At 40.8% G+C, this 60948-nt stretch overlaps 1 protein-coding gene across 1 annotated transcript; it reads left to right on the top strand.

The window, feature by feature from the left end:
• The first annotated feature begins 681 nt into the window (after nt 1-681).
• On the top strand, nt 682-29019 carry GRPR (gastrin releasing peptide receptor). Its single transcript, XM_010725418.4, has 3 exons — nt 682-1910; nt 19434-19785; nt 23809-29019. Exons 1-3 carry the CDS (start codon nt 1492-1494, stop codon nt 24199-24201), a joined length of 1164 nt encoding a protein of 387 aa, XP_010723720.2. The 5' UTR covers nt 682-1491; the 3' UTR covers nt 24202-29019.
• The last annotated feature ends 31929 nt before the right edge of the window (nt 29020-60948 follow it).

The raw sequence follows: 60948 nt of genomic DNA, 5'->3' as shown, positions 1-60948 counted from the left end.
ACGCTTTTATTGTCTTTTGTCTGACTCAAACCATCTCCCCCTCACTCCCAAGCCATTCGAGCTATGGATAAAACATACTTTTGCCTGCAAAAGTGAGCACTTGCACGGGGAAATATAAAGTACAGCTTCATTTAATTCTGCAGGCTGGTTTCCAAATTAACTGTATTTCTCTGCAGTCCTGAAAGTCCTTGTATTTAACCATGAATCGCCTATCTGTTATATAGCAGTAAGGCATCAGTGCTGGTTATATCTTAATTAAGCTCTAAGAAAGCATTTTCAGACTGTTACAACTGAGTAAGTTTCTCTCTGCTGTGTTACCTACAGTTGTGGGTATGGTGGGCGCCCCGTAAGTAGTGATGATTGCACCGAATGGTAAACTTTGTCCTTTGTTATTGTTGTCTCCAAATTAAAACATAAACTAAAAGCGTGCAGAGTTCAGGCTTCCTTGGCTAACTCCAGGTGCACAGTGCTAATACTCATTTGCTTATTTTAACTATATTGCTGATTTTATCTTAATTGGCTTTATTCAGCTCCTTTGCCCTGGGGGATGAATTTGGCTCCTTATCACTATGCTCCTTCACTAGAACAACGAATACCAGAGTACAAACAAAGCCCGATCTCACTTAAGAGGGCAGAATTGCTTTTCTAATCACATCATCCACTGCACGGAATAAACGAAGCTTTGCTTGAGGCGTCTCACGATGTGACAGAGAGCAGAGTTTTTGGGGTGTTTTGTTGTTGTTGTTGTTGTTTGTTTGTTTGTTTTTTCCTTTCCATCTAAAGAGTTAACGGAGGTTTTCTTTCCCCGTGTTACTCCTACCAGGCAGTGATGGGATCGTCCAGTAGGTGGCTGGCATTCCCCGGCGCTGCTCCCGCGGAATGAGTGCGCTCGTGTCAGCCAGCCCGCTCTCATCATGGGAAGCCGGGGGGGAATTGACGTCCGGAAGATCCTGCCTATAGGGTCGGAGCCGTCGGAGGAGAGGTGCTTTTCCCTCACTTTAAATCCGGCTGTGGAGTGCAAGAACTGAGAGCTGCAAGAGTCGGGGAATGCAGCGTGACGGCTGCTACCAAAAGTTCTCGCTGGTTGTAATTTCTTATTTCAGACTCTGCTCTGCTCGGCAGAGCTGAAGCTGGGAATTTAGCTAGCCTTCTTGTTGAAAATGCCTCCCACTGACTGGTCTCTGGGTGTGATAACCAGCCTGCCGGAGCTGAGGAACAGCTAACAGTGAGGCACGGCAATGAGGAAAAAGCAAGTTCCAGGATTCAGACTCTGCTAGTAGATGTTCTCCTTTCAGTTTACAGAAACAGTACTGTTGAGCAATGTGTGGAGGTTTTTTGTTCTATTTATTTTTTATACGTGTCACAAGGTGATATGACTTTTAAACTCTTACGACTGTTTAAAGCAACCAAGCAGCGGCAAAATTAAAGGAAAAAAAAATTTTTTGAGGATTTTCAAAGAAAGTCGTCTTCCGAAAAGAGGAAAGTAGGGCAATGGCATCTGGAGAGTGCCTGCTGCTGGATCTGGAAACTGATAACTTCATCCTCTACAACATCTCTGCCAACCAGAGCGCAAATGTCTCCGTCCTCAGTGATGAGTGGTTCTACCCAGCCTTCCTCTACGCCATCCCCACCATTTACGGGATCATCATTTTGATAGGCCTTATCGGTAACATCACTTTGATTAAGATCTTCTGTACTGTGAAATCCATGAGAAACGTCCCCAATTTGTTCATCTCCAGCCTGGCTCTGGGAGACTTGTTGCTGTTAGTGACCTGTGTGCCTGTGGATGCCAGCAGGTACCTTGCTGATGAGTGGCTATTTGGCAGGATCGGATGTAAGCTTATTCCCTTCATACAGCTCACTTCTGTAGGGGTGTCGGTCTTCACTCTCACTGCTCTCTCAGCTGACAGGTAAGCTTTCTGCTGCAGCCTTCATTTTCTAAAATGCACAATTATGAATGGATATTTTCAGGTGAAGTTGCTTGTAACAGGCATTGTTAATCTAGCGTTGGACAAAGAGCAACTTCACTTAATTTCAGGTGCTTGTGAGCACAAAACTTGAGGAGTTTGTGAATGCAGGTAACTTTTTCTAGGTTAAACTAAATGTTTGTGCAGTTTAACAAATAGACCAACTTAAAATAACACCAAGAGTGGGTCAAGCCCAGGGAGAGAGAGCAGCAATTCATGAAGCTGAACTGAAAGATAGCGCTGTCAAAAAGATAATTGATCCATATTTCATGAAGTGTAAAGGCACTGCAGCAGCAATTTGAAGTGTAGTTAGAGTTAATTCTTTCTAGTGTCTTACTTCCTTACGGCTAATCACAAATGAGGCAGTATTTCATGAAATCCGTTCAAAGTATTCAAGCCGATGCCTGAAGTCAGGGATCTCAGTTTGCTGCAGTCAGTACATTTCTCTCTATTAAATGTTTTACTGCTTGGTCAATTATAATTGGTCTGCTTTGGAAACTTTGTCTTCCAATAAAGTTTGGTGAAAATAACATGCAATAACTGCTGCTTTAGATCGTATGAAGGAAGTTCCATTTCTGCAGGTGTTACACTTCTAATAATCCATCTCTGTTTTGGATTTCTGTGAGGATCTGTAAAATTATCTCAGAGCATTCAGATTTAAATTCAAAAGACTTTGAATCTGAATATTGTTTTGAAGCATTAAGCCTTGCTTTCCAAAAAGAGTGTAGGTACTTACAGGACTGTTGTCTTTTATAGGAACTCCTGTGCCCATCAGAGAGGACAGGACATCTTATTCCTAGTATTGGTAATTCAGAAGAGACTGTGGAATGCAGTGTGACTATGTTAAACTTAGGAAATCTCACAGAATTAGTAATATTTCTGGTGAGAGAGAGATCCTTATAATTTTGTTGTGCTCAAAAAGTCCTGAGGACAGTTTCTGAGTCCACAAAGAAGTGGAAATAGCCTTGTGTTAAGCAGTGCCTTGTATGCTGTGCTGTCTCTCTCAGCCTTCTACTTCAAAATAACAGGTACCTTATGCTCAGTTTTCAGGGTAGTTTCAGTATAATGTATGGGGTTTCAATGAAAACAGATCACTGTGTTTCAGACACACAGAACAGCCAATATGCTTTCTAGCCGCAGCAGCTCAACTCCTCCATGATAATGTATAAAAATAATACTGTCTGCCCCAGTAGCAGATGGCAAACATGGCAATGTACAGATAGAAGCCTTCAGAACACTTACTGTGAAAGTGTTGGCAAAATGGGAAAACTGCACAAACTCTCAAGTAAAGAATCACCTGCACTTCGTGACAGCTGAAACCTCACCTGTTCTAAAGAAAACTGTAGGAAAACCATAAGTGTTTCTCCAAGAAACTCATCTTTCCAGAGGAGTCCTCTAAATTGTTCCAAAAAGCGTCGAGAAAAGAGATATGTATCATAAAGGCGATTATATTAGGGAGATTTGTTGCTGATTATGCACTACATAATGTAAATACTGCAGATGCTTTTACTGGGCAGCACTTAAATGGTGGTTTTTTACCTGAAACAAATCAGCAACACAAGAAAGAGCAGCTATGGAAGTGTAGGTTTTGGTGACCTTAAATTCTCAACTTCAGCTTAATCTGAATAGTGTTAACTCTCATGCTGCACTGGGGGGGGGGGGAAGAAAAAGTTACAGCATTTTTCATGCCACTTGACCATAATGGAATAGTCATGTGTGAAAGAAGACTTTGTGTTCTCACTTTCAAGTGATCATTTTACTGTCTTTGAATGCATTTGTTGTCCAGTTAGAAGGAGATAATAAAAATCCTACCTTTATTATGTCTATGAATCTTAACTGCTGCTCACTGAACCACAAATAGATCTTATCTGTGTTTACTGAAGCCTTTGTTTTGTTATATTAACAGCAGTGCTGGAATAATTTTCTTAAAGAATAATGTGGTCTACATTTTGTCAGCTCACATATCAATATTCTATTTTTATTTTATGGAAACTCTCACCCTGAACTCTGAGACCCAATATTAATCATGTCAGAATCATTAAGAAAATAAAATGTACAGGGAAAACTTCCAAGATGTAAGTTGGCTGTGAGCAGCATGATGCCTGCCTGGGTCTCTGCAGGGGCAATCAGCACTGAGGCAAAGCGATGCTGACCCTGGAGCCTGTAGCAGTTCTGTAGCAGACCACATCTGAGGTAAGATGTGGCCTTGCAAGTGGAGTGCTGGCCAGCTCAGCCCTGCAGGGAAATGTCTGTAGAAGCCAACAGGTACAGTGGTGAGATCAGAATAGAAGAAGGAATCAGGAGTCCAGCATGTGACACTGTTCAGACACAGCTCATTTCCCTTGGCTTTTTCTGTCTGAAGTGAGGAGCCCCTCCAGGGTAGCCAGCAAGATGTCTCTTGTCCATGGAGAAAGATATCTCCAGAGACAAGTTGAATCACTGTGTTGCGATCTCTCCCTTTCTCCATGGGGATAGAGGAAACCTTCCTGTTTAGCATGGATTAGGTGCCTATATGTGAGGAGGCTAGAGATTTGGCAACTCGTAAATGGAAATGTGTAAAGAAAAGCACTGGAGTGTGATGCAAGTGTTCCCAAAGAGGTGACCATTGAAACACAGTATGAAAATCAATGGGTAAATGTGTTGAGCAAATACATGATGGGGGAGAGGAGTGAGATGAAACCATGTTGGTTGCTTTGGATCCCCTTCTGAAGTTGAGGGGCCTCATTTTAGTACACTGTGCTCAGCCCACACCATAGGTTGAAGGATGTACCTTCCTAAGGTAGACTTTCGCTCTTTCCATCTCCAGTTCATCATGCATTAGGTAGGGTCAATAACACCAAATCTATCAACTCTTGATGACTGTAGAGGCTGAGTTCAGTGTCAGCCTCCATCACAGAGTACCCACAGCAGCTCAGTGGTTTGACCAGCCACGACCCAGAGGTTACGCAGAGGATTGGTTGCTCATTTGCAAACCTTTCTCAATGAAAACTCTATCTGCATTTACAGGAGCTGTGGGAGCTGCCTTCAGGACTTTTCCTTTGAGCCTGACAAATTCACCAAGCAGCCAGGGCAGGGTTAAGTGCTGTGATGTCCATACAGCCACCTTCCAGGCAACAGGGCTGAGCAACAAAGCAAGGAAACAAATAGTTACGCTTGTGTATGTGGGTCTATGTGCTTTACACGGGCTCCAGATGATGCTGACAGGGGAATTACATCTGTCTGAGCAGCTCTTCTGCTCTGTCAGGACAGCAGATTTCTTTAGCTGCACTTCATCCCTGCAAAGAGGGAGCACGAGTTGGCTTCCAGCCCTACTCCTGGATGTAAAGGGAGGTACAGAAGTGCACAAGCAGTCACACCTGGGCTGCAAGCCCATGCAGGAAAGCTGGCTCAGCAAGTGGCAGGAAATTAAGGAAAATCTTTGCACAGTAAGAGGAAAAGTGGCCCATTTAATTACCCTTGTCATGGTAGATGTCTCTATTTAATTGACTGTTTCTCACATGACTGACAGAGTTTAGGCATTTGCATTTAAATTACCCAAGCTGTCAGGCACCGATCATACTTGCCCACTGTTTCACTGAGATAGTAAAAAAAAATCGAAACGCCACAGCGTTCACGCAGTGAAGCCTTCCTGAAGTAATGCTGTTTTTACAAGCACACAGCAGCGTGTGTAAAGCATAATTGGAGTTTTCAAGTGGAATCTTTAGTTTAAGCACCTCAGATTATCCAGATTTTAATGCTGGAAAACTGCAGGAATACCTGCTGCCTGAAGCTGCTGCCAGCCAGTCAGAGGAGAGAGTAGCATTTAGTATGGGGAGATACATGGGATGGCATCACAAACTGATGTCAGGTGGCATACCTTGCAGAGACAAGCTGCAGGCAGCAGGAGTTGCAATAGTGGGGGAGCTCCAAGAAATGGAATGAGGACATTAATAATGATAACGACTTTTGGAAATGTTGCCCTCAGTGCTGGGATGCAGGGATCGATGCAGGGTTGCAGTGGCGCTTCCCACTGCCCTGCGTCCCTGGGAGTGGATCACAGCTGAAACCACCTGATGTTGCTCTGAACATATACATCAGTTTGTTTATGTAAGAAATAAAAACCCACACAACGCTTTCCCTCAAAAAAAATAACGGTAGTGGAAGGAAAGAAACAGCTCCAGGATTTCTAGAAAGATGTTTCTGAATATACAAAAACTTTGCTTGTGGACTCAGCCTTTTTCTGCTTTGGATGTCTCCAGCTCCCACCTTTAATAATTTGTACAATTCCAGTGAACAAGTAGTGTCTATATGTAAGGCCATTTGTTCTATTTATATCTCCCCAAAAGGGAGATTAGGTGTGCTACCTTAGAATAAAGCTATGGAAAGCCAAACTGATTTCATGTTGTTGATAGGATGAGAAGTAAAGGCCTTAAGTTGCACCAGGGAAAATTCAGATTCAATATTAGGAAACATTTATTCTCAGAAAGAGTAGTGAGGCAGTGGCACAGGCTGCCCAGAGAGGTGGTGGAGTCACCGGCCCTGGAAGTGTTCAAGAAATGTTTAGGTGTGACACAGAGGGACATGGTTAGTGGGCATGATGTGATGGGTTGGTGGTTGGACTACATGATCTTTCTGGTCTTTTCCAATTCTAATGATTCCATGACTCTACTTTGGGGCAATTTACTTCTGTTGCAGTTTATTTTGCAGCCTCAGGGTGGTTTTAAAATGGTGACTGAGAAAGTCAATCTCTGAATGACCAGCACAAACCTCAGTGTGCTCAGTGCAGATAAGGAGAATGATACCCCTGTATGCATATTTTGGATCCACTGATATGAGCTTACCCAGAACATCAGTCCTCCCAAATCAGAGAAGAAATCCTGAGGGGCTTTGACTGCCATCCCCAAGACTTCCCTCTCAGTGAAGCACTGGGAGGCACCACTGGATCCATGCTGCTGGCATGGTGGCCCTGCCACTGCTCTTCCTGAGCTGATGGCAGAAGGTTTGCTCAGAGACACATGTATTGTTCAGATGTGGAGTCCTCAGTACAAGAGAGACATAGACCTGTTGGAATGCATCCAGAGGAGGGCCACAAAAATGATCCAAGGGATGGAACACCTACAAGGACAGACTGAGTGAGGTGGGGCTGTTCAACCTGGAGAAGAGAAGGCTCTAGGGTGACCTGATAGTGGCTTTCAGTTTCTAAAGGGGAGCTACAGGAAAGAAGGGAACAGGCACTTTATCAGGGTCTATGGTAATAGAACAAGGAGAAATGATTTCTAGCTTGAAGAAGGTATATACAGGTTAGATATAAGGAAGGGGTCTTTTACAGTGAGGGTGGTGAGGCACTGGCAGAGGTTGCCCAGAGATGTGGTTGATGCCCTGTCCCTGAAGACTTTCAAGGCGAGGCTGGATCAGGCCCTGGGCATCCTGATATAGCTGTGGTGTCCCTATTCATTGCAGGGGAGTTGGACTAGATGGCCTTTAAAGGTCCTATCCAACTCTAAGGATTCTGTGATTCTATCTCTTTCAGCCAATGCACAAAGTCTTAAATCCTGTGTTGCTGGCCACTATGTCAATACAATATAAACACTGTCAACACTCTTGGTTTTAGCCCTCATTTCCTAAGCTCCTGCATCCATCTGTACCAAGAGAAACAGATCAACAGCACAAACTTTCTGAGTACCTTGATTAGCCAGAGCAGATGGCTAAAACACAATATATGCAATTCTATAACCAGGAATTAGAGCTCCTATTCATATCAGTGAACTGGCACACAAATCCGAGGCTAGAGTCAGTAATAATGTGTTGGAGAGTGTCAACATTTAAGCAGTCAAGAGGAAGAAAATTTGGATTGCCTATTGTTTACATTTCAGTAAAATCTGAAATCCCCAATCAGTTGTCATGGTCTCATAGTACGAGGTGCTGTACACACCGTTAGCAAGGAGAGCAACTGGACACAGAGAATGTGCCATCAGCCTTCCCATCAGCATAGGCATTTGTACTTGGTGTTCAGACGTGAGAACAGTCTGGCCAAAAAAAGCAGAAGAGAGTTCAGCTGAAAAAGCTGGCCTGTGTAGCGAAGTGAAACATCCTACAGCTGCTTTGCTTGCAGACAGCCTTTGCAATAACCTGTTTTCTTCTTATTTTGAGAAGTGTCTTGAGAGAGAACCCAGATCCCCCATGGATTGCCTCTCACCAGTTCCACACCCACCTGCCTAGTTCACTCACACCATGTGGGTCACCAGGCGTTGTGAGGTCCTGTCCAAGCTTCTCTCTGCAACAGGCTCTTTGCTTTGCCCTTGTATCATCTGATCAGTTCAAATAGGGAATTTCAGTTTCCTGAAACCAACCCATGCCTTGGGCAGAAATGCAGGTGTTGCCTGGACCCCTGCATCAGGGGTCATCCAAGAGGCATCCAGTGCTACCATATTTGTGTGCTGTACAGAAAGGCAGAAAGCTGGAGTCAGTCGCAGAAAATTACCTTCTCAACCCCAGGCAAGGGATCAATTTAACCAGAATGCAGAAATCTGCCAAGTATCAAAGTGAAAAGCACTGCCAGATCTCTATCAATCCTGTCCTTGCTTGCCCTCTGCCTATAGACTACGCAGCTCTGTAGGAAGGCAGGAAAGAAGACAGCACCATGGCATCCTGAGAGCCCAAACTATTTCTTTGTACCTCCAAACAGCTCTGAAGCATGAGATTTAGTCATGGCTGTTCAAATGATACAGAAGAGCCAGAGTGGCAGGAACTGGGCCAGCACTGATAGCTCCAGCCAACCAGTTCAGCTGCTCTTCTCGCCCTTACCAGCACACAGAGGCTTCTGCACATATAATAGCATTTGGATTAAAACAGATCATCTCAGTGACACTGCAAAACTTTATAATTATTCTATCAAAAAGTCCCTTTTCCCTGTCATTGCTCTCCAATATTGTTATTCTCATTGCTTAGAAATTGTTGTATTTCAAATATAAATTTGTCTGACCTCTCACTATTGTGCCTTTCTCAGTAGGATGGAAATATCCCTTGCTTCTGCTTATTTTTTCACATGAAAATACCTTCATGTGGTGATCAAGGCTCCTTGGGAGACATCATTCAGCTAGACTAATTTAAAGCTATGTTCTCTAATTGCATTTCCTTTTCAGAGAGACTGTTCAAAATGCTTCCTGGTGTTTGACATAGAATCAAAGAATTATAGAATCATAGAATGCTAAATCACTGAACCATTAAATCATAGAATGGTTTGGATAAGAAGGGACCTTAAAGCCCTGGTGGGCTGCCCTCCACCAGCTCAGGCTGCCCAAGGCCCCATCCAACATGGCCTTGAACGCCTCCAGGGATGGGGCATCCACATCCTTCTTAAAAGCATATAGTAACACAGACAGACCATTCAGCATGGTCCTATAGTGCTGGAGGTACCAAAGGCACTATCACTTCCATGATACTATTAACTTACAACAGCAGTCAAAAATAGTAGTGGACCACTTAGCCCTACGATGGCTAAGCATACATAAAAAGTTCATGAAAGTTAATAAGGAGGTGATGGTCTCTTAGACATTTGTCATTGCCAAGGCCACAGAAAGGACAGAAGCATTATATAAGCATAACTCACTGCTTTTTACTCTCTAGTTCATGTGCTGATTGCACTAAAGTCTTGACACCATGAGAATGGTGTGGAACACTTCATTTTGTCATGTGAAAAAGAAGCACTCCAAAGTCGTGGTCTTCTCTTCCCTGGAAAAGATTCTCTTTTTTTTTTTCTTTTTTTTTTTTTTTCCTGCAGTTTGTTGGGTTTTTTTGTTGTTGCTGTTGTTGTTTTTGCCACAATCTGCTCACTTGAGTGTTTTATACACTATTTCGCACTCGTAGGAGTTAAAATGGCTTCTGTTAGAATGTGGCTGTTTATCCCAATGACTCTGAAATATTTCTTTTACAGTCTGGTTAACAACTGTGCCATCTGCAGACTTTCCCAGCAGAGGTTTTATAGTGTGCTCAGGGCACCTGATAAACATAATAAATAGCACTGCAGCTAGAGCACCTTCTCAGAACCCAGAATAGAAATGGTTCCACTCACTGTTACTGTCCTACTGGCATAATTGGTGACCCACTGAGGTGATCCTTGTGCTCTAGGTCCCCACCAGCTGCAGCTCCCCTGTCTTCAACCTGTACATCCATTTTTAACCCTTGTTGCATAGAGGGTGGCAGAGATTGTAAAGGCATGTGGGAGGGTGCACAATGTAAACCAGTGCTTCAATTCTTGGAAATTTCTACAATTTTTCAAGATTTGTAAAAAATTTTAGCACCAGTTGTTCCCCAGCTCTTTCCTTTATTACTCCTAGGTGAAAATTATTCAAGCCTGCTGGTGTGAAAATGTTTTATGCTGGCAGATGTTGGCTCACATCTTCTTTAATACAGCTGGTGACTTTTCTACTACAACTGTAGCTCTGCACACATGCTGCAAACACCTCCTCCACATTTTGTCTTAAATACCTAGCGATTTCCTCTCACCCTGTCTCCATAAGTGTTCATATCTTCACCATTTAATGATTTTTTTTGTTCCTGGTGTATTTAAAAATGTGCATTTGTCTGTTACACAGTGACCTTTGATATTTTGTTGGCTCCTCCAGCTTTCCTTATCAGACACCGACATTTTTAAACTCCAATATTTGCTGTCATTTACTTTTGCTTTTTTTCCCATCTGCTCTATATTGATTTTTTTTAATTACTTCTTTAAGGTTTTAGTGCAACTCCTCATTTTCTCTCACTCAGGGCAGTTTTTTGCCCTTAGCAGTTTTCTCAGAGCAAGGTGGGGGTGAGAAGGAAGGTTAGGGTCAGCTACTGATGTATCATCAGTATCATCCACTTTACTTTTTCATTTCCAGACTGTTGTACCAACAACTACTTTTATAGGCGGGAAGCCTGCTTCTCTTTTTATTTATTTATTTATTTATTTTTAATGTACTTTTTCCACAAGACAAAGATAAGCACACCATGGCTGCTATAGGGTCAGGAACTGTTAATTTGTATAGGTCAGTTATGCAGTCTGCTTTCTCTGTCAGAACAAAGTGCAATATTGATTCATTGCACATCACAAGCAGGACTTTTGGAACTGAGAAACTGCCATTTTTAGAAACTCCAGTAAAATTCTGTAGCAGGAACAGAGAGATATCCAGCAATTACCCTATATATATACACATATATGTATTTTTAAGAGGCTATACTTTGGGTTACATTTTGTACTTCTGGGAGAAATAAGACTGATTGTCTCAGCCCTCCCTCAAATGGCACATCTCACATACAATTGCATGCATGTAGGCTGGTGCCACTGAAATGTTTGACTTGGGACCAAGATTTCATTTGGAGGCTTGACTGAGGATCACCTGCAGGGAAAATAGGTGCAAAGGTATCTTTCTAAGAAGGACAGCATTGCCCAGGGACACTCACTATTTTCTTCAGTGATCTTTACATCCTTTTTTTTTTTCCATTTGTATGGTTAATTTTTGAAATACTTTGTGTTCTAGCCTGTCATGATTAAGAATAACACAGTCATTATTTAACAATTAGTATGTAAGTTTTCTTACTTGCAAGGTGTAGTGCAATTTAAAGTTCTGTAAAATACTTCATCCTAATGGAGACCTCAGTCATTCCTGGATTGAAATTCCCATTCATTCAGATTTCAGACTGATGTAGGAGTGTACAGGTATATGGATTAAAATTTGAACACACATTTAAATAGTAAGAACTACACCACTTTCATCACTGCATCTGGTTTCTTTCCATTTCAATGTAGTTAATGGGAAGAGAAAGGAAACGGACTGTACCTGCTAATGCATGTAAGTCCATCAGAGATGTCTTTGTGCCTGTGTGCAATTTACTTAAGTTTTTAATAACAAGTGTTCAGTCATGCATAATAATGATAAATTTACTAAGTTTACAGAAAGCAGATAGACCTGAAATAGATTGCCAGAGTGTGCTGATGGGTTGGATAGTCCAGAAACCTTGTGGATTTCTACAATTATTTCTCTTCAGAGCTATAAATATTCGTAGTATTCATGGTGGAAACAATAAGAAAGTCTGGGACATTACGTTTCTCATAAACTTCTTCTAATATTTATTAAGACTTTTTCATGGTTTTCAAAGTCAAACTTTGCTCTCAACAAGGCTCCATATAGTTCATTTGTGCAGTCTTTGCATAGCGTCAACTTTTTCTCTTTAGCTTGAGTCTTTTTTACATGGTAATTGAGCCAGTCCTGCATATTATGTGAACAAATCAATAATGTAATACTAGCAGAACATAATTACAGATTTTCAGTGAGGTTTTCATTCAGTCTGTTTGTAGGCCAAGACCAGATCAAGGCGCACATGGTAAGCTTAAAAATAGGAACAGATGAACTGTGAACTGTACAAGATTTCTCCCTCTTCCATTTAAAAATGGGAACAGAAGAAATCTGGGGGTGTGCTGACCAAGAGGCAGGTCTTCTGTCTCCCATCATTACAATAGCAATTGGTTGCAATTTCAGGAGCTCATTTTGTAGAGCTGGGAAGAACTCAATGTTTTTACTTCAGAGTAATTTACATGACTGTTTTTCTAAGGCTTCAGTCCATTCCAACTAATCCTTGCTTTTTATTGAAGTTTTAGGTTCACATTTGCCCAGCTTCTCAAATAGAGCTTATTTTAAACATATCCAAAAGTTTGTAAGTGGCTTTCTGCCTTCAGAGAAAAACGTGGAGTGGTCTGAAATACAGCTAATCTTTCTGTCAGCCTGCTGCAATCTATGCAGTGTGGTTGGCAGTGAAGCAGAAGCAGGCCAGGTTTTTGAAAGTTCATTGGAACAATTTTCAGTGCGTTTCTTTCCTAAATGGTGATGAAAATTTAGGAGTAGGAGCCAAGAGCTCCTAATAGGTGATGCTATTTACAGAAAAAGTTCCTTGATTCTAAGGTACTCCTGCTAACCTGTTTTGGAGGGACACTGTCCCATATGTGTAAGGAGGATATGGAGGATTATTTTCTCTTTATATATTTCTTGCAAGTGTATTTGCAGAGTCACAAGGTCCTGCTGCATGCAATATGACTTCATATTTGCCTTGGAAGGGATGTCACCAGGAACACCTCCTGCAGTTACTCACTTGTATGAAGAGCTACCTGTGCTGCCATGAGGGAGGAAGAATTTTTCCCCACTACCACTGTCAGCAACTGCAGTCCCATGCTACATTTAAAGATGCCTCAGAAAGTGACATCTCCAAGGTTAAAGAAAGCTGCTTTGTTTGCATCCCATACTTTCCAGGTGTACAGTGAGGGATGTTATATGGAACATTCATATTAGTTTTAATTGCTTATGTAAGGGAAGGGGGAAAACATTTAAACAAAGCAATCATAGAAGAGGAAAGCAAGCTAATGCTGCAACAACACCATCTTCTCCACATAGCATGAAGGCACCTCCCTAGAAAGAAAGTGAGACATAAGGAGTTCATTAATTTAAAATCCAAAGGAAGCCTCCCATTTTCCTTCTGTTATTTGTTGTTTTAATTTAATTTTCGTAGCTGTTGTAGCAGGCAGCAAGTAAGTTTATAGAATCATAGAATCACAGATTATTGTGAGTTGGAAGAGACCCACAAGGATCATCAAGTCCAACTCCTGGCTTCACACAGGACCATTAGAAATTCAAACCGTATTTCTGAGAGCTGTGTCCAAACTTTTCTTGAACTCTGTTACTTGGGGCCATGCCCACTGCCCTGGAATCTTATTCCATGCCCACTGCCCTCTAGTGCAGAACTTATTAATTGGTGAAGGTGGAAAGAAAAAAACATGAAGGTTGCATTGGAGGTGACATTTTGGGGATAAGATCCTTACTCCTCCAGAGTAAGAGAAAAAGCGGTCTTCATATCTGCATGTTTAGGAATATACTGGCAATATGACTTTGAAGGCAAAGGTTATTCATACTTCAGCTGGTGTGCATTTTCTTGTCTCAGCTGTGGAGCACAGAGGTGGCTAGTGCACTTTGTGCCAGCAGAGAAGCTGCATCTAGGAAACCTTAACATCACTTTGGACCTTTACCTTTTTCACGATGAAGATATTTCTGTGTTTAAATTTGAAGTTGTGGCTTTGGGACTAACTGTACATTATTAACCAATGTTTTCATAGTCAAAGTTTCAGAGTACATTACATGGTGTTAACATCGGTAACGTTATTACTAACACAATGATAATGACACCGTATTTCAGTTTCTGTGACTTATTAACCTCAATGGGAAAGGTACTTATGACTGAAAAACCTTGTGCAAGTGCCACATTTAGGTGGTTTATTGTCACTTCAGTAGTCTCAACTGTGAGAAAAAAAAATGTTCAAGGAGCTCAGAAGAGATCCTAAGAGATATGTATAAGATATTTTTCAGCATTGTATGGTGAGGCATGCACTGGCACAGTTTTAAATTCTAGCTGTTAAAGAAAATTCACAAAAGTTAAAAATTGGATTGTTGGGATTAGATTAAGAAGTGATCATGCATTATATGTCATTGAATTCTTTCAATAAATATGCTGTACCAGAGCAACTTTCACTTTTAAAGTACTATTGGTCCAAACCTCTCCACCCATCTGGTGGAGATGTCATTTTGCAGTAAGGAGTGATGGATTTACACAAGCCCAAGCCCTTTCCATAACTTGGGTCACTGCACTGAAGCAACCCTCTGATCAGGCTTCTCTTGGAGGCCTGAAGGCAGACCTGGAGAAGAGGGACAGCACTGGAACCGTCCAGCAGTTGAGAGGGTTGCACATCAGGGTGAGTTCTCACAGCACTTCGTAGACTGTTAACGATCTGCTGGAGTCTAACAAATTGGTGCTTACACTGGCTAAAACTCTGACCTACTATATGGGCTACCCTATGATTGTATTAATTGCATTTCAGAGAGCCTCATATGTAATTTCTTAGTGCAGGCTGAAGCTGAAACCATGAGACACAGGGACATGCTTGCAACCATCATGAGCAGAAGGTCATTTGTACCTCCTGTGCCAGGCAGGCTGCTACTTAGCAAGCACAGTAGGAAGAGATAAGTTCAGAGATTGAGCAGTAGTACAGATCAGCATCTCTTTCTTATTTCCTATGAGATCTGCAGCTCAATCATTTTCACTGGGCTTTTTGACAGCTGGAGAGATTGGAATTGACACAGATTCTTAACTGCCATGTTTTATTCAACTGAATCTTCAGAAAGCATGCTTTTCCTTTTAAGCTTTGGTCTTTGTTGCAAGGCATGAGTCATACTTTTGGATTTCGATGTCTGTGAAGAATTATTTTAATACATAGGGGAATTTAATGTATAGGGGAAGGACTTTGCTAAAAAAGAGTAGTATCATATCATTCAGAAACTCAACGTGAGAGCAAGCAGAGGTAATGAACACACAGCCATGAGTAGAGTTACTGCAGATAAACTGAGATTTTGATTAGATTATTCAAATATTGTATTTTAAGTATGGGAAAGTCAAGTACCTCAAACTTACTCCTAGGTTTAGCCGTCTGAAATAAGTGATGAAACTTGTTATCTTACTGCTTTGTCTCTGCTTATGGAAAGCAGAAACAAGGGCAACTCCAGAGGACTTACCACCCTGTTCCACTCAGGTACCTATTTCTGAACTGAAGAAATTATCTCCAGAGTTGCCTCTTTCTCTTCACTGACTATAGAGGGCACCTAGGCTGATGCCCTGCCCTTGGGCAACTGTAGTAGTTGAGATGGATGGTATCTCCATGGTCTAATGCAGACACAGATAAATAGATTTGATTCATTCAGCTTCAGTTGGCCCTCAGCTCCTTAACCTCAGTCTGTTCCTTTCTTAGGAGACAAAATAGCATGTTATAAGGAGTTAAGAGAGGATAGGGGTGTTAGTTGACAGCCAGCTGAATGCAAGCCAGCAGTGTGTTCAGGTGGCCAAGAAAACCAGTGACATATTGGCTTGTAACACAAATAGTGCAGCCAGCAAGAGCAGGCAGGTGATCATGCCATTGTACTCAGTAATGGTGAGGTCGCACCTCAAGTACTATGCTCAGTTTTGGGCCCTGAGAAAGACAAGAAAGACATGGAAGACCTGGAACGTGTCCAGAGAAGGACAACAAAACTGGTGAGGAGCAGGGAGTGGCTGAGGGATTGTTCAGTCTGAAGAAGGGGAGGCTCAGGGGAGAGACCTCATTAGTCTCTACAAACTGCCTGTAAGGAGGTTGTGATGAGGTGGGAGTCAGCCTCTTCTCCCAGGTAAGAGCAATAGGATGAGAAGGAATGGCCTCAGGTCACGCCAGGGGAGATTCAGATTGGATATTAGGAAATGTTTCTTCTCCAATAAGTGGTGAGGCAGTGGCACAGGCTGCCCAGGGAAGTGGTGGAGTCACCGTCCCTGGAGGTGTTCAAGAAATGTTTAGATGTGGCACTGGGGGACATGGTTAGTGGGCATCGTGTGATGGGATGTGACCTAAGGTGTGACCTTATCTTTTCCAACCTTGAAGAGTCTACTATTCTATGAAAATACATTTGCTGGGTGTGTAAATGGCACATATTAGCCTTTTCCTGTATCTCAAACAGCAGCCTATCTCAGAAAACTGGAAGTGTTCCAGAGATGATAAGTTCCTGAGACGTTGACCTCAGCTGATCTGGCTGCGCAAAGCAGAAAAATGGTGCTCAGTATTCTGACAGAAAACTTGGCCACCATCATGTCCAGACAGTAAAAACCAGTGGGAGAGATGAAGTGTCTGCAGGACAGCAGAGAGCCCTGTTCTCGATTGCATAGGACTGGCCATTTAGCAGTAAAGGTAATAGCCACTAGAACTTTCTCTGGGCTTGGGATTTTTTGGTATTTGAGAATTTGGGCATGCAACTGAAGTGAAGCTGATAGGGGACAAGAAATTACTATCTCATTGAAAAAGAGAAATGGCAGTGGACAAAACTGTGGAAGAGTTCAGGATAACATTTGATATATCAGCTGAACAGACAGAGTCTGAAAAATAGGTCTAGGTGCTCTTCAAAACCAGTCTACCTTGTTGCATTTCTTAAAGATTTGCAACTAGATTATAAAATTCAGGGTTGATTCTATCATTAAACTGTGTGGAAAAATAAACTCACAAAGGATTTTCTGAGCCTCCCTCAGAAACCCACAAGGAGTAGCAGCTTTTTCACTTTAGGAGCATCCAACACAGAAAGATCTTCCAGCATCTTTCAGCGCTGGCTCCAGCCTAAGGGTCTTCCTGCACGACCTCCCTGTGCTCTCAAACAGAGCAACCCTCTGTAGCCTCTGTCCAGAACCAAAGCCGATGTGGGGAGGCAGAACTGATGAAACATAACTTGGGGGTGTGCCCACAGATCATCTGTAAGGCAGCTGGAAATGAAGGCTCCCAGCAGATCAATACCAAACAATTAAGCATTAATACTCAGATGAACACAATCAATGAAGGTTTCTGAATAAGTTAGCCCACCATAAAAAAACGTCATGGAGATAGTCAACAAAAAAATTTGATTCTATCTCCAAGCTCCTAAAGAAACATGCACCTGTGTTCCTACATCTGACAAACTACACCTTCAAAACCTGTTTTTTCTTGCTTTGTTTTTCTTGTCTCATCTTTTTGTGCTTTTGACCTCATGATTTGCCTCTACAGAGAGCCCTTTGCAAGTGAAAACTCTCTCATCTTCTTTTAAATCTGTCATAGCAGGCTTTATAAAACATACTAAATGCCTAATTATCAGTGCCAGCATTCTTAGCTATTTTTAATCATATTCTTTCAAAATTATATTGTTTGGAAAAGACAAGTCCAATTAAAATGTACTAATATCTTGAAATGGATCAATTTTCTGTCTCTCTTCAATCTATTAATGTTAATAGAAATTTAACAGACTCTTTCTCTGTATACTTCCATTCATTCATGCTACTGGAAATAAATACTGGAAAATATTCTCTCAGCTGGCTATATGATACACAAGAAAATCCCTGAAGTAATTACACTAACACGCCGTGTTGATGAGCATATAATAAACACCTACAGAAATAGCTTTGAATTAAATAAATTTATGACTATATCGTAATTTGTTTCCTTTTATGTTTATGTTCTTTAGGCTTTACTGAAAACATTCAGCTAGTGCTTCTGCCAATTTTCTGGTGAAGCAAACTGCAAACTGAGCTGGTTTAGCAGCATTTTTTTACTAATCTGCCTGGCTCATCCATTCTATTACTGCAACATTTGCAACACCATATTTGTGTGTGTGCCACGGTTTTCTTCAGCTGAGATTATGATCTTGACCTGGAAGATTGTGCTTTTTATATGACATCACTTAACCCCCATCCAGCTTCCATGTGCAAGTTAAAGAAGTGCTAAACAAGTCTGCAAAAAACTGTTTGACTACTGCAGCTGTATAGCTAGAGTAAGGAGGATTTGGAGGTATTGAGAAGAAGCAGTTAAACAGAAAACTGATGAGGAAAGTGTTTGCAGTCATTTAAAGGAAAAATCATTGACATGAGGTACCTGTGGAACTGTATGGAGAAACATCTGCAGGTGACAAGATGTCCAGATAGAAGAGAAAAGGAAAGGGAAAGGGAAAGGGAGAGGGAGAGAGAGAAGGAGAAGGAGAGACAAGGGGAAAGAGGAAGGGAAAGATTATCAAGTCCACTGCCTAACTACTTCATAGCTAAGCAAAAGTTAAAGTATGTTAACGAGAGCATTGCACAGATGCCTCTTGAATACTGACAAGCACGGAACATCAACCACCTCACTGGGAAGTCTGTGCCAGTGTGTGACCATCCACAATGTAAATGTAAATGCCAGTATGTATGTTCTTATGTGTGTTTTTATGTTTTTTTTACAGAAATATAAATGCATACGTAAATATATGTGTATGATGTAAAATAGCAGGTATGTTGAACAGGATTTTGCTTCTAACTAGAAGCTGAATGCATGTTTGTTCTGTAAATATGGCAATTACCCAGTTAAATCAGTGCAGAACCTCATACTTGCTGCCTCTGTTACACACAGAAAGCTTAGCTTGAGAAAGCATCAGAGTTTGCTTCCAAAAGGCCGACATATTCACAGCTCAAAATGAAATGTGTGGCAAAATCTACAAACTGAGTAACCCATCCAGTTTCCTTCAACAGAATCTTTCAGTGAGGTGTAAGCTGCTGTAATGCTTTTCAAGAGAAGTCTATGGTGGCACATCCTATCTTAACCCTATCTGGACACATACTTATTAATGTCATGCAGCACTGTGCTTTGTTGGGTAAATGACAAATTAAATGAACTCAGAACCAATACACATGAAAGTGGATGGACTTAGAACAAGTGACACTGGTTAAAAATGAGAAATCTTTTGAAAATGGCAAAATTTAAAATTATAACCATTTTCAGTTTTGAGTAATTTTTTTTTTCTAAATGGAAGGTATCTGTTAAGTATGAGCAAAAATGCAGTGCCTTACCTTTATAAATGATCAATGTTGATGTCAATAAATAATTTATCTTTTTTTTTTTTTTAGGTATAAAGCTATAGTAAGACCAATGGAGATCCAAGCATCCCATGCACTGATGAAAATTTGTTTGAGAGCTGCTGTAATCTGGATTGCATCCATGCTACTTGCCATTCCTGAAGCAGTGTTTTCAGATTTACACCCTTTCCATGACAAAGGGACTAATAAAACTTTCATCAGCTGTGCTCCTTACCCACATTCTGATGGGCTGCATCCCAAAATCCACTCAATGGCATCATTTCTGATCTTTTACATCATTCCTCTGTCTGTCATTTCAGTATATTATTATTTCATTGCTAAGAACTTGATCCGGAGTGCTTACAACATCCCTGTGGAAGGAAATGTGCACGTAAGGAAACAGGTAGAGACTACTTTCTTCAAAAATCCACAATTCTCATGAACCAGTAAAGAGAGATCACATAGGGAAGTTTACACTAAAGCATTCTGCAGCTGCTGTGCTGATTTTAAATAGATTGTCATAAACTATGTCACAACAATAATCTTCTAATTTTCCTAAGTTCAGAGACTTTGGCAGGGCAGTTACCACGGCACAGCAGAGGATTCATGCCAATGTCTGGGAAGGTACTGACTAAGATGCAAGAGAAGGGATAAAGCTGGTGGTGGTGGTGTGAAGTTGAAGCTGAGGGGTAACACAGTGGAAAGCTTCTCAAAGTTTCCGTATCAAAAAGGGCCTAGGAGAAAAACTTGCTCCATTAAGTAGCCTCTCTTCATGTAGAGGGAAATGCTGGCTTTCCAATTCAGTCCTCAGGGCTGAAATGGGACACAGTAATGTCATCTGCTGGTGTTATGCCATGCTGGGGAAAAAGTACAGGCTGGACTGGAGAAGTGGAGGCTGGAGAATGGTGACAGATAGTGTCATCAAGAGAGAGAATCGAGTAGGATGGTGAGATTTGGAAGGAAGGGATGCCATTCAGAGGGACCTCAACAGACTTGAAAGGTGGGGCTGGGTGAACCTAATGAGGTTCAAAACGGCAAAGCGCAAGGCTTTGCACTCGGGCCGGAGGAATCCCAGGCATCCATACAGACTGGAAGGAGCAGTCCTTGAGAGCAGCCCTGCAGAGAAGGACCTGGAGGTCTTGATGGATGAAAACCTTAACATGAGCCAGCAGTGTGCTCTTGCAGCTCAGAAAGCAAATGGTATCCTGGGCTGCATCAGAAGAGGGGTGGCCAGCAGGGACAGGGAGGTGATTGTCCCCCTCTACTCTGCTCTTGTGAGGCCCCATCTGGAGTATCGTGTCCAGGTCTGGAGCCTCCAGTAAAAGAAAGACAGAGAGCTGTTGGAGAGGGTCCAGAGGAGAGCCACGAAGATGATCAGGGGACTGGATCTCTTTCCCCACGAAGACAGGCTGAGGGAGCTGGGCTTGTTCAGCCTGGAGAAAAGAAGGCTGTGGGGTGATCTCACTGCAGTCTTTCAGTACCTAAAGGGAACCTACAGACAGGAGGGGAATCAACTCTTTGATAACAGATGATAACAGGTAGATAACATCAAGACAAGGAGAAATGGTTTTAAATTGAGGGAGGGAAGATTTAGGTTGGATGTCAGGGGGAAGTTCTTTACAGAGAGAGTGGTGAGGTGCTGGAACAGGCTGCCCAGAGAGGTTGTGGATGCCCCGTCCCTGGAGGTGTTCAAGGCCAGGTTGGATGGGGCCCTGGGCAGCCCGGTCTAGTATGAAATGGGGAGGTTGGTGGCCCTGCATGTAGCAGTGGGGTTGGAGATTCATGATCCTTGAGGTCTCTTCCAACCCTGGCCCTACTGTGATTCTGTGATTCTGTAATGTCCTAACAGTTGTACTGAAGTTACACATCTTGTAGAGGGTGTGATTGCAGTCCAGGCTGAAATCTCAGGAGAAAAGGAGAGGTCCAACTTCTTTCCCTGAAACCTTTCATTTGTTATATTTCTCCTTCTTAAAATGCTTCTTTTTCTGTGGTCTCCAGAGGAGATGATATTGATCAGAAAAGCCTTCCCACTTATTATATGCACTCTAATGATCCAGAGTGGTCAGTCTTCCAGTCCAGTAGGTGGTATCCTCAACTTTCACCTTGAGACTGATCTGATTTACCTATGTGGGACATTTACTCTGGACTAATGCAGACTCTTAACTTCCCTTTGTACCCTTGAAATCAGGATTACCTCTGTTATTGTCACTCTGGAGTATTTGTTTTATTTTTTTAAATTCCCCAAACTGTCCCATTGCAGAGTCAGGGACTGCTGGGAGTTTCATGCTCTGGTTGAAAATGTGTTGCTGAAAATGTGTATATCCTACACAAAATGAGGTGACTTTGCTAGGATTTGGCCAACTTAAGTCCTGGCTTTCTGCTGGAGATTGCTCGCTCTTGTCTATTCCTTTTGTAAGCCTTTAGGTAGAAAAAGAGTCATCTCCTATGGTAAATTCAAATCCAGCATGAGTAACTGAGTGCTTCAGATCAATGCATAACCTGAAACAAATCTGAGCCTTGGTTTTGTCTAAGCAAGAAATCAACAGCAGGACAACTCGTTTCTGAACGACTTATTTGCCTTGACAGATCCCTTTCCTTTCAACTAGGGGTTCTTCAACCAAAACTAAACTGACATAAACCATTTTTCAGCTGAATGATTGTCCGCGTAATTGCATCAGGCTGACATCTCCACCTCAGGATGACATGAAACAGTAATTTCATCTCCTGTAGCCTTCTGGTTCTGAGGTGAAACAAATGTGTTTTCTGCCCATGAGATGATGTGTGATCCATGAAACCCTTTTCTCTTTTGTCTCTCCTGAATGTGTATAAATCTTTCTTCCCTGGAGATCATTTTTCTGCTGATTTAATGACCGTTTTGATTAGTGACAATAAAGTGAGTAGTAAAAACAGTCCTTTCTCCCTTTAGTTTTGGGGGAAAGGTCCACAGAAAGCAAAAGGCCAGGCTATAGTTTAGCACCACCAGTCCATCATTCCTGTCTTGCAGTGCACTCAGGAGCTATAGGTCTCCATCTGAAACAACTGGTATTGATTTCTTTATTGTGTTGCTTCCTTTCTTTATAGTGCAGATGTGGCCTCAATAGTCCTGTATCAAATTAAGGATACATTTAAAAGAATATATGGCTTAGTCGTGCAGAGCCTTTTCGCAAAGGATTTAATTTTAGGCCCTCTCTTTGGAGACATTATCACCTGGTAAATGTCAGTCCTTCCCAAGCACAATGGCTAATTTTCAGTTGGTGCCATTACAGGGGCACAAAATAAAGTCAAAATCGGCACTTCAGGTCTCTCCTGCCTACTCCCTGCTTGCAGCTGTCGTGATCAAAGACAGGCCTTTGTCAGCTGCTGTTTCTGATCTGCTTGTGCAGCTCAGAAGGTGAATGAGGATGGAGGGTGGCTGGGAGCCTGGCTTGGCACTGCTGCCTCACCAGGGCAGGAATGAGCACAGAGGGGATGAGGTTGGGGAAAGTTTCAGGCCATTCAGGTTGTGCTCAGGTACAAGGAGCAGGTGACAGCAAATCACTGAAAGTGTCTGGGAAGAGCACAGGAATTATCAGACAGGAAAGCGTTGTGATCCTTGAAAATGTAGTGATGTCATATCTGCACATTTCTGGCTATCCTCTTCCAGTCAGGGGTGTAGTCCAACAAATGTTTGTGAGTAACGCTGTCCATCCTCTCCTTTTGTGTGACCTTTCTCATAACTCTCATGTCTGTCAGGAAGAAAGGTATGTTTTTCAGTGGCGTTGTTATCTTAGCATGCAGCATTGGTGGACAAAAGATCAGGTACAGTTTACCTCAGCTCCCCTCAGCTGAGCAGTAACTTTGGGTTGAGTCCAAGCCTGCATGTGTAAGAAAACAAAAATGTGACTTGTTTGTTGAAGGTTATACTGCATGTTGGCTGAATCATGAAAGCACCTTCCCCTTGGGTAAATTCAGTTATGTTAAGAGAGGTGATGATACACTTTCTTACCACCTACATCCACCTGCTCCTTTTGGCCCCAGCTCTTCCAACTGAAGGGTCCACATTGCTGCTGCCTCAGTGTTTCTATAAGTGCAGTGTCCTCTGTTGACATCTCCAGCTCCTTCGGCCTCTGAACACCGCACTTGGTCTTCAAAGGCTGTGAGCTGTTGGTAGCACATTTGTGTATGTGTACCACATGACCCTAAGGGAGAAAGTCCTGTCTCTGTGCTCTGTGAAATATCCCAGTCCCCTATTCTGTTAATAACAATATTAATAATACTAATAACACTAATAATGCTTTTTAATATATAACGCTTACATCAAATTATATATATAGTATATGAATAACTAGTGCAGGTTTCATCTGCTAACCCCTAAGGTGCAGCACTGGGGAGAAACAGCTACTTGTCCAAATTAGAGACTACTAACCTGCTCTCTTTCTTTTTCCAGATTGAATCTCGTAAACGCCTGGCCAGGACAGTGCTGGTCTTTGTGTGCCTCTTTGCCTTCTGCTGGCTTCCCACTCATATCATCTATTTATACCGGTCCTATCACTACTCAGAGGTGGACACCTCAGTGCTGCATTTTGTTGCCAGCATCTGTGCTCGGATCCTGGCATTCACTAACTCTTGCGTCAACCCATTTGCACTCTACTTGCTCAGCAAGAGCTTTCGGAAACAGTTCAACAACCAGCTATTCTGCTGCAGAGCTCGCCTCCTCATCCGCTCCCAGAGCATGGCCAGGAGCACCACACGAATGACCTCCCTCAAGAGCACCAACCACTCTTTGGCCACCTTCAGCCTTATCAATGGCAACCACGTCTGCCATGAAGGCTATGTCTGAAACACAGAGTCAGGGGCAGCTGCATGGCATGCCTAGTGTAGCTGCTTAGTTCCACTCTGCGGGGATAATGAGTAGTGCTGATATCCGTGTGTGCATGCCTGTGTACAAGGAAGTCTGATGCACTCAGAGAACTCAGGGGAGCTGGAAGCTCATCCTGGGCTGCAGCATGTCTGGAGCAGCAAGTCATTAGCACCTGCCCGCAAGAGTTTTTTGGACGGGCTGTGTAGCTTCAAGACCTGATGCTTTTAACAGGAGTAAAGTGAGGGTCTCAGGATCAGATCTAGTTTGCTTCTGACAGTTCTTCAGCTCCTGCTACTCAACACCAAACTCAGACATATTTACAGCAGTGACAAAGACCATACCAGTCCACAGAATTCATCAGAACAGTTGCATCCAGCAGTTCTTGGCAGGACATTTTTTGACACCAAAATAAATCTTTTTAACTAAGGTAAACACTTTTACAAAGGAGTTCATTGTAGGTCATTTACAGACTTTTCAAGTATTTATTAATATTAAGAGTACAGTATTAATGGTGTGAAAGATATTAAGAGTTTACTGGGGTATGTTGGTAGCCCCACCTGAAATGAGCATTGTCTTGCACCACGTCAATGTGAAAGCAGTAATGTGAATAAATGTGAGTTGGAATATGTTTACAGTTTTCAAATGTGTGCGCTTTTGCCATGTCACAGAGGAAACAGCATGTCATTTTCCAGGCATCACAACTTCGCTCTTCCTGTCTTCAAGATGTGAGATAGTGAATATGTTTCATCACCTGAGACTGCAACCTTCCGATTCTTGAAGGGAGCTTGTAAACAGGAGGCATAATGAGTTTTGACACGTGCAATTAGTAATAGAGCAAAAAAGAATCATTTTAAATTAAAAGAGGGGAGATTGGAATTAGATATCAGAGGGAGATTTTTCTCTGAGAGGGCAGTGAGGCACTGGCGCAGCTGCCCAGAGAAGCTGTGGTGCCCCATCCCTGGAGGTGCTCAAGGCTAAGTTGGATGGGGCCCTGAGCTTGTGGGAGGCAGCCCTGCCCATGGCAGGGGTTGGGGCGGTGTGGGCTTTGAGGTCCCTTCCAACCCAAACAAGTCTGTGATTCTATGATTATGTACCACATAAAGTTTAGCTGGACCTGGCTAAGGACAAACAGAAAATGAAGCACAGCGATTTATCATGCAGTAGTGCTTTGTGAAACGTTCTGGTTATGCAGTAGAAGCCATTAGCAATGCAAGGATTGATCTCCAACCCATCATTTTTTTTCTTTCTATCTACACAGAAATCTGTGGAGACAGAGGGACAGGGCTGGCTGGCAGCCTGGCAAGTCACGCCTCCTTCTGCAACATACGCCCTCCAATAGATACTGTGCCAGGCACCAGCCATCCTGGAAACAAGAGCACAGAGTTCTGCTGATAACTCTCAAAGCATGTGGGCTATAGGACAGGCAATGAAGCTGCACGCGTGATAAAGCAAGCTGTTGCAAATGAGGCCATAAAGCAATCCCCATAGTGAAATATTGAGTTTTTAATGGCTCTCATCCTCTTTGACAAAGATCCATTTTTTCTTACCATGGTAAAAGAGAAATGAAATCTGGAAAAAACTTTGTGTTAATCTTGAGATGTGAATGTAGAAAAACTCGTATGAGTGCAGTGTGATCACCCTCAGCCTGAGCCCACCTCCTTGCCTTGGTTTTAACTTCACTGGGCTGCCTGAGGTCTTCATTTACTGCAATTTTCAGCAGGATGCTGCTTTTCCTGAGCTTCCATGTGAAGCTCCTGACAATCAGCACAATCTGTGATAGCCAGATTGATCTGTGATCATTCCAGAGAATTCGGTCAAGATCCCAGCTGCTTACGACATTTGCAAATGGAGAGAATGCATCTATCTGGCCTTAGATTTTTTCACTAATATTTTCTTAAGCCCTATAGGAATCTAATCGAAGGAATGGCATGCTTCACCACAGCTGCACTGATGTTGCCCTCCCGACCATGAGCAAACAACAGATTACTCTTGCTTTATGAGAGACTTCAGTAATTTCTGAATTCATTTTTACAAGAGAAAGGAGAAAACACAGTTCTGATGTAAACAAATTGCAGACATGAGGGAGAGTGCTGGCTGCGACTCCCTCAGGGCTGCACTCAGTACAACTACAGTGCTTTGAGCACAGCAGTGTTATGAAGATACAGCACCGTGGAATTAAATGGGTGTTGTGGGTTTCAATATTTTCTTCCTAGCAGATCTAGTTAATTTCTGAGTAAATAAAAGAGAGGATTTTGGCTCTGATCTGGAACGTGCTTTCCAAAAATGCAGCTGCAGGTGTCTGCACAGACACATCATTGCTTCATTTCCTTGGTATTCCTTTTCTTCACTTTGTTTTCAGAGCTGATAGTCAAAACCTTAGAGGGATCTACTTGTAAAATGTAAACCTTCCATCAGAAGTTAAGATACCTACAACTTCCCAGAATTTCCAGCAACGTATTCCACAGAAGAAAACTACACTGCAAATTTTCATTAAATTCATCATTTTATTCAAATCCCACCACACCTCCACCCCAAATTTCATATCTTAAAGGCAATTCAGTAATTCTGAGAAAGACAATAACATGGTTCATGGCAAAAAAAAAAAAAAAGAAGAAAAATAAAAAAGTATTTTGAAAGATATTTCACAAACTTACACTCATTTTTTAATATCATGGAAAGAGCAAATTTGAGGTTGGGATTGTTTCTTTGTCATCCTTCTGTTGCAATAACAGAAACACTCCATGCAGCATTTGAGGTCAGGAAAGAGAGACCTCAGGAAGGTTTTCTGAACTATCCTTGCATGAAACCAATACAGTTGTAGCTGTAATTGTTTTTTCTGCTTCTTGCTACTTGTCTCATTACCTTGGTTTTGAAAACACGATGTACTTTACACTGCTGCAAAAGCCCAGCTCCTTATCTGGAGCTATTTCAATATTTGCTGGCACACATGCGGCACCAACTCTTTGAACCTGGAGCGCTGTCTGCAGCAATGCTTGTGCTCGATAAATTTTCAAAAGCCCAAGATAAAGAACCTGCTATGGGGCAGGCAACTGCAGAAATGCACACTCAAATGCTTCCTTCTCCTCAGAAATCTCCCTGTCTGGGCTGGGGAGAGCCGCCAGAGGTCATGCCTTTTGGGAAATGCTGCATTTTAGGGCTCTGAAATACAGACTTAACAAAACATTCCTTGGAGATTGAGGGACATGCCATAAATGCTGTAAATATGGGAAATTCCCCCTGAGCCAGGTGACTTTTCATTTTGAGGCCAGTGAGGTGCTGGCACAGCTGCCCAGAGAAGCTGTGGTGCCCCATCCCTGGAGGTGCTCAAGGCCAAGTTGGATGGGTCCCTGGGCAGCCTGAGCTGGGTGGGGGGCAGCCCTGCCTATGGGGCGGCATGGGTTTTGAGGTTCCCTCCAACCCAAGCTATTCTGTGGTTTCATTATTTTCCTGGTTCTTCTCTGTCCCATCCTACACGTGGCAACCATGTCACATCCCACCAGCTGCAGTGTGTGGGTGGGTGAACAAAAGTCCCTTGGTCAGGCTGCTGTGTGCAGCATAGTAGGAGTGTTACTATTTACTACAAGGATGAGGGTTTTTCATCTGGGGTCGGAAGTGTTACAGATCATTAAATACTTGTAGGTGCCATCAGATGAATCAGTGTGAAATATGAAATTAATATTTAACAGGGACATCTTGAGACACATCAGTGTTTTTTCAGGACAGAAATTATAGAGGGTATGTTAGGAATTTGATTTTTTGGGATTCCCGCATTCCCTTTGCTCTCATGGAAAGTAGTGGGAAATGAAGACACGGACCAAATCACAGCTTCCAGCTGTTCTGGCTTTAGTTCAGGGTTATTCAGCACAGTTTGTCTCTAAAATAACTTCTCATCCATTTTGAAAATCAGTGTAATAATCAAAGAGATTACAATAAAAGAATTAACAAGTACATACACTTTCTAAGATTAACACCAAGTAAAGGATTCAGAGTCCTTCAGCTCTGGCTATCTGTGTTGCAGTGTTTCTAAATTTTGCCTTTTAGGAAATGGTTAAGTATGAAAATTTCAGCTGTTTGTGATTTTTCTTCATGGCACAATAGTTTTAAGCAAGAAAAATGTTGGGAAATAAGGGCTGCAGTGACTAATATGAGCATCTATGTAGAAAAAAAAACTCAAAATTTTGTGTAAGCTAATGAATTTTTCTTTGTGTTAAACAAACAAAAAAAAAAATGTGAAGAGTCTCTAACTAACAAGAAAACATGTATGTGATCCTGATTCTTCCGATTATTTTGACTTGTATGAAATGAATGTTTCCATTACAAAATTGAAAGGCTGTATTTTTATTCACAGTTAGACAGAAATAATATACCTTCTTGCTCATATTCAGCCTTCTTTAAAGGCAAGAAGTTCAGTGGTGCTTATCTGAGGAGCATGCAATCCCCTGAATGTTAACCGTGTGGCTTATTGTGAGTGCTAGGCACCGTGATGATAAGTGGGCAGCTTACCCTCTCCATCCTGGCCAACCATTCTGTGATCCAGTAATTCTTCAATAAATCAATAGAGACCTCTCCTATCACCATATCATCATTTCCAAGAGGAATAAACACCACCTTGTTTTATGCTAAGATTACCAGTGAAAGCTACACTCGTTTTAACTTAAAATCACTACTAAAACACATTTTAGAGGTGTCTAATTGCTTGTTTCTATTTTACCATAAGTGGATATGAATTAAAGGGAACTGATCATAGAATTCTTTTGAAATAAATGATTTAATCCATCTTAGTATAAATTAATTACACTTCATGGCAAAATTTGTGTCTTATGCTAAACATCTTTTAGAAAGTGCTGCTGTGTTTTTTCAAGAAAAGTCAGTCCCTTATGTCCTTTCAATATGTTGCTTTGAAACAGATGAACCTGGGCTTTGTGCCAGGACATCCAGCTCCATAATCAGCCAGAGCATTATTCCAGGTCACACCACCATTCCTCTGCGTGTTTTAGTGTTTTAGTAGGAGGTGGGTATGAAACCAGTCTGAACTATGGGGTGGAGAGCAGGGATTATAACATGCCTCCTGGATGAGAGGAGAGGAGAGGAGAGGAGAGGAGAGGAGAGGAGAGGAGAGGAGAGGAGAGGAGAGGAGAGGAGAGGAGAGGAGAGGAGAGGAGAGGAGAGGAGAGGAGAGGAGAGGGAGAGGAGAGGAGAGGAGAGGAGAGGAGAGGAGGGAAGGGAAAAGGGAAAGGGAAAAGGAAGGGGAAAGGGAAAAGGAAAGGGAAAGGGAAAGAAGGGAAAGGGAAAGGAAAGGGAAAGGGAAGGGGAAGGGGTAGGGGAAGGGGAAGGGGAAGGGAAAGGGGAAGGGGAAGGGGAAGGGGAAAGGGAAGGGGAGGGGAAAGGGAAGGGGAGGGGAAAGGGAAAGGGGAAGGGAAAATGAAAGGGAAAGGGAGGGAAGGGAAAGGGGAAGGGAAAGGGAAGGAGGGAAAGGGGAAAGGAAAAGGGGAAGGGAAAAGAAGGGAAAGGGAAGGAAGGGGAAGGGAAGGGAAGGGAAGGGAAGGGAAGGGAAGGGAAGGGAAGGGAAGAGGAAGGGAAGGGAAAGGGAAGGAAGGAAGGGGGAAGGGAAGGGAAGGGAAGGAAGGGAAGGGAAGGGAAGGGAAGGGAAGGGAAGGGAAGGGAAGGAAGGGAAGGGAAGGGAAGGGAAGGGAAGGGGAAGGGAAGGGAAAGGGAAGGGAAGGGAAGGGAAGGGAAGGGAAGGAAGGAAGGGAAGGGAAGGGAAGGGAAGGGAAGGGAAGGGAAGGGAAGGGAAGGGAAGGGAAGGGAAGGGAAGGAAGGGAAGGAAGGGAAGGGAAGGAGAAGGAAGGAAGAGAAGGAAGAAGGGAAGGAGAAGGGAAGGGAGAAGGAGAAGAAGGAAGGGAAGAGAGAGGAAGGAAGAAGAGAAGAGAAGAGAAGAGAAGAGAAGAGAAGAGAAGAGAAGAAGAAGAGAAGAGAAGAGAAGAGAAGAAGAAGAGAAGAGAAGAGAAGAAAAGAAAGAAAGAAAAGAAAAAGAAAGAAGAAAAAAAAAGAAAAAAAGAAAAGGAAAAGAAAAGAAAAGAAAAGAAAGAAAAGAAAAGAAAAGAAAAGAAAAGAAAAAAAAGAAAAGAAAAAGAAAAGAAAAGAAAAGAAAAGAAAAAAAAGAAAGATGTTCGAAGAAAGAAGAATGGCTGACATACTGGCTGTAAATGTTAATGACAGAGTTGAGCATAGTCCCCCATGGGAGATGCTTCTCTCTTACTTGCCTTGAAAAATATGGCACCAATAGCAAAAGCCACCCTGTTCTGTTTTGGTCATGCCTCTTTGCATGAGCCATGGTGCCCCATCTCTCACCATTACCACCCAGACCGACTCTAGGTGACTAGCATAGTCTAGCTGCCTGATTTCCAATGGCTGATGTCTGTCAGCAGAAAGTCACATGCTAGTCTACATTATTCTGCTCTGAACAGATGCTGCCTGCAGCCCTGTCACCACCATCTAATGCCACATTAGGCAGGCTGTTAAGACAGTTTAACAAGAAGAAGACTTTTCCTCCTCATTGATTACCTTGATGGGGCGCATAGAACACCTCACTAGAAGGTGGTTCAGCTCTTTGCTCATTTGCTCTGGGGTTGTGTAGCTCCATGCTGGCATAATAGAGGAAAGCTGCTGTGAATATGCCCTTCAGTTGCCAAGTAATCTTTTGGATGACTTTAGGCACCTGGCTCAAGCTTTGTTAGACCATAAATCTAATGAAGCAGTGGTCTGCTACCTCTGTGCCCTGTGGCTATTTACATACCAGACTAAACAGGAGGAAAACTAAGGAGAACATCTTTATTCCCATAGTCTCATTCAGGAGAAGACAGTAAATAGCAAATTCAGAAAAGTCTCAGGCCAATCTCATGTGCACAGTGCTTACACTTATGCTGTCTAAACCACAGGTTGAAGGTGAAGAGCAAGAGGCATGGCTAATCATAGCCCTTGATCTATGATTACACTGTACACTAATAAGATGAAAGAGGCAAACAGCAAGAGTAATGCAATTTACTGATGTCCAAAAGGAAACATGGTGATCTTTGAGAAAATTGGGTTTGTTTCTCCTGTCAGAGTTGTATTGCCCTTAAGAGGTAAGCTGTGATGTACAATCTGAGGAATAAAGTCTAGGTTGACAAAAGCTAATAAACAACTGTGAAACACTTTCCTGACTCAGTTGTTTGCAGTCCCAAAGGAGAACTCATCTATTTTACTAGAAGCAGATCCCTATGGATAATAGGTGAGCGCCAGACTCCAGAAAGGAGTCTGAATTCTACTTCAGCTCTTTCCTACTGAAGCAAGTATCAGCATGTGGTTCTAAGTGTTCTGAAAGCGCATACAGAACCACTTGATGGCAGTCTAGAAGAAGTTAGGAATCAATTCAGGAGGCTTGGCAACCTGTTACCATGACATGCACTTTAAAAAGTATCTTTAAGAGACCACATAGTATTTGCTTTCTATAAAAACTGTAACAGAAAGAACCAGTTTCATATTATAGACCAGCTTTATCAGTAGTCATCTGAAGGCAGATGAAGATACAACAAACTTCATGTGTTTTCAAACACATGTGTGGAAAAGCTTAGTTATGAGCTATAGAACTGTACACATTTTATACAGTGTATTTTTAATATCTTCTCCAAATATTATTTATTGCTTTGTAAAATAATATTTGCGTGCATTCAGCCATCTGTCTACAATACAAAGGTCTTGAATTACTGTGTACAGAGGTAATGCAGTTTATTTTGCTTGAAACACATTTTCTTTTCTCTTTTCCAGATGCCACATAATCTGACATGAAAAATATTGAAAAAAGAACTCCCTTATCAAATGAGATTTTGCACAAATGTTAATGTTTCAGCTCTTTGAAGTAACAATCTGAAGGGAATTCATAAGAAAAAAAAGGCAAAATGTGAAAGCATTTATTCTCATTTGATTGATTCTGTGTGTTGGTTTTCGTTTTTGTTGGTTTGTTGGGGTTTTTTTGTTTGTTTGTTTGGGGTTTTTTTTATGCCTTTTTATATATTTTCTTATTTTGTTCTCCATGCTTTTCAAAATGTGCAAGAGTGACCTATATAGAAATATGAACACAAAGTGAACATTCTATCAAAAGGTAAATATTGGATTACACAAAACTTCTAGCTAATAAAGCATGATAGATGAAACAAGAAGGCTTTTGTTGCTTTCTAGTTAGAAAACATCTCAGGCTTAGTAAGTATATTTATTCACATTCCTTTTTTTGTGAAATTTCAGGTACTAGAAACATTATCTTCCAGCAACCAAACAGAGAAAATCAGAGACATGTCACATAAAAATCAAGGATTCTTGTTTCCTTCTGGGTGTCCTCATCCTGAATCCAGTTTGCTCCTGCAGCCAGCACTGCACTGATGACATATTCGTAGACACAAAGGATTTGGCAGTGATTTTCTACATCTTCAGGGCTCTTATTTCTGCTGTTAATGACATGCAGCAGCAATGGAGCATAGATGCAGTGCAAGGGGATGCAGATGGAGCAAGGGGCTCAGAAACACAGCAGGAAGTGCTGCCTGTGAAAACAAAAGGCTCTGAGGAACTGTGTTATAATTACTGAATGTTCTTAATAGATGTATGCCATGAAATTCAGCTGCCCTAGGTTGATTGATAAAAGGAGAAATACAGAGTTATGTTATGGAAGCTCTCCTGTGCTACACTGACATCAGTGGGCTTTGCATCTAGCTCATATGATTTCATATCATATTTTCATATCAATCTGCACACCTGTTACACAACAGCTTTGACACTCCAAGAATCAACTGCAGCTCTCAACTTGATGGGGACAGTGCTCTTTTTCAGCTTTACTGCATATAAGATCATCAGTCTATGCCACCAAGCCTTTAACAACTTTTCCATCTTTACAGCAAAGAGCACTGCTAGCTGGATGTAGTATTAGATGTGTCAGTGTGCTGCAGGAATGGAATGGAATAGAATGGAATGGAATGGAATGGAATGGAATGGAATGGAATAGAATAGAATAGAATAGAATAGAATAGAATAGAATAGAATAGAATAGAATAGAATAGAATGTTGGAATGACCTTTGAAGATCATCAAGTCCAACTCCTGTCCAACTCAGGGCTAACCAGAAGTTAGAGAATGTTACTGAGAGCATCGTCCAAATGCCCTGTGAACACTGCCAGGCATGGGAGATCAACTGCCTCTTTAGGAAGCCTCTTCTAGTGTCTGACCACCATCCACTAAGGAAACATTTTTTAATGCCCAATCTGACCCTTCTCTGGCAGCTCTGTGCCATTCCCATCCACCCATCAGCTCCCAGGAGCAGAGCCCATCACCTCCTCTCCCTGTTCAAGGAATGTCATATTAACAGATGTTAGCCCGAGTCTTTCATATTTCAGTTTCTTCTGCTTGTCATTATGTCATTCAGATTTATGTTGTTGCTCACGTTTCATACCGTGTTTGACCTACTATTAACAAGATTATTTAAAGCTTAAACAGCTTTTCTGTTGCACACTGCCCATTGCTAACGTTAATTACCAGCTCGTAGTATTTCCACTGGTATGAGAGGTCTTTCAGACTCTGCTGCTACAACCTATTTTGGTAGATTGAGATGTTTCCTATCACAGACATTGAGGTCTATTAATATATTAATTAAGAAAATGTTTCAAATCTCTGCCTCATAACTCCTCATATTATTGGGTTTTATTAAGTTTTCTGCCTCAGGTTTAAAGGAGACCCTTATCAGGCAATGGAGCTAATCCTCTTTTCCTATACATTTGTATTAGGATGATTAGCTGCACTCTCATTCAGAGCTGTTCAAAGGTGACTGAGAATATTTTTACTGGGAGATATTTTAGGATCCTTAAGGCAGCTTAATCAATTTAGTTTAATTAATGTGATTTAAAAGTGCTTTTTTTCTGCTTTCACCATTATCTCTTATTGTAAGACATAGTCCTGCAAAGTATTGTGCAGCCTCAGCTGCCTTCTAATTTTGTTGGAACAGAAAGCTTTGTGAAAGATTGTTCTTTGATTCAGTAGACTGATATTCTGTTTATCATAAGTTTCAATTTATTAGTTGGAACTGTTCTAAATATGTTAAAATTCTAGCAAAGATTCCAGGAAAGTTGAGAATGTGGTTATTACCTAAGAAGGGAACAGATCTGATATGAATTCACTATACAGTCACACACATAAGCAAATCTATAATCTATGAATTAAATCTACAAATGCATCCTCTTGCACAGAAGAGGGAAATATAAAATTGTGTTGAGAGAAACAAGAAAATGTTTCCTAACAAAAAAAAAAAAAAAAAAAAAAAAGTGTGTTTTCACTGCTATCTTACAATCCCAGGATGGCTTTCTGGGTTGCCATTCTTCAAAACCTTTCTAATACATAGAGCTTTTCCAGAACCAAAATGAGTTTGTGCAGGAAGTGAAACTTTGCCACAGATGATCTGTGCTTTGTTAGCAATCAAGAAATTTGAGCTGAAACATTTCCAATGTTGGAGATAAAGTATTTCCTACAGAAAGGAAACACTTCCTATTTGTTCAATCTACTGTAATTTAATATATCCCATTAACAAGCCTTTCTGAATCCAAGGCTGTAACAGTGGAGTTGTCTTAAAATGACTCCTGAACCAATATGCTTGATACTTTTTCCAGCCCCACATTAGTGAATGCAGAGGTAACTCCATAAAAGTATAGGTCCACCTGCACAAACTTGTGTTTCTTTGTTGCTCACACAGTAGATAGGGGAAGCTAAACTAACCCTCAATAATGTTGTGAGAGCTTATAATGTACCGTTATTAATTAAATATATTATCTTCTATTTGCTTTTCTGGAGCAGAGCTTTGCTTCTTTATGCATAGTGTACACATGTAAGTAGATCTCAAGCATTAAAATTGTTGAGTTACCTACCATCAACGACCAGGAGGGAAGACATGAGGACTTACTGTGAGCATGCTATGTGTAGAGCACAGAGATGATGGAAGGTTTCTATAAAACAGTCCTTGCCAGTTCTCTCCCACAGCAAATTTCTTAGCAGATTTCTTCTAGTTGCTATGTGAAAATAAGGCTTCAGAGAAAACCCTGTAAAAGGACAAGTTGAGACTTTTCAAGCAATGTGAGATGCTTTTTTGAGAAAAGCTGGCCATGTGGCTGTGCTTGAGGAAATGGACAGGGAGACAACTATTTATAAAAAAAAAGAAGTGATGGATAATCTGATGGAGAAGTTTGCAAAAGCCAACATTACTTTCATTGAAAAAGCCAACCAAAGTAACCTTACCCTAATAGAGTTGTCACAGGCATGGGTTGTTGGTTGATGAACTTGGTGGTCTTTCCAACCTCAGTGATTCTATAATTCTATGATTCTTCTCTCTTTTTCAGAGCCAAAAACATATTATATTCCTCCTCAAGATGATTCTCAAAGCAGAGCAGCCACTGCCATTACCTTTACTGTGGGCACTGAGCTCATTGTGCCTTACCTTGCTGTGGCTGAGCTCTGTTCATTGAACAAAGATAATCACATAGATTTCAGTTGCACCAAGCATTTAAATCCTCTTGATTATGTTGTTTGGATGTGCATAATTGTAATGCTTCCTCTATGAGCGCAGGACCAGATTTTCATCTGAATACAGCTGTTGTCAGCATATGGAAGATGGTAAGGTGGGTGTAAAGATTATTTCCTAAGATAAACAAAGATATATGACTAAAGATAAAAATAAGACCTTTTGTTTTTAGAGTTTGCTTCTCATTGCAATGAATTTCATAATTTACAGGATAGATAAAATGCAAACCAGGAAAACACTGTTTCTGGGATTTCAGAAGCACAGTTTTTATATGATCTTTCTCTTCAGATATCAGAGAAGATTTGGCTTTATAATAGCACAGAAATAAAAAGCTAATGTTAATAATCATGTTTCTAAAATACGATTTGTAGGAAAACTTGACACCTCTTCATAAAGTAGCTTCTTTGATTAAGCTTGTGCCAATCTTGTCAGTCAATCTATGCTGCAATTAATCTCCCTGTGTGCTGCAGTGATTATGAGCTGGATGCACCACAGAGTGCAGCATCTCCTCTGACTTGCTTTTGAGAGGGATGCTCTGTCAGCTTCAAGGATACCATGAGGATCCATTAGAGTCCTCTTACAGAGAGATACAGGGTGTTAGACATTGTTTTGAATTGAATCCCTTTAGCACCTTCAGATGTGAAGTTCTAAAATGGAGCCTTCTCATGGATAAGTCTGCACTGGTTCTTGTCTATCAATAACTGCTGTCATGCTTGTCTGGTAGTTTTGAAGGGCAGAGATACATCATTCCACATCAGCAGATCTGTCTGTATTTGTCTCCCTCAGGACCTTCTACTTCCCAAATTTGGCTCTGCAGTGTCCTGTCAGGGTGCTTTTCCACAAAAGTTGAAAGGCTGAAGAGAGGGTTAGAGTGGTGTGGATTTAGAGAGACTGAAAATAAGAGGATCACTGGATAGCTGAAGTTGGCAGGCACCTCTGGGGCTAGAAATCTGCTCATACAGGAACACCCAGAACAGGATTCTCAGTACCATATCCAGGCAATATTCAAAGATCTTCAAGGAGATAACTCCATAGCCTCTGGGCAGCCTGTGCCAACACTGTCCATCTGCACAGCACAGAAGTGTTGCCTGGCATTCAGAGGGAACATCCTGTGCTACAGTTTGTGCCCAGGACCCCTTGTGCCATAGAGAGGGCCCACAATGGGATAGGAGGGCTGGGGAGCTGCCACCCATGGAGACCTGTGTTGGGGCAATGCCTGAACAGTGGACTTCGTGATATGGAACCGTGTTGGGGCAGTGCTGGGAGAGCTGCAGCTCATGGGAAGCCACAGGAATCAGTTCAGGAAAGGCACTATTGTGGAAGAGACCCATGTGGAGCAGGGGCTGACAGTGACTATAGAGGAGCAGCAGAGACAAAGAGTTACAGACTGACCACAGCTCCCTTCTCTTGTGCCACTTGCAGGGAGAAGGTAGAAGAGGATGGGTGAGGGGAAGGTGATTTTAATTTGCTTTTATTTCTCATTACTCTAGTCTGCTACCAATAGGCAATAAATTTCATTAATCTTCTTACACTGAGGTGGAGGTTTTTTTGCCCATGACAGTAATTGGTGAGTGTTCTCCTTGTCCTTGTCTCAGTCCTCAAGCCTTTTTCTATCCTTCTCCTTTGAGGAAGAAAAGGGCGAGAGTGGTATGGTGGACTTCAGCTGCCCATCAGGGGAAACTACCAAACAGTGCTTCAGTAAATATGTGTGACAGGGAAAAAGTCAGTATTCACACATAGGGTGCACCTCTGCAAATTGTCTCTGTACAGTTCTTTTATCTTTGCTCTTTCTGACATCTCGATCTACCATTACAGTTTGCACAAATATCTCTGTGGTAATCTTTTTCATCACACAACACTCCTAGTCAGCCAAAGCAAATGTTGGTATATCTGCTTTCTGGCAATCATAAACATGGGTCCTAGCTAGTACAAGCTCATTCTAACATTTTCCAAAGGAAGATTCAAGACATGATTCTACAGAAATGCCAAGGAATCTTTCCATGGAAGGTATAAATGCTGCAGTAATCAGGGTTTGGGCATAATGACACACACTCTTGTACAGGCTCTTTGATTAAGGGATCTGGCTGTAAGCAAAAGGTACTCTGCTCTTCTTCCTATAGGGTCTCATACTTAACCATGGAGACACAGCCTGCATATGCTCTATTCTATCAGACCTCTCTGAACCCATAGTTAAGGTTTCCTTTCAGTTACTTGCTTGCATTGCAATTTTTATTAGGAGAAAACTAAATACTGGTCACATTGAGAGATTCAAGGACACTTTTCAATAGGGAGATGTTTGTATTTAAGATTTATATTACCCTGCATAAAAACATGACATACTGCTTATGACATGGAGATTTCAATTCCCATGATAATTCAATCTTCTTCAAGCCCTGTTAAAAGATGCTTTATTATACCTCTTCAAGTAGATCACCTGAAAATTCCCATTAGATTAATTAAGCAACACTTTGAAGGTAACATTTTTAAGATACTTTGTGAGAGCTTGAAACAAGAAATACACTTAAATACGACAGCTGCTCTGGCACCACATTCCAAAATGTCCAACCCTTTCAGGGTGGCACATCATTCATGTGCCATGAATGAAACATGATAATATATTCCACATTCTTTCGTGTCTTTTCAGAAGAAACTCTCTAAGCACAAAGTCTGTTAATATTTTTATTTGGAATTTGTTAACATTTTGGATTTTTTAGCAATCATGCAAACCTCTGCATTACTGAAAGAGTATTTTAGTGTTGTAGATATATATTTAAAAAAAAAATTCAATATAAACACTTTAATCCGTGTTTTCATATCCTGATTATTATCAGCAGGATATGAGGATATCATCCAGAATGATATTTAGGAAACGAGGACATGAGAAACAGCAACAAACACAATCCTCAATATAACTGCAAGAAAAATATTTGGGGTATTTGTAACTTGTTATCATAATTATTTGTCATAATGCTATCTTTGACAGTTCTGGAAAGAAGTGAGAGGAAAATGTGTTCTACTATGCTTTTGTCTGCCAGATCCCCTGTCATTTAAAGTGACCTGCAGCAGATGGAGGGGTAGACAAAACTTCCCACTCTTGTGATGTGCTGCCAAACCACAAATGCACATTACTTTTGTCCCCCTAGTGGATGTTCATACTTATGGAATAAGAGGACTCTACAAATGGACAAAGACGATGAGGCAGAGCCTAATACATCTCCTTTATCTGTGTCAACTGAATGAGAACAGACTCTGTAAAAAGGTCTCTAGTGTTCTTTTGACCTGGAAGGTGCAACTTCTCTTCCTAAAAAGCCAGAATAAAGAATAAAAAGCATTCTTTTTTTTTTTTTTTTAAACTTCAATTTTAAATTTTGGCCAGCTTCTCTTTGGACAGCTTATGAATCATTCATCACTCAGAATTACCTCCCTCTCTCAGAAATGCTTCCCAGCTAAAAACCAGCCAGCTGGCAATGTATTACATCAGTTTCTTTAGCTATGCACATGCCCTTGAAGCTCCATTCCAGCTCTCCCCCAGAGGGAGAGGATAGAACAGAATAGAACAGAACAGAACAGAACAGAATAGAATAGAATAGAATAGAATAGAATAGAATAGAATAGAATAGAATAGAATAGAATAGAATAGAATAGAATAGAATAGAAGTTGGAAGGTACCTACAAAGACCATCAGGTACAACTATCCAATTACTTCAGGGCTAACAAAATACCTAATATCTTTTGAATGATGACTGAGATGGGGCATCAATCACTCTACAGGATGCCTGTTTCAGTGTTTGATCCCCCTCACAGGAATTTTCCCTAATGTCCAGTTTGAACCTCTCCTAGTACATTTTCATGCTGTTCCTGCAAGTCCTGTCATCAATTACCAGAAAAAGTGTTTGCTAGCAGAACTGCACACAATACTTGATTTGAAGCCACACCAGCACTAAATATAGCAGGAGCATTGCTTCCTTTGACCAGCTGGCTATGCTGTGTTTGATGCACCCCAAAATGTGGTTTACCCCTCAGGTGCCAGGACACACTGCTGGATGATTCTGAGCGGCTGCCATCAGCACACCCAGATCCCTTCTGACTGAGCTGCTTCCCAAACACTCATCTCCCATCTGTGCCTGTGTCTGGCATTGCTCTATCCCAGGTGAGACATCTGACACTTACCTTAGTTGAACTTTGTTCCATTCATAGAACCATACAATCATAGAACAAATCATACAACCAATTAAGGTTGGAAAAGACCACTAAGGTCATCTAGTCCAATCATCAACCCATCATCCATGCCCACTCAACAGTTCACGATTGTCAAATACTCCAATGTATATCTAAATTCCTCTGCAAGGAGGAATTTTTCAGCTAATGAAAAAAATCAAGAAAGGGTCTCAGTGGTCCACAGTTTCACACTCTGGTTCCTTGAAAAGTCTAATACCTCAAAGAGTTATTTGCAGTGAGTGGTGTTCTCAAAGCTAAGTCAGACTTTCATAAAAATTTAATTACTCTGATTCACCAGGTCAAAAGACTTAGGGGAAAAGATGCTTAGGGAGTGGCATTAGAAAGAAATGAATGGACAGGAAATGGAAATACTTCTTCCCTGAAGCAGTTGTTATGGCACAGAGTCAAAAGGGCAAAGCCAAAGAAAGGACTTGACTTGTTCTGATGTCTCCATTACCAACAAGAGGCACAGCTCCCCTGCTGCAGCACCTAGCCTAGAGAATATGGCCAAAGACCTCAGGACTGGGTGGTCAAAGGGAGCACAGTATGTCATGAAGTCCAACATATGGTCATGACCGTTCATACAGACATGGTCAGCATGTGCCTGCTGCTCCTACTTCCTGCCTGCCTGGGAGTTTTGCTCCTTTCTTCTTCTACACTCACAGTTGCAATACCATCTTGCTGATATTTATGCTGTACCACTTTTGTAAGTATTTACTGTAAAAAATAAATGATACTTGGCTGTCTTGTGCACATTAGAAAAGTATATGAGCTATGCAACACTTTGTTTGTATGATAACTCTGGCAGTTTATAGATGTTCTCTGAGCCAAATAAATCAGAGATGTGAAAAATAATGAAGCAGAGCCTAATTCATTTCCTTTGTCTGTGTCAGCTGAATGAGAATAGAAACTGTAAAAAAGGTCTCTAGTTCTCTCTTGACCTGAGAGGTACATTTCTTTTTCTCCAAAAAAAAAAACAGATGAAAGAATAAAAAGCATTCCTCTTCTTTTTTTTTTTTTCTTTTTTTCTTTTTTTCTTTTCCTTTTTTAATATTGTTGGCCATATTCCCTTTGGACAGCTTAAGAATAGTTCGGTTTTACTTCTCTCCATCAGAAAAGTTTGCCAGCTAAAAACCAGCCAGCTGGCAATGTCTGTCACCAGCTTCTGTAGCTGTAGGTGTTCACAGAAGTACTTAGAGACTAGAGAAAGAGCTCTGCATGTTGCTGACTGTGGATAAGAGAAGGGCTGAGAACAAATCTGACTGCACTAAGCACAGGAGCAACAGTTTAATGAAATGAGCTGCAAACTTTGGAGAACCAGAGGTGAACTGTGCTAATGGAGAGACTGGGTATGGTGTTATTTAAGGGGTAAAATCCTACTAAAGCAGTTTGCTGGCAACAGATAATGGTTTGGCTCAGTTTAAGACTAGTTAATGAAGCTTCCATTTTGCCTACGTAGCATTTACTCCCTTTTCTCTAGCTAGGCAAAACACCACATAAATTATTTTAGCTACTTTGTAATTCCCCTACTGCATAACAGAACTCAAAGGTTTTAGTTATCATAGCGTTGATGTGCGGCCCCACATGTCTGTAGCAAACATTTGCTATGGATTTTGTTTGTTCATGCAATAATCATGTGTCACATTAACTATCATGATCAAAGATTCTCAGCTGTTATTCTCTGTCACAGACACTGGCTGAACTGAGAGGTCTAGAAAATAGGGCAAACTTTAGAGAATCTGAGTACCTTCACTATCACAGGCATGAGTCAGTGCTGCCAGATGTGGCTGAATAGAAATCTTGTAAGACCCCTTCCTGAACTGCTCTTTTGTTTCTAGAAGTAAATATTACCTTGTGATTTATTCTTTGGATAACTTCACTTGGCAAAAGGTTTCTGTTTAATCCACACTTCATCCCACTTTGCTTTATAACACCATCCTGCTCCTCTCGTGGAAGAGAGAGGAATGGCTGTGTGCTGAGAAAAAGAGCATGTCTCACTGAACAAAGCATGAGGAATGCCAATCCTCTCTGAATCCCTTTGGGATCCTCATGTTGGCTTCAGTTTTTCAAAGAAGAAGGCTCTGACTTCAGAAGATTTCTTATCCCAAGGAAACACCACAAATTAGCTCAGCAGGAGCATCCTCCATCTCTTGAGTGATAGAAGTGCCAAATACGAAGATTTTGGTTAGTAATTAATTACAATAAACAATGTGAATTCACAAAGTTTAGCAGAGGGAGTTAGGAGAAGCACAGGACCGACATAGCACAGGCCTCAGTCAGTAGCATGAGTATTCTGAAGGCCACATGGTGACCCTCACAGTTTCCAGTGCACTCCATTCTTTTAGTATCCTTAGGAAGAGTAGTATCCTGCCATGTTGGGTCCTGGCTGCCCCAGTGTGTGCCCAAGCACCATATTGACTGCAGAGCAGTGATGATATCACAGTGCAGAACTGTGCTTCTTCATTACAGGTAAATTGGGCTAGATGACTTTTAAAGCTCCCATCCAACTCAAGCCATCCAATGATTCTATTCTGTGATTCTTGCACTATGATTCCTGGTTGCTACACAACTTTTTACCTGCACCATCTAATGGGATGGGGAGAATCCCACAGGCAAGAATATTACAGTCATTTCTGATCTGTAAATACCACAAAACAGTGGCAGAGAACAAATGAAACCATGAATATCAACCTCCTTCATCCATTCCAAGGAGGGTGAGAAATACGGTCTCTTGCAGCTGAGAACTCCCACTGAGTGTGTTCTCTCCCCTGTGCTGGGAGGGTCTCAGAAGCCAGATGAAGCACGTCACTTCTTGATGTTCCAGCTGAAGACATATACAGACATGGCATCATGCCTGGGAAAAAACATAATTGCTAAGGACTGGCCTCAAATGCTAATGAAAAGAAGGTACTGTGTATATAAGTTTCAAAGCAAACAGTAAAACTGAAATACGGTCAATAGCACATCAGATCCCTTGATTAATACAAAGCTACTCTACACAACGCAAGAGGCTTGGGAAAAGGAAAAACTAAGGACTACCAATTAGCTGTCAAAGAGGCCATCAATAAGTTCTTTCTGAGAAGCCCCTTATTATGCAGTCTTTTCCTATGTTCAGAAGAAAGGGCTGACTTTCATCCTCAGCAGTGGTGAGGATGGAGAAATTCTCATCTTTGCTATAGCTGAGCTAATGGAGCAAACAAAAGACACAGTGTAAAAGCGCAATTGATTTTGCAACACAGTTTTGAAGCACATTGTAGGAAGGCATGACTTAAGAGACTTCTCATTCTGTGATAATTGCAAGTGAAGAGTATAGGATGAATAGAAAAAAAAAATTGTCTTCGGAGCAGATGATGTGAAAGCCTAATGATGACATGACATGAAAGATCAGAAGCTCCCCACTGAGTGGTAAACAAGATCTGGCCTTGATGCAGAGCAGAATAGATTATTATGCAAAAATATCAGCTATGGTACAATCACTAAAGTAAAAGGCAGAATCTTTAGAAAACATTTAGTGATATCCTCTGTGATATTCTTCCATCTCGGTCCACTGAGAATGACTAAAAGCAAAATAAAAAATCTAAAAGTTTTTGAAAAATCACAGGGAAAGGACAAGAGATCATGTATTGCTTACCAATTAAGAACATTGTTTACCTCATTGTATAACTTAAATAATTAAGCTAATGATAGCCTTTGTACTTTGTACTCTTTGAAAGAATCTGTGCTAAAACTCACGTTATCCTACATGATCATAAGTCACATGGAAAAACGAGATAATTAAATTTGTTGATGATATGCTATTATTTAAGGCAATAAAACAGAGTTCAACTGTGAAGTGCTGCAGATGGCTCACAATACTGAGCAACTGGGCAAAAAGAACAGCAGCTGAGATGCTGATAAATACAAAGTATTACACGTGGGTAAAACCGTTCTTAGCCATGCATAACATGATGGGCTCTAAATGAGCTATCAGCATGCAGAAAAAGCAATCTTTGAGTTACTGTTGACAATTCCATTAAGATCTCACTGCTGTTCTCAGGGTCCATCAAAAAGTTAAATAAAACATTAGAAAATCTGAAGAAAGGAACAGAGAACAAGTAGAATAATCCTCTGCCTGTCCTCTTTCACCAGCACATGAAGCATGTTTGTATTTTGAGTACTATGTGTTATTCTGATTCTTTCATCCTCTAAGAGGAAAGCAGCAGAAAGTACACAAAGAAAGATGAGAGTAATCAAAGTATGGAATAATTTTTACATGAGGAAAAGTGAAAAAGCTCAAAATGTTTTTATCCTTTAAAGAAAAAGCTGAAAATTTCACTCACCTACAGTCAAGAGTGACATGTAGGAGTGAATAGGAACTCACATTCTCTATTTCCTAGAACAGAATATTTGAAGGTCCACTGATGAAGTTGTCAGTGTGTTTAAAACTTCAAAGAAAATTAATGTAATAATTAATGCATGGATTAATCATCACAGGATCTTATGACTGCCTGAAGTTTAGATTGATTCAGAAACTGATTAGATGAGTTTGTGGGGACTACTCCAGGACTAATAACCAGGCTTTGTAATTTTACCACCTCAGGAAAATATCCTTCATATGTACACTATTTTTACAACATTTGCTTAAACCTTTTTAACAATCCTCGGTCAAAAACAGGATATAGGATTAGGTGGGACTTTTTGTAAGTGGATGTGGGTTCTGTGGTGTTCATTTTTAAAAAATACGCTTTTAAACACAGAGAAGACAGGTCTTCCTTCAATTTTTGAAGATGTTGTGGTCAAATCTTCCCAGCAAGTCCTGTGGCTTTTCTCCACTGTCCTCCCAGGGTTATTCTGTCTTGTGGAATCCTGGAGAACTGGACTAGCATCTACAAAGCATCCTGGAGAGCAAAATGCAAAACTCAGGCTATGTTGAGAAAATCAAGGGCTAGCTAACCTCTCAGGGTCTGTATATCTTTTTGTGGGTCAAATCTTGAACCCAAGTGCCTTTCCTGAGCAACAAAAGAAGACCCCAGCTCCACATAAGATATTCTTGGGAAGCTAAAAGAATAGTTACATCATTCAGATTAAAAAATCTTCTCACTGACAAAAATGGTGGGCAAGAAACAGAGCCAGACAGATGCTATCCAAAAGGATGTGGGCAGTATAGAGAAGTGGGCGCATGTAAACCTGATGAGATTCAACATGGCCAAGCACAAGGTGTACTTGAGTCAGGACACAGATCACAGATATGTGTACAAACTAGGGGAATATAAGGACATAAAGTTATTAGAGCATCCAAAGGAAGGCTATGAAGCTGGTGATGGGTCTACAGGGCAAGACTTGTGAGGAGCAGCTAACGCCCCCGTGTTTGCTCAGCGCAGAGCAGAGGAGCTGAGGGAAGGCCTGATGGTGGCTGCAGCTCCTCACAGGGAGCGGAGGGGCAGCGCTGAGCTCTGCTCTGTGTGACAGCGACAGGGCCCGAGGGAACGGCATGGAGCTGTGTCAAGGGAGGGGCAGCTGGGGGTCAGGGAAAGGGTCTGCACCACAGGGCGGTGGGCGTGGAACAGAGTTGAACATATATATTTGACTGAAAGCAGAGTCACTTTCCTGAAACTATGCTATATTAATACTTACAAATAAATAAATGAAAATAAATATTAATAATTTAGTTACGGTATTTTCTTTGCAATTTTTATGTAGAGCAAATCCAGAATTTTATCAGTTTGATTCATTGTACTTCATGTGAAGACAAAAAGTGAGAAATTTATTCTTCCGTCTATCTTTGTCTATTTTAGGTGAAGTATTTTTTGTATTTTTTTTAACTATTTAAAAAAAATCTTGAAGTTCTTATAGGTGAGATTGGAATCACATAGGACAGCTTCATGAAAAACAAACTATCAAATGATAGGCAGGAAATGATAATCTCCTATTTTCTCATCTCTGTAGCATCATTTTCATATTCCAGATAGACATAAATTGCAGGTAAAATACCAGAAAAACTAATGTAAGGATTTGATTTAAAAAAAAATGTAATTATAGAAATGTACTTAGTATTGCTCAGCACAATTTTGTGGATAACAAAAATGTTGTCAAGCAAATATTATTTCATTCTTCAATAAGATGACAGATTTAATGACTAAACATAACTGCACTGATATAATAGACTTACAGTACATAAAGGCATTTGATTTAGTAACTCATGACATTCTGATTAAAAACATAGAATTATAGGAAAGAAAAAAAGCACAGCTTGAAAAGAGAAATAATAAGCTCCTTGTCAGTTTTCAAGTTTCTGTCAGCAGGAAAATCGCTGGTTTATCTTCCTTGTGGATCTTCCCCAGTAGTCAACAACCTTGTAAGTGATCTGCAAGCAGATATACAATCACTTCTGGTAGATCACAAGTATGACAGAAGTTGATAAGGAAGCTGAGGAGCACTAAAAACTGGAAACTAAGTGTTTGGGGTTATTCAATAAATTCCCACCTTGAGGAAAGTCCATTGCATTATAGGAAAGAGAGAATACAGTTATTCCTCTGAAAGAGAGCCCCGCAACTGGAAAACCAGAGTGTCTATTAGATGTGTTGATACTTCAGAGGTAAAGAAAACCAAAGCAATCTAGATGAATGCTTTGGCAAAAAAAGCTGAAAAAAAAAATATCATCCTGCATAATGAATTGGGAAACGCCAATATACTTGTCTTCCACAACATTCTGGCTCTTGGGAGAAAAGAAGAACCAGAACCTGGAGGGAACGCGGGTGGACTTAGACCTTCCAACTGGGAAATTAGAAGGAAGAGAAGACTGGAAAGTAGTATCTTGAAAGCGTGTTTACAGATGCTCCACAGCATCTGAAAAAAAGGATGTTTCATTCAGAGCAACACTGACACCAGGAGAGTACAGCTGGTTACTTCTGATACTGAGCCACTCGGCTACCTGACTACCAATCTGCCTACAAAGAACTCTTTAAGGTGAGGATGTGTTGTGAGCATGACCAAGCTAACATATAAGTGCTCTACCCTCTCCAACTGAAAAAGATGAGATGTTACAGACTCCTGCTTGAAACAAAAACTACATACCTGAGTTTCACCTTTGCATATTGCAATAACAACTAATCTAAATTAGTTATGAGAAGGAAAAAAAAAATGCAAATGAAAAGGCATGATGCACTGCATGAAGTGAATTCAGGCACTATCTTTAGTTTTCATCCTATTTTTTCTTGTAAATGTTTGTAGTCTGGAAAGTGCTAAGCTACACGTCTCTACTGTTTGTCTTCTGAATTTAAATGTGATTTGCAGAATTGTTTTGTAGAATTCACGCATAACAAAGATCTATGAAATTTCATAAACCAGCTAAAGAGAACTCATGCTGAGACCTTCTCTTACATTGGGACTTCATTTTATTTATTAGTGCTACAGATGTAATGTTCTCATGCTATGTGGAGGGAAAGGAAGGCACTAAATAGGAGCAGTAAACATTTATGGAGTAGCCAGAAAAACATAACATTGATTCGTCATTGTATTGTTAAAAATGTGACTGTGCTTTTTAAATCTACATGTGATTACTAATTCATTCAATGTTCTCAGAACATTGAATCTTCACAGAAGTTATTGCAAAGTATTTCTGAAGGTATATGACAGTGGTGACAATGAAAAGGTGCTTGGCATCCAGGCAGCATTAATGGCCCAGTGCTACAAGCCATGAGGAACTGCAGTGCTTTCTGCCTTCAGTGTAAGGCTTAAGCTTTCCAAAATTCAGGCCTTAAGTTGAACGAACCTATCCTGCCAAGACAATTATGTTCTTGTGTCTGAATTAATTAGAGGAGCACAGGGTATTGTTAGCTGTGATTGATCTAACCTGGAATCAATTGGAAATGAAGCTTTAACTTCCTTAGTTTGTGGGAAACGTGGACACATAGTGCAGAATGAAAGAAACACAGCATTACCTCTTTCACCTAGGCAGCCAGAGCATCAAGAAGAGCAGTCTACAAAATTTCTTTGAAGTCAATGGCATTAATTATGCCGATTGAAAATGTGCCACTACAGAAACACAGGTTTTTAAATTACAGGAGTTGTAGTCCCGATCCTCACTGCATCCACACGTGAGGGTAGATTGTTTCTTGAAGCTGCATCCTTTGAGAGGGCTTTCCTCCAGTTCCCGGGTATGAACAACCTCCCCCAGCGTTGTTCTCACATTGTGATCTACATTTCTTTCAGGAGAGGCAAGCAGAATTTCTGTATTTACAGGTGATAGAATGTTCAAAATGAATGTATTTATAGGGACACAGTGAGTCCCACATGAGGACGTGACAGTGAGGTTGGACAGGAGACAACAGGCAAGTGAAATAATACATTGGAAGATATAGGAAGTTGAGTTTCATATGAAAAGCTCTGCCATATGTTTTGATTTCTTTTCCTTCCATCACTCTTCCACCACAGGTAAACCAGTGGTGGGAAGGGGTGGAGGAAGGGCAGGGGAAGGGGGAGGGAGGAAGGAAATGAAAGAAAGGAAGGAAGGGAAGGAAGGAAAGGAAGGGAGGAAGGGAGGAAGGAAAGAGCACAGAAGGACCTACCTAAAGAATCTGGGACTGAGAAACATTCTCAAATACATTTGCTGCATGAGTTTCTTTCAGGTTTGCATTCTATGTCCAGTAAAAGCACAGCACTGAATCCAAATGATCTGCGTTCTGAAGAAGAGATACTCCTCCTCCTTTAGAAACAGTGTATCTTAGAAATACAGACTATTAGGAATAATGATGATAGAGATAGGCAGAATATGAGACTTTAATTCCTCTCCACTCACCCTGCAAATTTGCTCTGTGTATTTTTTGTTTAATAAATTCTCTCAAAATCCCACTGGAGTACTCAACACAGAAAAACAGGAATCTATTTTTTCCTCAGCGTCATTCTCATACAGTCATTTAACTATGGGGGGAGAAAAAGGAGCTTGAAAATATCAGTGACAGTTTAGAAGGGGTTAGAGAAAATTGTATAAAATTTCACAACAATCTGTTGAATTTGGGCACTAAATATTTACCTTTCCCTTCCTTTCGAAGGACACAGAGGACTGTGAAAATAGCACCCCTTGTCCCCCGAACACCTCTGGGACACTGAGTGTTTATTTATTCCCAGCACTTAAGCACTATCGAGCCTGCTCCAGACCTGTATTTAGAAAGTATCAAGATTTTCTGATGTCTTGAACCTTAGTTGAAGGCTTGGAGAATCACTGTGGAGTCTGTTAGTCTTCAGCTGTATCTGGCAAATATAATCTCTCCCCATTCTGAGGAAAGGGCACCCCTATCAGAAACCCTGGCCAGCTCTTGTACCAAGACTAGCCATGCGAGGTTACTGTATGTCTCTGTCTTCAAGATAATGAGACACTGTAAAATGCATATATGCATTTTGATATCTGTAGCTCTTAACACAGGTTTAGTTGGTAATGCCGGCCTGAAAGCAGGAGAATCATACTACAGTGCTCTTTGCATAACATTCAAGAAGTCAGAATTAATTAAGCTCTTTCACTGCTCATAAACTATGACAGTAAAATGGAAAATGATCAAAGATTATTATTTGGTTTGAAGTTTAATAAAATTATGGAGAGCCAGCTAGTTCTGCTGTCTGAACTGCAGTCTGATTGGGAACATGGAACATGGTAGAGCAAAAGTTGTATTTTATTACTGCGTCACTGCAAACAGAACTGGAAGTCTTCAGCTTTGTCTTTCAGAAAGATCCAGCAGCAGCTCCAGAATAGGAAACTTTGGTGAATCCGGTGTCCAGGAAAGGAATAGAGCAAGACACAGATTACCTAGCTGTCCTTTAAACTGCTGATCTGCAGAGCTGGCTTATTCAATCCAGTCTGTTAGATAAGGGATAGATAAAAATAATGGCAGTAGTTTGTTTTGGATATTGAAATGCCTCTTCCTTAGCAAATTTTCAACTAAAAAAAAAAAAGATTTTAAAGGGTAAAGACAACCATGACCTGCCGGTGTGAAAGAGTGGGTACAATGCTTACTATGTGACAGTCAATGTGAGTTTTGTTATTGTTTTTAGCAAGCTCCTTAGGGCTTTGAAGTATTCAACACATTACAATGAAAACTAACATGTATATCGGATTGATCTAACTTTTATTTCCTGTAAAATCTCATTTCTTCCTACATTTTACTGTAGGCATTGTAGTAATGGACTAGAATGGAACTTCCTGGTCACTCACACAGATAGGAAATCTTTGGTTTCTGTTTCTGATTCAAGGGGCAAAATTTGTAAAATATTTATCAGATTTTAAGTCAGCATAACTAGAAAGGAGCACCTACCTCCCGCAAACAGCTGAAGAGATGAGCAGTTTTAAGGGAATAGTTTAATTGTCTCCAACCCTTTGTATCTTCCCTGTAACAACTGTATTTTAGAGTATTCTTACAGCAAATCTCAAGATCAAAGCATTGATGTTTTCCAAACTGAACCACCAAGACTGTAATAATAAATACATAAATAAATATATAGATAGATAGATAGATAGATAGATAGATAAATAGATAGATAAATAGATAAATAAATAAAAAGCTGAAATTTAAGAATAAAAAGTCACTGAGACTGATGTATCACATTCCTGCACAAACAGATAGTTTAAAATAGGTGTTTGGGAAAGGATCAGTATTGAGTAAGTGCAGGTTCTTGTGACAGGAGTGGGTAAAAGGTGGATTAGGGTCAACTTCCAAACTGCAAGATAGCTAAAGAAGGACTGAGCCGTGATGACACTCTCAGAGTTTTCAGAGATGCCATCATTAGGAGAGTTCCCAGAGCCCTGGAGCACAGGACCCCGGCAGGAGTTGTTTGAGGAAGACCAGGGAGCTGAACTTGCAAAAGGAACTGAAGCTTAGTTCAGATGGCCAACGCAGAAATGAAGATAAAAAATCCAGAAAGCATACCAAAGATAAAGCTGCCAGGAAAGAAGTAGTAACAAAACTAACATACAGCCAAGGTATGTGGGTTGGAACAAACAAATGTTTAATGACATTTAAAAACTAAAGGGGAAGAAAAAGCTTAGAAAAAGTCTTAAATAAATTTCTTTTTCTGTCTGTTTTTCCAGACATTGCCTTTCTACTTCTATGTGGAAGTCTAGAATACTGGAGCAGTGTACAGCTTCTATGATGGTTTCTACTACTATACAGCTACTGTCCCCCTCTGTTCCTTAGAAAAGACCCTGCCAGTACTGATTAAAGGCCACAGTTATCTTGTAACAAAAACAAAACAAAACAAAAGTCTATAAGTATTAATTACTACTTCCACATAGGCAAATAATGTTTTGCAAATGTCAAACACTGTATGAAACAGCCATGTTAGAAATTCTAGGCAAATAAATATTCACATAGGAGAGACTGTACAGACGAAGACTGCAGCATTTACAAATTTTTCATCCTACACAAGCCCAAAAACATTTCTGCCAATCATCTGAGTAATAATTTACAAAGATATCGGCCAATATCCTCGCTTCATTTTATTTTGGGAATGTCTGATAAAACACTGTTTCTGAGATGTGACACTAATAGCTTTTTTATTACTATTGTCTCCAGTTATTTCCCCTTTCTCCAGTCTTCCATCACTACCATGAACACCATGATGATGATGTTGCTTTTTTCAGCAAGATGCTGCCCTATCACTGCCTGACAAGGATTGATACCCAAAGCCTCAAAAAATGTATATGCCCTATTTCTAAAAATATCAAAGCCTCAAAATGTGACTTTGATGAATTTCAGTTTCTTATTTCATCTCCCCACGGTCACCTGTACACTGCCACATGTCTACCATCATCTCACTGTTGTGTTTCTGTGCTTGTGCCTGATCTCACTGGTACCACCATCCCACAGCCATTGTTACGTAGCTCTCTTGTAGCTGCCATTTACTTTTCTTTCTAGTTGTAGCTAAAGTCCAGTGCACCTTCTGTTCTATCTCCGGATTGTTCACTTACTTAGATAACAGTGCAGTGATTCACTATCAGTGTACAGGCAGTGGGGGAGTCAGTGAACTATCTCCTCATCAGCTAAGAACGAGTGTTTACGAGGGTGGATAGTGATAGGACATGGAAGAATGGTTTTAAACTGAGGCAGGGGAGGTTTCAGTTAGATATTAGGAGGAAGTTTTTCCCTCAGAGGGTGGTGACACACTGGAACAGGTTGCCCAAGGAGGTTGTGGATGCCCCATCCCTGGAGGCATTCAAGGCCAGGCTGGATGTGGCTCTGGGCAGCCTGATCTGCTGGTTGGCAACCCTGCACACAGCAGGAGGGTTGAAACTAGATGATCATTGTGGTCGTTTTCAACCCAGACCATTCTATGATTCTGTGATTCTATGATTTTAATGCTGTTTGCCCTTCTGAAAACTTTTTGGAGAACAGTTGAAGTGATTTTTGATGGTGCACAATAAGGCTATTTTGCGAAGTATTGTGCTTAATGAAGATTAAAGCATCAGGTGACAATTTATTAAAAACTTCTCACTCTCAGATTGCACAAAACAAACTTCCAGGCAAAAAAACAAGCCAGAGCTGTCAAAGGTCTTCCTTAAGGAAGTAAGTAATGCCACTGACACTTTTTTATATTCTAAGAAGCATAAACGGTGATGTGGGTGAACAAGCAATGTCTCATCCTTGCTCACCTGTACACTAACCATAGTTAAACAACTGCTGCCTGTTGTATCTTTGAAAATATTCTTCAGAGTTTGCTGGAGAGTAACAATGCTGAAAGTCACTTTTCCTTTTAGACTGTAAACCATGAAACCATGCTCATGATCAGCTCAGTGGAAATGTTTGCTGTTATGCCTGACACAGAATGGTTCAGCTTCAAATGACAGCCTCCTAGAGGGTCACTGCAGGAATGAATGCTGGCTAATTTGTAACTAATCTCAATTCCTCAGTCTCGTATTTCCCATTCTCTGTTTTGGTTTGGTTTAAATATTGAAAATCTCCATAATTTTCATTGCCCTTTCTGGAAATATATAAATAATGAAAAGTTCAATAGATTTCTGTTTCTTGTCATTCTTTACCTTGTCCCCTTCAACCATGATCTCAGTAAACCTCTTTGTAGCAGTATATCCCTGCTTTTCTCACCAAATGTGTCTTAATAAGGTTATCATAAATCTACAAAGCAGGAAAGACTCATCTTCAAAATCACTGAGCATTTTTCACTTTTAAGACACTTTTCTCTCTTTAAGTACTGGGAAATGACACTAACTGTGCAATTCATCTCACCAGAGGTAGGTATTTATATTATAGATATCTGCATTGAAGTTGTCATCATGTGTTCTCTGTATGGTCAATGAAGAGAAAGAGGGATTTCTACAGAGTGATTCAATTCTGTCTGAAGAAGAATGAATTCAGCCTGGAAATACCTGCTTCTTTCCAGTGAGGGAGTCTGGATTGAGTTATTCATATGTTGTTCCAGTTTTTGGCTGGTGAAACTCCAGCAGCAAGGTGAATCTCTAAGCCTAAATAATAACCCATACTATCCAGACTTGTATATGTAAAATATCCCATCTCTTTCTCCTTGCCAATCTTACTTTTACCTAAACCACATGCAAGATGCACTCTCCATCTTGTTCTTTCTCCACAGAAAGGAACAAAGAGCCTGAGCACATCCATTGCTCATAGCCGGGGACAGACTTTTGCTCTTACTGTCCATATGGGTCAGCTTGGACAGAGCTGAACAAGCCATAGCACAAGACAACATATGCAGAAATCACTTCTAAGCTATGTGGTTGCCTGGTCAGATCTCAGCAGCAAAAGGAGGCCCAACCATTTCCCGGGAGCCCAAGAGACAGACCTTGGAGAAGCCTCCTCTATAGCATGCTATTTATAAACCTGTTTAATTCTGTTTAATGGTACTTTCTCCAAGTTGTGTCAGTAGAAACATTCTTTCTTTTTTCTTTTTTCTTTTTCTTTTTTTTTTTTTAATCCAGCGTGCACTGTATTAACTTAAAGAGAATAATGCCTAAAGCAAACATTTGACTCTCATACAAAAATAAACAGCATATATTCACTCTGACGTCATACTTGTTTAATTCCTCCAGACTTGGTGGACAGATGAAATTGACGTCAGAACAGTACATGGGTAAACTGGGACAAAAAAGGAAAGGTTGTTACACATGCGAGTGAGGTTGATTTCTCAAGTACTCAATGCCTGATGAGCTGAGAGCTCTTCTAAATAACAGCCTGAACAGCAGCTGAGATCCTCTGAGAAGCTGATTCCAGTTATAAGTGACGCACACACCAGAAAACTCACCCCTATTTGGCAACAAAGGGTGCGGTTTGGAGCATCTGCCATTTTTCTTTCCTTCCGCCATAAAAATCTATCAGGCAGCTTCATCTGCGGTGCATAGGACATGTAAATCAACACACTCAGCTGCTGGTGATGGGTGGAGAATGTGCTTGTCAATACAATAGGAAGTTGTGCCAACTGGCACTCACCCACTCTGCTAACATCTCATACATAATGAAGGTGGTTTATTAGAGGAATGGGATGTAAAACAGGACAGTTTTCTTCTGCCTGAAAGGGTGCCAGAGCATAATAATAACAAATAAATAAAGTGGACTCTGACTTGCAGCTTTTTTTTTTTTTTTTTTTACAGACCAAGAGCAGGATCAACTAGCATGATGGCCAACATGGAATTGTTGCAAACACAGATGGGACTGTTTGCATCTGTTTGCATCTGGATGTGTTTGTGCAGATGTTTTAAAAATATATGTATCAGCTTTGCTAATGCAGATTTCTCTGGAGATTGAATTTTGCACGAGTGTCTTAATGTCCCCCAGTAGGTCAGCTAGTTGAGAAAATTTCTTCAAGGCATGCTCTCATCCGGTTCCTCTGCTTGGATATGGTATTCTTAGTCACGTAATAGACATGATGACTGTGAGAACTAGTAAGTGCATCTTCTTGAAAAGAGAGAATGAAGAATGAAATACCGTACCAAGGTCTGCAATATATTAGAAGAGCTGAGGCTAAGGCTTGCTGGCTGTGTTTGCTTGCCTCTAGACAGATCCATTAATCCTCTACTTCAATAACTATCGAACACACTCTAAATTAACAGCAAAACAAATTATTTTTGTGAGGAACACTGACATTCAGGGAGAGAGAATGAGGGTAAAAGAAAAGGAAATGCATCCTGTGTAATACTAAGACATTTGTATTCAGCAAGTGGTAAAAAGTAGAAGAAACGCTGCGTTTCATCAAAAAAACTGCTGGGATGAGATTTGGGAAAAAACGTTTTTTGCAAGGAGAACTTCCTCCCTTATATACAACAATGAGAAGTTGTCAATACAGTGTCTGTCAAATCATAAATATATTACGTATTTCACACCCAGAAGAGCAAGCTACCCTAGCACTCACAGAAGCTGCAGCTTTTCCACATGCACTTCTGAGTAACTCTACTGAGAAAAAAACTAAGTTTCTTCTTTGCCCCAGCACAAAGGAACAGGGAATTTTCCCTTATTAGCGTGCAGCAAGTACTGGAAAGCTGCCCTGCTACAAGCACAATGCACAGCCCTGAGCAAAGGGTGCTCGAGTGCAAGCACTTCTTTTGCAGCAGGAGAAGGGAGGAGAAAACATACCTATAGACCAAGGGAGCGCCCAGGAGTTAGGCTGTCAGCATGCAGGGGCGGAGTGTGAAGTTGTGTGTGGGGCTGCAGATGGACTGAATGGCTTTCTGGGGAAGAGGAGAATGCTTGGTTACCACCAGTGCTCTCAGAGGTTTTGTTAAAAAACGCTTTCCTCTGGTTTCCATCTGTAAATGAGAATAGTTGCGCCATCTCGTTGATCAGAAGCTTAGAAATGCTGGGGCAGTGTTACATTGAACAGCATATAGCTGGCCAATTTATGTTTGTGTCTGACCTCTGGCTTTAATGTGATTCAGGGATGAGAGAATGTGTTTTGTTTTGCTTCTCAGTAATTTAATGAGAGGCATTAGCTCAGCAGAAGAGTGGCACCTCTGTCAGAGGAGAGGTGTCAGGGTACATAAAAGCTTCCTCCTCCCTTCCCTGCCCAAGCATGTCCGGCAGACTTGTGCTCACTTTATGTGACCAGTGAAAAGCTGAATAACTACTCTGCTACCAAAAGCAGGACACCTATCAACTCTTCCTTCTGTATTTTAGAAGAAGATTTTCCCAAGACTTCCTCGAATTTCTGTTATTAAAACTATCTGGCTCTATAACCATGTGTTCATTTGGCAGGGAAACAATTTATAGCAACAGACAAGAGCTGATTTTGCTGTCATCATGGACAAAGAGGGAGGGAGGAATGAAAGCAATTAATAGAGCATTCGGGAATATGAGGTAAACAGAAATCCATTTTCTTCCCTATCTTCTTCACTACACCCACACTCATTCGCACAGCTCTCTAATTTGCTCTTTTGTGTGAGACAAGATTTCAGAGAAGCTGTAAGACTGGGTACATTCTGTTTAGAATAAGCAAAAACTAGCTACAGCTTGGATTTTAGGTTAACAATATGTGCAAGCCTGGTCTTTTGTTCCAGAACAAATTTCAAAATAAGGTGGGTGATGCAATGTCTAACCTGAAGAATAAAGGAGCATATTGCAATTTAGGCTGTATTTTGGCCTTATAACCTTTATGGAACTAGAAGTTCTTTCCTATTTTCTAATAACAAACTATCTCATTTGTCCATTTGTTGCCTCTCTGCTGAGATGTCTTGACATCTCTGCCAAGAAGAAATAATCCCTGACTCCAAAAGCCCTAATGGCAAAATGTGGAGAAGTGCTGAGGCAAAGATGAGAAAAGGGCATCAGTTTTCAAGCTCAACAAAGCTAACAAGACAAATTGATTTTCTACCTGAGGGAAGTTTTTCATCTCCATCCAGCTTTCCACCTAAGCACTGCCTATCTACATAGAGAGCAAGGATGTAGAGATGTAGACACAAAGCACAAATGTGTGTTTGTCAGGAGTAGGAAAAAGAAGGGTTTTTGACCAGCTCGACTGCATTGACAGAAATTCCCTGCTGGAGGTGAAACCTGACAGCAGTGCAGTGCTCCCACTGGATCTTTGTTCTGCTCCTGAGAGTATGGGTCACTTTGGTCACAGATTATGACACACAGCTGTCACAAGAGTGAACAAATGTGCTGAAAAGGAGATGGAGTCTAAAACCAGAAGCCTGCAAGCTATAACAACGAACCACATCCAGATATTAAAGATATCATTAGCTCCATGTTAGCCCCTGTCCAAGGGTATCTGAGGGATTTGGGCAGGGGCTGAGCTTCTTTGAGCAATATAGGTAATTAAATTGACCAAATGAATGACATTAATTGCCATTTATATGAAATCTTGGAAATGCGTATCTTCTCGTCATAGCAGAAATTTGCTTGCTCAGATCAAACCACAACTCTAGCCAAAGCTTTTCATTAAAATTTAATTCTTACATTTTCATTAACAAACTGGGCTTGGGGAATATTTTTCAAGTAAGTGGAGTGTCTTAAAAATGAGAGAACCAAGATCCCACACCTGGTAAATAAACAATTTAGAATGCTATTTCTTTTGAGTTACATCAAGGATCATTTACACTAAGTTATCACTTCACTATTTAAAGCATATACAGTATTAAAGAGAGATTTCACTTTGTGAAAATGACACCTTGTTGAAGATCAGAAAAAAAATGATTTTTTTAATATGCATTGAATATAGCAAGATGTATAAGTCTGGTCATCCCAAAACTCCCCGCTATTTTTGGCCAAGTTAGCTGTTTCACTGCATCAAAGGGCTACCACAAGAGGACATGCCCACTCAGGCAGCTCCTCAGCAGTTATAGAATCACAGAATCACCAAGGTTAGAAAAGACCTACAACATCATCCAGTCCAACCATCCACTTACCACCAATATTTCCCCACTAAGCCATGTCCCTCATTACAACATCTAAACATTTCTTGCAACACAACACAGCTCTGTGTTCAGTTCTTTCTTCTGGGCACAGGAATCTGTAATGCAGCTGTCCTCTCTGCCCTCAGCCCAAACCCTTTCCTCTGTCTGAAGCACCCTGACACAGAGGCAACACAAGGGCTGATTGCAGTATCTTCTGCAGGAATTGTTTTCACATTAAATCTTATTTCCAGTTATTTACGTGCTCTTTCTCAGACACCTCCTTCTGGGCCATTATCCCAGCCTGGCTACCCTGACAGTTTGTAAAATTCTTAATTCCAGCCAAAATGTACTAATACCTAATAAATAAATAAATAAAATGGGGCATTTTTGCCTTCTTATTTATTTAGCCTAAAAACTATTTTTCCTGTTTCTCGTACAAAGTTTTTAGAGGCAGCAATCTTAGCTCAGACTTTCTAGTGCTAGGCTGAACAAGAGTAAATCTCTCTTATTTTGCTTCTGGAAAACTGTATCCATGATCCTTCAGATCATGTATATATATGTCTTATTTTGAATCTACCACCTTTTGATATCACGGAATGGAATGGAGCTCCACACATCTTGTAGCTCATATTCCTATATCCTATATTCTAGTAGCTTATTTAACTTAACGTGGAAGTCTAGCTGTTATTAGATAGCTAGCTATTCTATTAGCTTATTCCCAACTGAGCAATCCTTACATGAAACATATATGACTTATTCTGAACTCCTCCTTTTGAAATTAAAATTTATTTTAATTGAATTTTTAGAGCTAAACAAAACCATTCAGTCATGGCATTCCACCTCCATCATGTTGTCTAATTAGCACAAAGGGAAATTTTGGAGAATCAATTGTGACAAAAGCTTCCCTCCTTTCCATCTTTCCTCACCCCTGGCAAAGTTCATATGGTTCTGAGCCAATGCAGTGAAAATTACTTTAAATCTGAAATCAAAATTAATAATAGAAGATGTCATCTGTTAAAGCAAAAGAAAAAGTATACATCTAATAAGTAACAACTGTTGAGGTAATTACTATATTATTAATTTAATGAGGTTTTAGCATTGTTGGGAAAAAAAAAAAGAGAAATGGCAAACAGAAAATTAAAACTACAAAATGATATCAGCATCCATCTTTTAAAGTACTATAATGTCAAAAGATAATTGATTGCATCAGAGAAGAATAGGAAGGAACAATAAAACAAAGGCTAAATAAAAGTGACTCTGCCATTCTGGGGAGGAGGATCACAGAATCATGGAATCATAGAATTGCTCAGGTTGGAAAAAACCTTAAAGATCATCAAGCCCAAGCACAACCTAGCCGTACTACCCTAACTAACAACCCTCTGCTAAATCATGTCCCTGAGCACCACATCCAAATGGTTTTTAAACACATCCAGGGATGGTGACTCAACCACCTTCCTGGGGAGCCTATTCCAGTGCTTAACAACCCCTTCATATCCAACCTAAACTTACCCTGGCACAACTTGAGGCCATTTCCCCTCGTCCTGTCCTGTCACCAGTGAGAAGAGACCAACCTTGCTCTTGCTGTAAGCACCTTTCAGGTATTGGAAGACAGCAATAAGCTCTCCCCTCAGCCTTCTTTTCCCCAGACTGAACAGCCCTAGTTCCTTCAGTCACTCCACAGAAATTGGTAGATCATGCAGCCAAATGAGCTCCATAGCTGAGGCTGGTTTGTCTTCAATGTTAACTCTTCTGCAGGGGCCACCACCTGGGCACGACAACAAGAGCTTTTGCTATTCTCAAATGAGAGCTTGTCACCATTTTGTTCTGTTCCACCAAAAGATGAGGCTTCAACATATGAAACACCACCAGGCTTCTTCTGAGAGACCAAGTGCTAACAAGGCTTTCCAGTCAAGACAAACTTGCTGAGCTGGAAGTACCTAAATATGACTAGGCTTTGCATCTTGAAGACAGTCACATCCTGAAGACCAGCTAGCAAACAGGATTTGCAGATTTGAGTTTAAACGAGGTTGCCTGATGCCTCAGGTACAAGATGGCTTCATGATGAACAAGTCAAAACAGTCAGTATAACTTTTTCATGTGCATTACAAAATACTCCTTCAACTTTCTCTTAACTTCAAGATGTTTGACTTCTGGATTTTACTAAATCCCCAGAACAGAGGTATCTAAAGTCTTTGCTGTTTTAAGATCTTTTTAAGGAGTATGAATGTCAATCAAAAAGTCTTGGAGAAGGCTATTTCATACTGGGCTCCTGGGAAGTCTCCAGCTGTGCAGCTCATGGTCTTGCTTCTGCCACCATGTGAGATTTGTTCTGCTAGTTTGCTATACATCCAAGCAGGGGGCAAAAGCCAAGGAAAGAAATAGCAATTACAGATTTAACCTGTCAAAGTTATACACGGTATAAGAATTACAAAATTTATGTTAAACTGTTTGTTTGTTTGCTTGTTTGTTTATTTGTTTGGACAACAGAAGAAAACAGCATGTAAAAAGAAAAGATATACTTTCTTGCAACACTTGATTTCACAGCAAATCTTCACAGAAGGCTTTAGACTGAAAATTAGTTGAACTAACAAGCGCCTGCTGCAGACAATGTCAATAAGTAGTACTACCTATTGGCAGCTGACCTTGGAGGACTGTAGATAACATTGTAATGACGTTGGAAACGGAAAAATATTGACAACTTGTTCCTGTTCTGTAGAGGAGATAAAAACGTGTTTATTATATCATTTAGTAGATGTTAAGAAGGCCTAAAATATGAGTTATCTAGGAATATTTATGTGAAAGCATTAAGTTGCCCACACTTACTGATAAATCCCAACATGAAAAAGAAAAGCTAACTGTAACTTAATTTTTCTTTATCAGCTACTGTTTTTAGTTTATGTGGGAAAAGTGGAGCCCTGAGTTTCTTCTCTGGATCCTAAACAACAAAGGAGCTGGAAAACGGCCCTAACAGATAACAGAGGAAGCTGCAAGAAATACATGGCTTCCACTCTCCATTGCTGCATTGGAAGCATGCCTGAGCATGCAGCAGCCTGGCCAAAGGACAAGGCAGGATGGGAGACAGTCTGCAGAATGGCTTTGCCATC

This window comes from Meleagris gallopavo, chromosome 1 (genome assembly GCF_905368555.1).
Source record: "Meleagris gallopavo chromosome 1, MGAL_WU_HG_1.1, whole genome shotgun sequence".
Lineage (NCBI taxonomy): Eukaryota > Metazoa > Chordata > Aves > Galliformes > Phasianidae > Meleagris > Meleagris gallopavo.
The sequence above is the reverse complement of the archived record's forward strand: the minus strand, read 5'-3'. Positions and strand labels throughout refer to the sequence as shown.

Bases quoted from the DNA above. Each gene is read 5' to 3' on its own strand.
- GRPR (XM_010725418.4), top strand. From the start codon at position 1,492: ATGGCATCTGGAGAGTGCCTGCTGCTGGATCTGGAAACTGATAACTTC. The intron at 1,911-19,433 runs GTAAGCTTTCTG...TTTTTTTTTTAG, and splicing joins ACTGCTCTCTCAGCTGACAG to GTATAAAGCTATAGTAAGAC. The intron at 19,786-23,808 runs GTAGAGACTACT...TTCTTTTTCCAG, and splicing joins ATGTGCACGTAAGGAAACAG to ATTGAATCTCGTAAACGCCT.